Source organism: Peromyscus maniculatus, chromosome 7 (genome assembly GCF_049852395.1).
Source record: "Peromyscus maniculatus bairdii isolate BWxNUB_F1_BW_parent chromosome 7, HU_Pman_BW_mat_3.1, whole genome shotgun sequence".
NCBI classification, from domain to species: Eukaryota; Metazoa; Chordata; class Mammalia; order Rodentia; family Cricetidae; genus Peromyscus; species Peromyscus maniculatus.
The window spans coordinates 16,133,224-16,193,426 of NC_134858.1; the positions used below are offsets into that span (position 1 = coordinate 16,133,224).

The 60,203-nt window shown below is 40.0% G+C and overlaps 1 protein-coding gene across 9 annotated transcripts; it reads right to left on the minus strand.

Annotated features, from left to right (window-relative positions):
• Positions 1-15,730: 15,730 nt before the first annotated feature.
• Positions 15,731-42,895, minus strand: LOC102924668 (uncharacterized). Of its 9 annotated transcripts, XM_076575730.1 has the most exons (6): positions 42,754-42,895; positions 24,570-24,750; positions 23,214-23,302; positions 22,272-22,398; positions 19,875-19,957; positions 15,731-19,483 (listed from the first exon to the last, which is right to left on the minus strand). In XM_076575730.1, exons 2-6 carry the CDS (start codon positions 24,592-24,594, stop codon positions 17,639-17,641), a joined length of 2,169 nt encoding a protein of 722 aa, XP_076431845.1. In that variant the 5' UTR covers positions 24,595-24,750; positions 42,754-42,895; the 3' UTR covers positions 15,731-17,638. The 9 variants fall into 9 exon arrangements, with proteins under 9 accessions (XP_076431845.1, XP_076431849.1, XP_076431850.1 ...); XM_076575734.1 differs by lacking the exon at positions 22,272-22,398; XM_076575735.1 differs by lacking the exon at positions 22,272-22,398 and having other exon boundaries at positions 23,161-23,302.
• Positions 42,896-60,203: the final 17,308 nt, after the last annotated feature.

The window sequence follows — 60,203 nt, forward strand, 5'->3', positions numbered from 1 at the left end:
TTTCTTTCAGTTTGTTTATACATTGGATTACATTGTCTTAATTTTGTATGGTGAATTATCCCTGAATCTTTGGAATAAAGGCTACTTTGACATGGTAGATGATCTTTTTGATATGTTCTTGGATTCAGTTCTCTAGTGTTTTATTGAGTATTTTTGCATCTATGTTTGTGAGGGAAATTGGTATGTAATTCACCTTCTTTGTTGAATCTTCATGTGGTTTGTCTATCAGGGCAAGTGTGGCCTCATAAAATGAATCTGGCAATGTTCCTTCTGTTTCTGTTTTGTGGAATACTTTAAGGAGTATTGGTGTTAGCTCTTCTTTGAAAGTCTGGTAAAATTCTGCACTAAAACCTTCTGGCCCTGGGCTCCTTTTATTATTGGGGACTTTTAATGACAGCTTCTATTTCCTTAGGGGTTATAGATCTATTTAAAATGTTTGTCATCTTGATTTAACTTTGCTTAGTGGTATCTATTGAGAAAATTATTCATTTTTTTAAGATTTTCTAAAATTCTTTGGATTTCCTAGGTTTCTGTTGTTAGGGCCCCCTTTTGTTTTGTATTTTGTTAATTAGGATATTCTCCCTGTGTATTTTAGTTAATTTTTATAAGGATTTGTCTATCTTGCTGACGTGCTCAAAGAACCAACTCTTTGTTTCATTGATTCTTGGTATTGTTCTCTTTGTTTCTATTTTATTGATTTCAGTCCTCAGTTTATTTCCTGCTTTCTACTCCTCTTGGTTGTGCTTACTTCTTTTTATTGTAGAGCTTTCAGGTGTGTTCTTAGGTTGCTAGTATAAGATCTTTCCAATTTTTTATATAAGCACTTAGTGCAATGAACTTTCCTCTTAGCAGTACTTCCATTGTGTCCCATAAGTTTGGGTATGTTGTGTATTCATATTCATTAAATTCTAACAAGTCATTGGTTTCTTTATTTCTGTCTTGACTCAGTAGTCATTCAGTAGAGAGATTTTCAGTTTCCATGAGTTTGTAAGCTCTCTGTTGTTTCTGTTGTTGAAATTCAGCTTTAATCCCTGGTGTGATAGGATGCAGGGTGTCATCTCAGTTTTCTTGTATCTATTAAGACTTGCTTTGTGACTGAGTATGTGGTCAACTTTGGAGAAAGTTCCCTGGGGTACTGAGAAGGTATATTATTTTGTGTTTGGATGAAATTTTCTGTAGATATATGTTGGGTCTATTTGATTCATAACATCTTTTAGCTTCAGTATTTCTGTTTAGTTTTTGTGGGGGGTGACCTGTCCAATGATGAGAGTAGGGTATTGAAGTATTCCATTATTAATGTGTGAGGGTCTATGTGTGATTTAAGCTTTAGTAATGTTTCTTTTACAAATGTGTGTGCCCTTGTGTTTGGGGCATAGATACTAAGAACTGAAACATCAGCTGGACGGTGGTGGTGCACACCATTAATTCCAGCACTTGGGAGGCAGAGGCAGGCAGATCTCTGTGAGTTTGAGGCCAGCCTGGTCTCCAAAGCAAGTTTCCGGAAAGGCACAAAGCTACACAGGGAAAGCCTGTCTCGAAACACCAGAAAAAAAAAAATAATTGAAACATCATTTGGTGAGTTTTTCCTTTGATTAAGTATGAAATTTCCTTCACCATCTCTTTTGATTAATTTTATTTGGAAGTCTATTTTGTTAGATATTAGAATGGCTACACCAGTTTGTTTCTTAGTTCCATTTGCTTGGAAAATCTTTGTCCAGCCCTTTACACTGAGGTAATATCTATCTTTGATGTTGAGGTGTATTTCTTGTATGCAGCAAGATGGAAGAACCCAGGTTTGTATCCATTCTGTTAGTCTTTGTCTTTTTTATTGGGAAATTGAGTCCATTGATATTGACAGATATCAATGACCATTGATTGCTAACTCCTGTTTTGTGGTTAATGATGGTCATGGTCGTGGTGGTGGTGGTGATTGTGTGTGTGTGTGTGCGCGCACGTTTCCATTCTTATGGTTTTGCTGATGAAAAATTATTTCTTGTATTTTCAAAGGTGTAGTTAACCTCACTGCATTGGAGTTTTCATTCTAGTACCTTCTGTAGTGCTAGATTTGTAGATAGATATTGTTTAAACTTAACCTCAAGGAATATCTTGTTTTCTTCTATGGTGATTGAAACTTTGCTGGGTATAGCAGTCTGGGCTACCATATGTGATCTCTTAAAGTCCACAGAATATCTGTCCAGGCCCTTCTGGCTTTTAGAGTCTCCATTGAGAAGTTGGGTATAATTCTAAAAGGTCTGCTTTATATGTTACTTGCTCTTTTTTCCTTGTAGCTTTTAATATTCTTTCTTTGTTCTGTGTGTTTAGTCTTTTGACTATTATGAGACTAGAGGACTTTCTTTTCTGGGTCAATTTATTTAATGTCCTGTAAGTTTCTTGTACTTTTATAGCAATCTCTTTCTTTAGGTTATAAAAATTTTCTTCTATAATTTTGTTGAAAGTATTTTCCAGACCTTTGAGCTAAGATTCTTCTCCTTCTTCTATTCCTATTAGTCTCAGGTTTGGTCTTTTAATCGTGTGCCAGATTTCCTGGATGTTTTGTGCCAGGAATTTTTTTAGATTTAACATTTTCTTTGACAGATGTATCTATCTCTATTACTTCTATTGTTCCTTCAACACCTAAGATTTTCTCTCCCATCTCTTATATTCTGTTGGTAATGTTTACATAGTTCTATTTACTTACCTAGATCCATTTCCAGAATTCCCTCAGTTTTTTTTCTTTATTGCTTCTATTTCCATTTTCAGGTCTTGAATGGTTTCTTTTCTTTTACTTCTATTGTTTATTCTTTTCCCTTGGGTTTCTCAGCTTTCTTTAAGGGATTTATTCATTTTATCCAGTTGTTTGTGTTTCCCTGGATTTCTTTAAAGAACTTATTCATTTCTTCTTTAAGAACTTGAATCATGTTCATAAAGTTGGTTTTAAGGTCTTTTTCTTGTTCTTCAGCTGTACTAGAATTATTCAGGGCTTGATGTAGTAGGATAGCTTGGATCTAGTGGAGATAGATTGCCTTAGCTATTGTTGATTATGTTCTTAAGTTAGCCTCTAGGCATCTGAGTTTGGGGTGATTATAGGTCTAGGTGCCAATTTATGAGTTTTTCTTTATTGAACGAGTATTGAATGGCTCCTTGGCTTCTGTTTCCTCTCTGTTCTTCTGGTTTATGTGGCTTGTGGTTGAACGTGAGGTGTCCATTCTAGTTGAGTGCTGGACTACTTGTAGGCCAGCATGACCTCCCATACAGCAGGGGATCTCCACCAAAGTTGAGGGCTGAGACATGGTGATACAGGTGGTGTTGGAATTGGGGATAGCATTTGAGGGCAATAAGAGAATGGGGGAGGTCCATGGATTGGCAGCCTGCCTGGACTTCTGGCAGCAGGCATTGCCTCAGATAGAGCAGGGAGTCTCCATCTCAGTTGATGGAGGGCAGGGTATTGAGGATGGGGTGGACAGGCACCAAGAAAGTGAGTGAGTGGAGGAGTTCAATGGCCAGCAGCAGTCTACTTGGACTTCTGGTGGTCAGGTGTGGTCACTGGTAGAACAGGGATTCTCTGCCCCAGTGGGGTCTGGCCTTTGGCAATCAGAAGGGCAGGGGACTGGTTATAGGGTGGGCAGACAGGTTTTCCTATAAAGTTAAAGCAATTCCAAGCATGGTCACTGAAGATTTATAAAATTTGTAGGGAAAAGGGGCTGGCTAAAGAAACCCACCCAGGCCCTGGAGCCCAGAACTAAGGAAAGATTGCTCAGATAAGGCCAGCGGGGGGGGGGGGGGACATAGTTTGGCTCAAATCAGAGCCATCTCTGCCCTTGGCCAATTGACTTGTGAAACCAACCAATCACAAAGCAGGACAGTAGAATCCTGGCCATGGGGCACAGGACCAGGGAAAGAAACACAGCCTGTGTTTGGGACCTGAGCCAGAGAAATGAACACTTTATCCCCAAACCCAGAACTAAGGAAATATGCCCTGACTCTGAACTAGTGCCAAAATAACACTCTTGGTCCCAAAATCAGAGTCAGTGAAAGAAATGTGCCCTGGCCTTAGAGGTAGTGTCAAAAAGCCAAGAAAGGCCAGTGAAAGAAACACAGTTTGGCCCTAAAATCAGGGCCATCTCTCTTCCTAGCCCACAAAACTGGCCAACCCCTAGACAGAAAAAAACTAACCAACCACTGGTTGACTCTGCCCCCAGGACATCCTATATAAACTGCCCTGCCTGGTCAGTTGTGAGCTGTTCTCTCCAACCTGGTAGAGGCAGCTATTCTCCTGGACTCCTCCTTCCCAAATACAACTCTTTCTCAAGAGTTTTGGGTGTGAAGATCTTCACTCACTGGCATAGAGAAGATCCTTGCTGAGACATCCCTCAGTGAACAAAGCAAGGGAGAGCTGAAAGAGCAGAGCAAAGAGGAGCTGAATAGAAGATCTTTGCTGAGACACCCCTTGGCGGACAGAATGAGAGAGCTGAAAAAGTAACACTTTTCTCCAGAGGAGATTGCTACATTTCTGCAGGGGTTTCCCCTTTTGCAGAGTGAAGTAAAAGAAGCAACTTCTTAGGCTAGAGAAGCAGAGCTCTACTAGGAAGCCCTCTTTAGTGGGGGCTGAGCAAAGCTCAGCTGTAGCAGATCTCCAGGAGAGAGCAGGATTGCTATATCCTGCAGAGAGACCATCTCCCATCACACCAGATATAGGCTGACTTTCCTGAACAGTCAGGATACCCTTCTCTGCTGAAGCACTTTCAGGCCTGACTTTCTCAAGAAGTCAGAAAAAATTTCCATTCCAGGGGTGGGCACTTCTTTGCAGCTCCAGCTGTCAGAGCTGTGCTAAACAGCTCCAGGTGTCTTGTACACCTCCAGGGCAGAACTGTTCTGAGCAGTTTGAGGTGTCTGGGATACCTTGCCCTCCGGGGTTGGGCTGTCTCTTTGCAGCTCCAGCCACCAGAGCTGTCCTAAGCAGCTCAAGGTGTTGCCTGACTCCCAGGGAGTCAGGACACCTCTTCCCAGAGTTGCAAAACTCACATTTTGGTGCCCAAACCTGGGACCAAAGCCACAGAGTTGCAACAAATTTACTTACATTGATTAACACAGAAAAACATTCAAGATACTCTTCAAGATTCCATTCATTATGTAAAAATAAACAAATACCTCCATTCTATTAGTATAAAAATTCACTTTCATCTTTTTTAAGGGGTAAAATTATATGCTTACCACATAATTCTTTTATAATAAATTTATTTCTGGGCTAGAAAGAAGGCTCAATAGTTAGGAGCACTGCCTACTCTTCCAAAGGACCTAAGTTCAATTCCCAGACTCTATATAATGGCTAAAAATTGTCTATAACTCCAGTTGCAGGTCATTCAAAGCCCTCTTCTGGCCTCTGCAGGCACCACGCACATGGTGATGAAACATAGACACACAGGCAGACAAAACATTCATACATATATTATTAGGCTGATCTACTCATAATAGCCAGTAATTGGAAACAGTCTGGATGTCAATTAATAGATTAATGAAGAAAATTACATTTACACAATGGAATATTATTCTGCTCATAAAAAAACAAAAACATGAAATTTACAAGTAAATAGATAGAGCTAGAAAAAAATTCCAAGTGAAGGAAACCAGACCCAAAATGACAAATATGTTGTATATTCTTTTATATGTGGATGTTAGCTTTAAAGCCTTTGGTAGGCATGCTACAATCCATATAACCAGAGGTAAGGTATAGAATAAGATACTGGGGGTGGGGGGAATCTCCCTGGGGAAGGGAAATAGAATGTATAGTTATGGAGAGACAGGTAGCAGACCAAAACTAAAGGATAAATGGGAAAGGGAGAGAACAGGAAGTGAAGGAAGGAAATATGGGGAGGGATGACTAACAATAAGGACCATTTGAGGTGTCATAAGGAAACATACTACAGTAGAAGCTTCTTAAAATAAACACATATATTAAGGAAATATAAATGGGGTCACCAAAAAATGGGGGAGATAAAGCCCCAACTAGATATCTTTGGGCACTAAGTGAAACCTCCAGTGCAAGGAATGGATTATATCTAACTGAGTGGTTGGCCAAAGGGGTCCCATAGAAACCCTCAAACAACTCAAGCTATTACCAAGGCTATTGGTTACTCTTCACAAATGGGTGGTAAGTCCATATTGCTGAAGATCACATATATCTCATTGAACATCAAGAAGTCAAGCTCCTGCCTAACTATATCCTTCACCCACCCATGAATAGTGTTCATAGTACTGGAAGGTACTCTGCAAGCTACCAGAGGAGAAAGGTAAACACCCACACAGCTACAAAACCTGCAATCTAAAATGGTGACCTGCTTGCATGATACACTGGTGCAATAGTGGCACAAATATTGTTGAAGTAATAAACCATCATCTGGTTTTAGATTCAAGACCCAATCCACAAGATGGAATTGACTATGTCTGACACTGCTGCTATGGGCAAGATCATAAGACTAGACAGGCCATGTACCCAGGAGAAAACCAAACAATGAAATATAGCAATGAAATGACCCATTGTGATGTTCTGCTATACAAATAAATCAGTATCTCCCTCTGTCATCATCAGAGATGCTCCCTCCTGCAGTGGATTAGAACAAATACAGAAATGCACACTGGACAATGCACAGAATGGAACAATAACCTTGGAACAATCAGTCTTAGATGGGATGTCTTCATCAATCTGCCACCTCAGGGCACTAGAAGCTATGCAGAAGAGGAGGCAGACAGAATGTAAGATCCAGAGAAGATAGATGATACCAAAAAATTGTCTTCCATGCACAAAAGGGCTGATGCACGTATGAATTCACAGAGACTATGGCAGCATGCACTGGGCCTCAAGAAGTTTAAGTCAGACAGAGTTCCAGGGCTAAGCTGGAGACAAGAACATGACCTCACATCCTTAAACAACAAGCAAACTCCAATTGACAACCACCTGCAAAAGAAAAGTCCGTTTTCTTTAGTGGAGTCTCACTGAGTACACAAACCACACTTAAGGACAGGCTCCATGCCCAGCAGAGAAAACCAACACAAAATAAACTCAAGTGTTTTGTAGATTTTTTTTGTCTAATTAATATTTGGGCACTTTTTTAAATTACTGGTCTTTTGCTTGTATATTATGGTTTCTGATTTTGTGCTTTTATGGTGTGCATGTGTTTCTTGTGATTTTTGTGTTTGTTTTATTCTAATATATTTGTTTTTTATTTGTTCGTTTGTTTTCTAAGAAAGAGAGAAAGAATGCATGTAGTTGGATGAATGGGGAGGTAGGAAGGGCCTGGGAGAAGATGTGGGAGGGGAAACTGTGATAAAAATATATTGTACAGAGAGCCTGCCAGTGCCAATTGTACTAAGAGGTGAGTCTTGTTCTCACAGCCAAACACCTCAGCCTCTAGGCTTTGGGCCCAGAAATACAAACCTGTACCCCCACACCACCACACATTGCAGTACCAGTTTCAGGTCAGCAGGCAGGTCTCCTGGAGACAGGTCAGATTACCACCATCTTCGACCAGACCCTGTAACCCTCAAGCCCCACCCCTCCCAAACCCACCTACCCACACTCCGAGATTGCAACTGTTCCCTGAGATAGAGCCCACTGGCACTGCCTATTGGACTAAGAGCTTTTCCCTGAGACACTGAGTCCATCAGCACCAACTGGACTAAGAGCTCCAATTAGACCAAGAGCTCCCATTGGAACAAGAGTATCAATTGGACCAAGAGAGGCTCCCTCAAACACAGACACTGCTTACAACAAGTAGAGGAAGAGTTGGGTAGACGCCAGTGCAAAAATACAGTCAACAACATAAAGACCAATACAGCACCATCAGAACGCAGTAGTTCTACATCAGTAAAACCTGAACATCCCAACACAGAAGAAGAAATAGACCTTAAAATGACTTTAAGAAGATGATAGAGACCTTTAAAGAGGAAATGAAAATTCCCTTATAGAAATGGAGGAAAACACACAAAAAAAAATTGAAAGAATCAATAAATCCCTTACAGAAAGCCAAGAAAAAGCAATTAAACAGGTGAAGGAAACAGCTCAAGATTTGAAAACTGAAATAGAGAGAATAAAGAAGAGACAAACTGAGGGAATGCTTGAAAGGGAAAATTTGAGCAAACAAACAGGAACTACAGAAGAAAGCATAGCCAACAAAATTTAAGAGATGGAAGAGAAAACCTCTGGCATTGAAGATATGATAGAGGAAATAGATTCATCAGTCAAAGAAAACACTAAAGCCAAGAAAATCATAACATAAAATGTCCAGGAAATTTGGGATAAGATAAAAACACCAAACCTAAGAATAATAGACACAGAAGGAGAAAAATACCAACTCAAAGGCACAAAAAAAAATATTAAACAAAATTAGAGAAGAAAACTTTTCCAAACTAAAGAAGAAAATGCCTATGAAGATACAAGAAACTTACAGAACACCAAATAGACTGGATCCAAAAGAAAAAAAAGTCCGCTTACCACATAATAAACAAACTACTAAACATAGAGAATAAAGAAAAAATATTAAGAGCTGCAAAGAAAAAAGGTCAAGTAACATGTAAAGGCAGACCCATCAGAACATATGACTTATCAATGGAGACTTTGAAAGCCAGAAGGTCCAGAACAGATGTTATGCAGACTCTAAGAGACCATGTATGCGAACCCAGACTATTATACCCAGCAAAACTCTCAATCACCATACACAGAGTAAAAAAAAAAAGTATTCCATAATAAAATCAGATTTAAACAACACCTATCCACAAATCCAGCACTAGAGAAACACTAGAAGGAAAAATCGAACCTAAGGAAGCTAGATACACCCATGAAAACAAGCAATAGATAACCCCACACCAACAAACACCAAAGAAGGGAAACACACAATACTACCACCAAAAAAATAACAGGAATTAACAATCACTGGTCATTAATATCCATTAATATCAATGGCCTAAATTCACCTATAAAAAGACACAGGCTAACAAAATGGAAATGAAAACAGTATCCATCCTTCTACTGCATACAAGAAACACACCTCAACTTCAAAGACAGACACTACCTCAGAGTAAAAGGCTGGGAAAGACTTTCCAATAAAATGAACTTAAGAAGTAAGCTGGTGTAGCTATTCTAATAGCTAATTAAATAGACTTCAAACTAAAATCAATCAAAAGAGATTGGGAAAGACATTACATATTTAACATAGGGAAAATCCATCAAGATGAAGTCTCAATTCTGAACATTTATGCCCCAAATACAAGGGTACCCACATTTGTGAAAGAAGCATTACTAAACCTTAAATCACACATCAAACCCCACACACTAGTAGTGGGAGACTTCAACACCCAGTCTCACCATTGGACAGGTCTGTCAGACAGAAACTTAACAGAGAAATAAGGGAACTAAGAGAAGTTATGACTCAAATGGACTTAATAGATATTTACATAACATTCCACCATAACAAAATAATATACCTTCTTTTCAGCACCCCATGGAACCTTCTCCAAAAATGACCACATGCTTGGTCACAAAGCAAATCTCAACAGATACAAAAAAATTAAAATAATCTCCTGTTATCTTATCAGACCACCATGGCTTAAAGTTAGATCTCAACAACAACAAAAATTACATAAAGCCTACAATCTCATGGAAACTGAATAAAAAATGCCCAACTGAATCACCAATAGGTCAAGGAAAAAAATAAAGAAAGAAATTCAATGAAAATGAATGTACAACATACCCAAACTCATGGGACACCATGAAAGTAATGCTAAGAGGAAAATTCATAGCCCTAAATGCCCACATAAAGAAGTTGGAGAAATCTCACACTAGTGACTTAACAGCACACCTGAAAGCTCAAGAACAAGAGGAAGCAAATTCACCAGGAGAAACAGATGCCAGGAAATAATCGAACTGAGAACTAAAATCAATAAAATAGAAACAAAGAGAACAATACAAAGAATCAATGAAACAAAGAACTGGTTCTTTGAGAAAATCAACAACATAGACAAGCCCTTATCCAAATTAACCAAAAAGCAGAGAGAGAGCATCCAAAATAACAAAATCAGAAATGAAAAGGGAGACATAACAACAAACAATGAGGAAATCCAGAGAATCATCAGGTCATACTGCAAAAACCTGTACCCAACAAAATTGGAAAATCTGAAAGAAATGGACAATTTTCTGGACAGGTACCCCATACCAAAGTTAAATCAAGACCAGATAAACTATTTAAATAGACCAATAATGCCTAAGGAAATAGAAATAGTCATTAAAAGTCTCCCAACCAAAAAAAAAAAAGAAAAAGAAAGCCCAGGACCAGATGGTTTCTGCACAGAATTCTACCAGATTTTCAAAGAAGAACTAATACCAATACTATTCAAATTGTTCCACACAATAGAAACAGAAGGAACATTACCAAATTCTTTTTATGAGGCTACAGTTACCATGATATCCAAACCACACAAAGATGCAACAAAGAAAAAGAATTACAGACCAATCTCCCTCATGAACATTGTTGCAAAAATACTCAATAAAATACTGGCTAACTGAATCCAGGAACACATCAAAAAAAAATTATCCACCATGACCAAGTAGGCTTCATCCCAGGGATGCAAAGATGGTTCAACATATGAAAGTCTGTCAATGTAATACACCATATAAACAAACTGAAAGAAAAAAAACACATGGTCATCTCATTAGATGCTGAAAAAGCCTTTGAAAAAATCCAACACCCCTTCATAATAAAGGTTCTAGAGGGATCAGGAATACAAGGAACATACCTAAACATAATAAAAACAATTTACAGAAAGCTGACAGCCAACATCAAATTAAATGGAGAGAAACTCAAAGTGATTCCACTAAAATCAGGAACAAGACAAGACTGTCCGCTCTCCCCATACTTATTCAACATAGTACTTGAAGTTCTAGCTAGAGCAGTAAGACAACAAAAGGAGATCAAGGAGATACAAATTGGAAAGGAAGAAGCCAAACTTTCATTCTTTGCAGACGATATGATAGTATACATATGTGACCCCAAAAATTCTATCAGGGAACTCCTAGAGTTGATAAACTCCTTCAGTAAGGTGGCAGGATACAAGATACTCAAAAAAAAATCAGTAGCCCTCCCATATACAAATGATAAATGGGATGAGAAACATCACCCTTTACAATAGCCATAAATAACATAAAATACCTTGGGGTAACATATAAGCAAGTGAAAGACCTGTGTGATAAGAACTTTAAGTCTCTGAAGAAAGAAATTGAAGAAGATATCAGAAAATGGAAAGATTTCTCATGCTCATGGATAGGTAGGATTAACATAACAAAAATGGCAATCTTACTAAAAGCAATCTACAGATTCAATGCAATCCCCATAAAAATAACAACACAATTCTCTACATAGCTTCTATTCTGCTCTCATGCCTGGCTCCTTTCTTGACTTTTCCAAGTAGTAGCTTTTGTGATAGTAGCTGAATTCCACTACATTTTCCTGTGGCTTGCAGCACTAAGATATATCTCTGTTTAACCTTGAAAACATAACTAACATGACTACAAGTTTGATTGTTATAGATGACTAACTACTAGCCTGTATTTCTTAATTATCTTAAATAGTTTATAATAACTTTCAAGGACTAGAAATTTACACTACACTATTGAATGAGCTACATAGGTATAATATCTTAAACAAGAGTAGAGACATATATACAGTATAAAAAATTCTTAAAATTGTATCAATTACAAAATTCCTTATCAATGTAAAAATACTTGAGACTAGTAGTTCTACTAGTAGTAGATTCAATAATCTACTTTTTCCTATCATTTCTATACTATATTCCCCCTTTTTCCCTTCAGAAAGAGATCCCTGAATCCAACCTCTCTCATTTAGTTTCCTCCCTTATCATGACCAGTAACAATTTGAAACCAAATCCCCTAAATGATGACAAACATCCATAACCCACTGAATGACCAAAATCACCCACCCTACCTTGTAGAAATGTGAATGTTGTATCTTCCAGACTGATTCCTGTTGATGAGGGGTGATGACATCTTTAGGGGACCCCAAGAAAATAATGATCAAGTCCTGGAAGAGCTAGCTGAATCATCTGTTGTCCAGTCTATGTGTGATGGGAAAGTGGTAAGTTTATCTGAAGTTTGGCTGGAGTAGTCTGTGAGGTTGGACCATCTCAGCTAGCAACTTTAAAGGTGTTCTGGATATAGATTTTTGAGGATACTGCAACTGAGGCATTCTGAGAGGCTGGATGACTTGAGCCAATTGTCTTATCCTCATTGGTGTCTGGTCCCTTTTTCTAAAAACACACAAACTTTTAAAGGTAACATATGTATCCTCATTAACACAAGTATGGGATGTGTGGTGTGCACAAGTCAACTAAAGATTTTTTTTGTTCTATGAGAAGGTAAAAAAAAATCTGTCAACTTTTTAAGTCTGTTTGGACTGTGTAACCAAACTGTCATGAGGACTCTGTAGCCAACAAGATTTATCATGTCTCATCCAGTCTCAGAGATGTTCCCATGTAGAGGTATCAGCATATACATCACCTGTTTTGTAGTTTTTCTTGGTTTTTTTCTTCATGTCTGTAGCCAAGATTTTCAGGTCTCCCCTGATCAAATCTGGTCTTTATTAATTTTGAAGAACTCCGTAGCTCTTTGTTTCCTGTTTAACAAAAGCAAATCCTCTCCCCCAATACAACATGTATTTTTACTTCCATTCTGAAGTTAAGACATTCTTAAAATATATAGATTGGTTTAATTTAGCAGTTCCATAACCAATATCTTCAGCAGCTATTGTTTTTTGTACATTAGCATTTAGAAAAATTTGAAGTCAACAAAATACCATACATGATCCAGACACCCTGTGTATTTCCCATCTTTATATGGCCTTTATTTTTTTTCTACTATTACTTTACTCTTTCTTAAAAGATTATTAAACTCTTTTTGGTTTTTCAAGACAGGGTTTCTCCATGTAGCTCTGGCTATCCTGGAATTTGCTTTGCAGACCAAGCAGGCCTCAAACTCACAGAGATTCACTTGCCTCTGCCTCCCAAATGCTGGGATTAAAGGCATGTGCCTCCGCCACCACCACCCAGCAACTATTTATTTTTCTATGATTGTCTATATCCATTTTCTTTTCTTTCTTCAGCATTTAAGAATTTTAAAGCATATTATATCTATTCAGAGATTTTCTTAATTGGGACCTGACTTTCTGCACATCTGTAGCCTCCTCTGACTATGTGTGCCAAATCTTAAACTGCTAAACTACTGCCAAGTTTGGCTCTGCTTAACATATGGTGCACTGATGGCTGGCTCTGCCCCCACTTGGTTCCATAAGTGCCTAGCCTCATGCCTATTGATACCAGCCCTGTAGCCACATTTACCTACTCTAGCTCTGGAAATTTGCTATGTCCACCTGTGGCAGACATTTGTACCCAGTGCTAGCTGCTCAAGTACTCAGCTGAATAGTAGGGCCTCTTAAAAGAGCCATGCCTCTGTATGTCACCAAGCAACCACAGTCATCAGGAAGCTGCTTGTTCAGAACTTTTGTTTTAGCTTCTCAAGCCTTATGTGAATATTCATGGCCAGATATTGGGCTCCATATGTAGCAAGCTTTCTTGTCAGACTTTCTTTGGATCACCAGCCCCCAAATATCAAAACAGAGACTTCTTATTAATTATGAAAGCTTGGCCATTAGCTTAGGCTTGTCCCACTAGCTCTTATAACTTAATCTGCTTTTATTAATGTGTTCTGCCATGTGGTTTAGTTACCTCTACTCTGTACCACATGTCCAACCTCTTCAATATCTCCCTGGTGTATTGCTGGTTTTATCTATAAGCCTCCTAGTTCTCTCTCTCCCTGGATATCTTGTCTATCCTCTCCTGCTTATCTTTTGGACATTCAGCTCTTTATTAAACCAATCAGAAGGTACCTTATCAAAAACACATCTTCCCAGTATACAAAACAATTATCCTACAACATGAGATTCTCTTTCATCTCTTGTATTCTACTGGTAATGCTTGCCTCTGAGGTGTCAAGACTTGCCCAACCTGTCAAATGGTTCTGAAAGGAGAGGGTAGAATTGGAGAAATGATAGCTTTGAAATATAGATGTAGATGAAGAAAAAAAAAACAGAAGCAAAGGATACCTTTGGGAGGGCTCTGGGTCAATACCACAGACAACTGAGTTTATTACTCACAAACTTTATACACCCAAAGCAAGGGGGCAAAAAGACCTCCCCCTTTCAAGGACATCACAGTTGAAGATACAAAGTACAGTCAAGTATAAACACCTCCTTAGTACTCAAGGCATCTAGTTACCACACCTTATGGCAAAGCATCCTGTGATTAAGTCATTGAAGTGTAAGACACTTGCTAAGCATGCCTTTGGCCAAAACATCCTATTATGCAGTCTTGTAGGGGTGGGGGAGAAAAACAAGCTCAGACTCTCTTACCCTGAGTCAAGATAAAAACAAGTCACAAGCTGAGGTTCTGTGGGCACTCACACTGAGGTTCTTGTTCAAGTTCCTAAACTTTTCATTTCCTGATTTCCTCAGTTTGGGTTTTATTGGCTCAATTTCTACTTTCAGTTCTTAAACTGTTTTATTCTTATCTGTCAAATATTTGTGTCTTTATAAATTCCTTTAGGTGACTCATTTCTTCTACTTTAAGGTCTTATTCTTGTGCTTCAGTTATGGTGCAATACTTAGGACCTACTGTGGTTGAGTTGCCAGGCTCTCATGGTCTCATACTGTCCTAGCTGTTAGTATGTTTCTAAGATGGTATCTAGGCATGGGTTTAGGAAGGTTCCAATTCTAGGTGCTGATATCTGGCCTTGTGTTTATTGAATGGGTGTTTTGTTCCTCCGTTTCTGTTCCCTTCCCTGGTTTTTTAGGAGAGTGTGGTGGTGGTCCTATGTTGCCAAGTGGGAAATTCTTCTGGTATCCTAATATGTGTGGCCATAGGGGCTCCAGGTAAAATGTATTTCTAGGTATTGGGAGCTGACACTTAGGAATAGGGATTGGCTAGGAAGGGGGACTAAAGGGGTTCATAGGAGGGAGGAAAGCAGGGTGTTCCACCAAGATCTGCTTAGTTAAGAATAAGAGGCAGTAATAGGTGGTCTGCTACAGAGCTGGGGGTGAGACTGGGGGATTGGATTTGGAGAAATGGAGGGAGAGGTGAAGATCTGCAGTGAGCCTGCCTGTTTCCCTGGCTGGAACAGTGCCTCCTGGAGTTGAGGGTAGGGACAAACCAATGAGTTGTAAAAGGGAAGGTAGGAGGGGAAAAAACAGTGTGATCTACTGGAGAAGGAGGTTGGAAGGAAGACAGGCCACAGAAGAAGGTCTGCTGCAGAGCTGGGGATAGATTGAGGAACTGGATTTGGAGAAGCAGAGGGAAAGACGAAGATCTGCAGTTAGCCTACCTGCTTTCCTTGCCAGAGTAGCCTATGGGCTCCTCGTGTCTTTTATATTCACATTTATTTGTTTTGTAGATGTGTGTGCTCATGTCACAATGTGTCATGAATATGGAGGCCAGAGGATAACCTTCAAGAGTCCTTCTATCATGGATGTTATGAGAATCATACTCAAGTTGTCAGGCTTGATGCCAAGTGCCTTTAACTAGTGAGCCATCTTGTCAGTCCATGTCTATCTTTTGATAGATGAATTTAATCATCACATTTGAAGCACCTATTTTATAAAAGGATCATGCACTATGATTTTGATCCACACCTATAATGCAATGTTTATTCAACATATGCAATAACCAGGTGTCTGTCACACATCATATAACAGAATAAGTAAATCACCATAGAAAAAGTTACAAAAATAAAAGGCACTTAAAAAGTCAACATTCTTTCATGATACTCTCAACAAATATTTAATATATTTAATATAGAAATGATTGCACCTTAATTTGTTAATGACTGTATATGTATGACAAGCCAGTGACTATCATCATAATCGGTAAAAACTCAAAAACGTTTCCTTTAAGATCAAGAACAACAGCATCCCTTATATTCATCATGATACTGAAACTTTGAGCCAATTAAGTAGATTGTAGCCAACTAAGTAAAAGTAGCCAATTAAGAAAAAGAAATAAAAAGCATCTAAATAAGAAAGACAAAAATGTTTGCATATACTGTCATTCTGAATGGAAGTAAAATTGGTAGAGCTATCTGAAAAACAGTGTCAAAGCTCCTCATAAAACTATAAATACACCAACTAAATAATCCAACAAACTGATTATGGGCATAAAAGGAATGCTTACTGAGATATCTGCAATCTATGTTCAATGTAGCAGTTCAATTTATTTCCAACAACAGAGTATGGAAACAACCTAAGTGTTCATTTGTGTAAAGAAACTTCCATAGGAACTGGCAAGATGAGAAATTGACTGTTTTAAGGTGGAAGGCAAGGATGAAACCCAAGGTTCTCCCTTGACCTCTATATGCACACTGTAGAGCCCACACTCATACAGAGATACATGCACACTCACATCACATGGACACATACATACAAAGGTTTTGAGTCTGTTTGTAAAGAGTAGAATGTCTACCCTTTTTGTTTTTAAAGGAAATTCTGTCATGCAAGACAACAGGCATGAAACTAGAAGACATTTTGTTATGTCAAAATAAACCAAAACAAAAACTAAAAATACATTATCATATTTAAATATGGAGCATAAATGGATGAGGTTATGTGTGCATTTAATCCCAGCACTTGGGAGGCAGAAGATCTCTGTGAGTTCAAGCCAGGCTGGTCTACATAGTAAGTTACAAGATAGTCAGAATACATAGTGAGACCCTGTCTTCAAAAGAGGGTGATACAGTCAAACAGAAGAAAAAAATGTAATTGTGGTTATCAAGAGCTAAGAGTTAATGTTTATGAGTTATTGTTAAATGTTATAAACTTTCAGTTACAAGATAACTTAAGAGTTCAGTTGATGAATATAGTTAACAATGTACTTTACCTGAATTTTCTAAGATAGTAAAAATTGCTTCATAACACCAAAACCAAATTACTGTATTACATTTTAATTAAACTGATAATTGTTTTGTGGTGTATATACTCCACAGAATCTTATACATCTTAAATAGATTTTAAGACTGGAAAGTCATTAAGTGCAAATATTAAAAATATCTCAAATACTGAAAATGCAAAAAAATGGTTAAAACAAATTTATAAAACTATCAAGAAAGCCAAGTTTCTGTTAGTATACAAGATCTTAAGACAAAGAAACAACCTCCATATTCTATACACACATATTTCCAAGCGTGAACCACTTCATGTTTATTGAATGTTGATGACTAATGTAAATAATTACTTTCCAACATTTCTTACTTTCACAAAATCCTCCACCGTAGGTAATCAAAGCACTGAGCAAAAATACAATTTTCCACATTGTGTATCAATAGTTTCTCTCACATACTTCTAAAAAGCCCATGAAACAGTGAAGGCTTTCCAGTTCCTGACACTGTGAAGATTCAAAGTGGGTTTATGTGAACTTGATTTTGAACATTCTGATGACTTCCCATACTCTTTAAGTTCATGAAGCATCTTTGCAACATGAGTTCTTTCACATCTTTAAAGCCAACTAGTATATAAATAATCACTTTACAAATAGCTTACACTGATAAGCTTTCTTGCCACTGTGAATTTGAATTCATTGTTAAAGCAATAGAACTTCCTAAAGCAGTCTCTTCATTCCTTCCAACCAAAGAATTTATCTCAAGGGTTTTTATATGTCCTGAAAGATGAGAACTACTGAAAGGTATTCCATAACTTTTACATTTATAGGCTTTCTCCCCACTGTGAATTCTTACATGTTTACTTAGATGTGAGTAAACAGCAAAAGCTTTCCCACACTCCTTACATTCATAGGGCTTCTCTCCAGTGTGAGTTCGCATGTGAATGTGGAGGTAGGAGGAACATGTAAATGCCTTCCCACACACGTTACACTCAAAGGGTTTTTCTCCAGTATGAATTCTCAGATGTGCAATAAGATATGAAGAAGAAGCAAAGGCCTTTCCACACTGGTCACATTCATATGGTTTCTCTCCTGTGTGACTTCTTATATGTTCAAGGAGGCCTGAAGATGTAGTAAAGGCTTTCCCACATTCTTTACAAGTATAGGGCTTCTCCCCTGTGTGAGTTCGTATATGTTTTGTGAGACCAGAACGCACAGTGAATGCTTTCCCACATTCCTCACACTTATGGGGTTTCTCTCCTGTGTGAATTCTTACATGTTTACTTAGATGTGAAGAAACAGTAAAGGCTTTTCCACATTCCTTACATATATAAGGTTTCTCTCCAGTGTGAGTCCGTATGTGATTATGAAGGTAGGAAGAACATGCAAATGCTTTTCCACACACACTGCATTCAAAGGGATTTTCTCCAGTGTGTGTTCGTAAATGTTTAGTAAGACTTGTGCGCTCAGTGAAGGCTCTGCCACATTCCTTACATACATAGGGCTTCTCTCCAGTGTGAGTCCTCATGTGAATGCGAAGGTAGGAGGAACATGTAAATGCTTTCCCACATACTTTACACTCAAAGGGCTTCTCTCCAGTGTGTGTTCTCAAATGTGTAATAAGAGTTGAGGAAGAAGCAAAAGCTTTTCCACAATGATCACATTCAAAGGGTCTCTCCCCCATGTGACTTTTCATATGTTTTATAAGGCCTGAGGTTGAAGTAAAGGCTTTCCCACATTCCTTACATTTATAAGGCTTCTCTCCAGTATGTGTTGGTAAATGTTTACTAAGGCCAGAGCGCCCTGTGAAGGCTTTGCCACAGTCCTTACATTTATAGGGCTTTATTCCAGTGTGAACTCGAAAGTGATCATTAAGGCATGAGGAATTTCTAAAGCATTTTCCACAAACCTTACATTCAAAGGGCTTCTCTTCAGTGTGAGTTTTTAAGTGCTGAGTTAGTGGGTAACACCTAGAAAAAGCTTTCCCACATTCCTTACATTGATAAGGTTTCTCCCCAGTGTGGGTACGCATATGAATATTAAGGTTGGCAGAATATTTAAAACTTTTCCCACATTCATTACATTCATAGGATTTTTTTCCAGTGCATGTTTGACCCATAGCTGGGTTAAAAGCATCACCACACTGTACCCATTTAAAGAGTTTGTCTTCACTGTGAGTTCTCCCAGATGCCTGAGGGTATGACTGACTATCCAAGGCTTGCTGAAATTCACCAGATTTGAGGAATTTGGCTTGTACACATGTTGTCTGATAAGCAGCACTTGCAGCCACACTGATGTCTTTTTCATACTGGCTTAATTCAGGACCTTTGTCTGCAGAAGAGGTTTCCTCAGGCCGAGTAGGAATGGCTTGTCCATACTGAACACAATCATAAATGTTTCCTCTGTTTTGAATACCTTTGTGTGTCAGACTACATGAAGGTTCTTTGAAGTTGTCTTCATGTGGCTTAAAGTCACACAGCTCCTTTCCATTGTGGCTATTTAACTGTTGATTAAAAGAAAATAATAATATATTAAAATTTTTTCAAATTTATTAGTATACTTCACTCATCTAAAGACATGAACATGATGAGGATGAAAGTTTTTCCAATTTTAATTACATGTATTTCACTCAATGTGAATGAAAAAATCCTATTGCAAGAATCTTATGCCTTCTGCTCTAATTCTGAAAGGCTCCCTGTGCTTTCATGAAATTGTTTTAAAAGCCCAATATCTATAACTATAGGTAGGAATACGAGCTTATGGGAACTCAAGTTTCAAACTAGAATTAGAACATCTTTCTAATACCTCTTTATTTGGAAGGATTTTAATGAAATTTACATGAAATACCTAGTCTATTTTAGTGAAGAAAATATGAAATATCTTGTGACTCTTACCAGTTGTATCTCATTTGATATTTTTAACTGAAAAATATCCTGCTGAAACATTGTCCCTCTGGTGTTAAGTCGCATAGCCCATTCTGAAGTTAAACAACAAGAACCATGTAAGTGCTTCCACAGAGAAATAAGCATTAATAATTACACATCTAATTTGAATTTGTAATCATATTAAACAAGTTAAAAACAAAGCTATGTTATGTTAGCAACTTGGCTAGGTCTAGGATTTTACAGGCTGGGATATAGGTCTGTGTCAAAATAAAAGAGGCCCTAGGAGCTAGAAAGATGGTTCAGAGGCTAAGACCACTTGCTGTTCTTGCTTAAAAATAAATAAATAAAACACCCAGATTCGGTCCCCAGGACCCACATCAGACAGCTCACAACTACTTCTGACTTCATTCCAGGGGACCTGACACCCCCTTCTGACTACCACAGGCACCTGTAGGCACAAGGCACACATGAACTCACACAGTCCCATATGCATCACATAAAACTTAAAACAATAATATTTTTAAGAGGCCCTGGATCCAATAGTCAATAATAATGATGATAACAATAGAAACATAAACATAAAATATAATTACAAAGAGAATAGGCAGTCAAAATTTAGAAATGAATGATTTACTATGAAATTTAAATGCACTGGTAAACAGAGACAGTATTATTAAGGGAGGAAAGAAAGATTTGGACTATTGAGATTATAAAAAATTCTAAGTAAAGTAATGGAGTTTGGAAGCATCTCCTAAAACTTTCAAGTCCAATGGCCTCAGCCTCCTGACTCAAGTTTTCACTTCTTGGTAATACACCTTAGTGGCAGAGCACTAGCTTAGCTTGCCATGCCATCCACAGAATTGGGTTGGGGTGGGGATGTCCCTACTGTACTCCAAATAAACTGAACTCCCAAACATTTACCTTGGTGAACTCCTCTCTAAACTACTCTAAACTCTTCTGCCTCCAAACAAGAGTTTGAGCTAGGTTTGATGAGCTGACATCCTATACATGAAGAAAGATGCATTCATGAAAGCAGATCAAGCAAGAAAGGGTATACCTTTCCATGACTTACAAACTATGGTTTCAGAAACAGCAATGAAATACTGCTGAAGACTCCAACATGTAAATACCCCTTTTATAGTCAATAGGTACTGGTTTCTTTCCCTTAAAGCCTAAAGTGATGGTTACAAGGACAAGACAAAACACTAACACTGAGACAGCTCACCAAGTAAAAACGCTTGACACTAAGCATGACCACCTGATTTACCTGTCTGGGACATGGTGGAAGAAAAGAACTCCCACAAATTGACTACTGACTTTTAGATGTGTGCTGTGACAAACAAAAAAATAAATGTAAACAGAACTTTTTAAGCATTAATATTAATCAAATAGAAAAGAAAGTGAAAGAAAAAAATTTTGAGACAGGTTTCTCCACTGTGTGTCTCTAGCTGGTCTAAAACTTTGTAGACCCAGACTGGCTTTAAAATCACAGAGATATACCTGTCTCTACTTCCTGGAATGCTAGGATGAAAGGCATGTGTCACCACATCCACAAGATCTTTGTTATTATGGAAAAAAAATTACACTAGTATTAAATATTTCAGTGCATCAGAATCATATGGAGGAACTGTTAAAACAGAGATGATCAAGGCACCAAACTAAATGTTTCTGATTCAGTTGGTCAAAGGTAGTCTGAAAATGTACTTTTTAGTAGAGCAGAAGAGCAACACTGGTGATTTTAGGACTGTGTCTTAAAAAGCACCACAACTGATTAAAACACAGTAGGGCAGAGTTTGAGACCTCTGTTTCTCTTCTCCTCTGTCTGTCTCTCTGTCTCTCTGCCTCTCTGCCTCTCTCTCTCTCTCTCTCTCTCTCTCTCTCTCTCTCTCTCTCTCTCTCTCTCTCTCTCCTGTTTTTTGCTTTGTTTTGTCTTTTGAGAGAGTCTCTGTATGTAGTCCCGGCTGTTCTGGAGCTCACTATGTAAACCAGGCTGAACTCAAATACAGAGTTGCCTCTGCCTCCCTAACACTGGGATTAAAGCATGTGCCACCATGCCTGGTCTTTTGTTATTGTCTAGCCCTCTGTTATTTTCAGTCCTTAGAACAGCCATCACCAACCCTCAAACACAGAAACCTCATAGGTGAGATGGCTCAGCAGGTAAAGATGCTTGATGCCAAGCCTGACAACCTAGGTTCCAGCTCTACAACTCACGTGATAGGAGGAGATGACTCCCAAAAGCTGTCCTCTGAACTCCACTTGTGGACTATGATACACACACACACACACACACACACACACACACACACACACACACACACACACACCATAAAGTTAAAAAAATATAATTAGAAAAATACACAAATATTTTTGTTCTGTGAGCGTCTACAGGGAATGAGGGAACCTCACCTACTGTGGCCAGGTTCTGGTAGTTCTCCAGCATCACCTCTCTGTAAAGGTTCCTTTGTTTTGTGTCCAATAAAGTCCACTCCTCCTGGGTGAAGTCTATAGCCACATCCTCAAAGGTCACTGACTCCTACAATCACACACACTTGGATTTGAGCCAACTAACATCTCCATCCAAGGTCACAGGAGATTGAGGATGGAAACTCAATGTTACAAAGAGCTGGGAGTTCTCCAGCAGTCTATGCCAGAGTTCAGTGGATAGACCTAGGCACTCTTTATATCCATCTCACTACTATTAATTTTCACTTTCACATCTTACTTTTAAAGACAGGGTTGGCCAGGTTGGCTGACCCTAAACTATTTTCTCACCTTTACCTACCCAGTGCTGGGATTGAAGACATACACCACTAATCTAGTGCCTAGACTCCATCCTTACATCTTTCTTGAAACATCCCATTATCTCACCCACAACCAGACCAGATACTCTTTCTCATTTATTTCCTTCTATTTAAACATGCTAAACACTCTGCATACACTTGATAAATGGTGACAGGTGAATAACGTCTTTCAGAAAGGGGAACATTCATCCTCTTTATCAACTATCAGAACACAATAAAATCAGAAATACACATGACCAGGGTCATGAAGGTGAAGATTAATTACAAATTACTGAAATACTGGAATGATTTCACAGTAATCCTAAACCAATATAAAAGTTTACTTTTCTCATTGACATGATAAAATATATGACAAGAAGCAACTTCAGGGAGGAAGGAATTATTCTGGCTTACAGTTTGAGGGGATATAGTAATGAAGAAATACAACTAATCACTCAGTCCTCGAATAAAGTTTTATTTTGTTCCAGAAACTCTGGAGAAAAATGTCTGCCTACATGGAAATGTGTCAGCCTTATGGGTGTAATGGCAGGATACGCTTTAGTCACACCTGGTAACTATTTGTCAGGCAGTCAGACACCATCCTGTCCATCTCTGTCCTTTCATTATAAAAGTAGCATGGGTCCCTAGAAAATGAACCTAGTGGGGAAAAAAGAAACCAGAGTTATCCATAATTCTCACACTTACAAACATGGATGTCATCCTATCCTAGTTCAAAATCCCCATATAATCCAACACAGGAAATCAATCAATCTCTCTCTCTCTCTCTCTCTCTCTCTCTCTCTCTCTCTCTCTCTCTCTCTCACACACACACACACACACACACACACACACACACACACACACACACACACAAAACTCATCTCGTCTCATCTTATTGCTTCTCATCTCACATGCATACAGAACCACCACACAGTGCCAGAGCAGTCAACCTCAGAAAAAAGGAATGGTGAGCCACACTGCCCATGAGGAAAAGTATATCAGCCTTTTTACAGGTAAAGAACAATAAGCCCTAGAAACAGGACCTATTAACTGTACATGGTAAAGGAACTCATGAATGAAATCAAGTAGCACCCATAACCAAAGGACACATATCAGCAAGCTGGCTTATAAAACAGACAACTTCAGCAACTCTTGCCAATTTCAGCCATCTATATTAGCTATTTTTCTTGTTGCTATGATAAAAATACCCAAGAGAAACAACTTTGGAGGCTGGAGAGATAGCTCAATTATTAAGAGCACTTGTTGCTATTATAGAGGACCTATGTTCAGTTCCTAGTACCTACATAGTAATTCACAGCCATCTATAATTCCGGTTCCAGAAGATCTAATACTTTTATGACCTCCACAGGTCATAAATGGGGTCCACAGACACACATGGAGGCAAACACATAAAAAAAATAAAATGAATAAATCTTTTTAAAAAATAAAAAAGAAGCAACTCAACGGAGAGTTTATTTTGGCTTATAGTTCAAGAGGATATAATCCTTGAAATATACCGGAACACTATCTTCCAGACTTTGAAGGACATGTCTAGGTAATTTATACACACAAGTGGCCAGTGGTGATCTCCTCTCTCTACGGGGGAGCGCGTGGCGGCAGGAGTGGGAGGCTGGCTGGTTCCATTACATCAGCAGTCGACAAAGAGAGAACGAACAGGAAGTAGGGCTGGGCTACAAAACCTCCAGGCCATCCAACTTCCTCCAGCAGAGCTCCACCTCCTGAAAGTCCTACAACCTTTCCAAACAGCACTACATGCTGGGAACCAAGGGCTCCTGTAAATCACTGGGGTAATTTCATATTCAAACCACAGAAGCACCCCTGAGATGCAGCATGACAATACCAAGCCCAGAGCAGCAACACCTATTCCATCTGTACAAGGAGCACACACATGAGCAAGACTTACCATGAGACACATTGATGGCTTCCATCCTGAAAGGATGGTGGTGAAATACTGGAACACTTTCTTCCAGAATTTGAAGGACACGTGTAGGCAGTTTACATATATAAGTGGCCCAGTGGTGATCTTTCCTCTTCCTACATCGTTACTTGCATTCTTGAAGACATGGATCATCAGCAAATCTTATCTATCAATAATAAAGCAGCATAATTAGCTCTCTCTCTTTCTGATGGTGATATGAGTGAAAGCCACTAAAAATGATAACACATCGGCTGGAGAGATGGCTGAGCAGTTAAGAGCACTTGCTGCTCTTCTAGAGGATCTGAGTACAGTTTTCAGCACCCATGTTGGGCTGATCACAAACACCTGTAATTTCAGCTCCAGGTGATCAGGCACTCTCTTCTGCCTCTGTGGATACCTTCATGGGATACATTCACACAGACATTCAGAGACAAAAATAAAAATAAAAAAATTTAAATTAACTATCCTAAGGCTTCAAGTGCTCCTATCATTAGCAACATTAATGTGATTGTCATTCTGTATGATGTGAATATGTGTTGCTCTGATTGGTTGATTAAAAAAAAGCTGTTTGGCCAATGGTGAGGCAGAATAAGGTTAGGAGGGACATTCTAACTAGAGAGAGGAGAAAGAGACCTGAGGAGATGCTGCTGGCTGCCACCAGAAGAAGCAAGATGTAAAGTACCAGTAAGCCACAAGCCATGTGGCAAAATATAGATTTATAGAAATGGGTTAATTTAAGATGTAAGAGCTAGTTAACGAGAAGCCTAAACCATTAGGCCATATAGTTTAAAAATAATATAAGCCTCTGTGTGTTTATTCAGGTCTAACTTTCAGCTGCATTTATGTTCAAAAACCTAGATTCAGAGGGCTGGGGAGATGGTTCAGTGGTTAGAGTGCTGTTGCTCTTGCAGAGGACCTGGGTTCAGTTCCCAGCAACCACATAGTGGCATACAACCATCCATAACTCTAAGTTATCCTCTTTGGACCTCCACAGGCACCACAAATGGAACACAAATACACAAGCAAAACACTCCTACACATAAAATAAATAAACAAATTAAAAAGAAACAAAAGAATCTAGATTTAGGACCAATAAGATGACTCAGCAGGTAAAAGTGCTTACAGCTAGACATGGCAGCCTGAGTGCAATCTCTGGGACCCATATGGGAGACAGAGAAAAGTCAACTCTTGAAAGTTGTCCTCTTACCTCCACACTCATACTGTGACATGAGTCCTTCCCCCATCCAGTAACACATACTAAATCAATAAATGTATAAATATGTCATAAAACAAACAAGACTCAGAAAGAAAAAAACCACAGAATTGTTCCAATCATCTACTTAAGTAATGAACTAAAGCTTTAGGCATTTTGACCCTAAATTCTGATGTGGTAAATGGCACTCCTCAATGGGATCACAATATAGAAGACAATAAAAATTAACACCTGGCTCACTTACTTTTGCTGCAAAAGATTAAAACCAGAACATCAAATGGGGTTGTTTGTTTGTTTTGTTAGTTTGAACCAAGTCTCCTACAGTCCAGGCTGGCTTCATACTAAATATGCAGTTGAGACTGACCCTGAAGCCCTAAGCATCCTGCTAGTACTTCCCAAGTACTGGAATTACATACATCTACCACCATCATGGCCAACTTCAGCATAAATTTACCAAAAAAAAAAAAAAAAAAAAACCTAACTATGGAGCTACCAAGACAGCTCAGTGAGTAAAATGCTTGCTGCACAACCTGGCAATCTGAACTTGATTCCTACATTATACATGAAGGTAGAAGGAGAGAAACAACCACAAAGTTTTCCTCTCTCCTCTCCATGCTTACACCATCTCTCTCTCTCTCTCTCTCTCTCTCTCTCTCTCTCTCTCTCTCTCTCTCTCTCTCTCTCTCACACACACACACACACACACACACACACACACACACACACACACCATACAAACAATAAAAATTGATGAATACATTGTTTGGAAAAAGACACTTAAGAGCTGGAAAACTGGTTCAACAATTAAGAGACATATTGTTCTTATAAAAGACCCAAGTTTGGTTCCCAGAACCATGTCAAGAGGACCACAACCACCTTTAACTCCAGTTCCAAAATATCCAACACTCTCTTCTCAGGACCTGCCCTCACATGCACAAACCACCATGAAGTCACACATGCACACACAAAATTGAACGCAAAAATTTAAAAGAAACATCAGACTATATCTGAAGCACTAATAAAGCCAAACACAGTCCCTATCTATAAACACTGAGATGCATGTTTTGAACTCTATAGTTTTGCTCCTAGCAGAGGGCAGAAACCACCCAGAGGGTATGCTGGCTCATTTTGTGTCAACTTGACAAGGAGGGAACCTCAATTAAGAAGTCCCCATAAGATAGGGTTGTAGGCAGGCCTTGTCTTAGGGTTTCTATTACTGTGAAGAGACACCATGAGCACAGCAACTCTTATAAATGAAAACATTTAAATCAGTGGCTTACAGTTTCATCATGGCAAGACATGGCAGCATGCCATTGGAAATGGTGCTCAAGAAGCTGAGAGTATACATCTTGATCCAAAGGCAACAGGAAGTGAACTGTCTTACTGGCTTGAACACAGGAGACCTCAAAGCCCATCCCTACAGTCACACACTTCCTCCAACAAGGTTATACCTATTCCAATAAGGTCAAACCTCCTAATAATGCCACTCCCTTTGGGGGCCATTTTCTTTCAAACCACCACATTTTAGTCCCTGGCCTCTAAAGACTTGTAGCCATACTACAATGCAAAACTGCATTCAGTCTAACTTCAAACTATAGTCTATCACAGTCTCAAACTTATATAAAAGACTAAAGTTCAAAGTCTCTTCTGAAATTCATGTAATCTCTTAACTGTAACCACCTGTAAAATTCCAGTCAAAAAGCAGACACCAGAATCCATCCCTGGTGCATGAGAGGGCTTTCTGAAGCCCACTACCTGGGATGGGACACCTCATGCAGCCTTGAGGCAGGGGGAAGGGCTTGGACTTACCTCTACTGGATGTACCTCCCCATGGGAGGCTTTGCCTTCTTGTGGGAGGGAGAATGGGGTGGGTTGGGAGGGGGAGGCAGGGGGAGGGGGGTTAGGAAGAGGGAAGAGGGGCATCTTTGATTGGTGTGTAAAATGAACGAAAAAAAATTCTTAATAAAAAAATTTTATTTAAAGCAGATCACATATTTGCAATATATAATGACACAGAATATACATTACTATTCCATGTGGTGATATATTGTGTACCCTAATAAATTTGCAGGTGGATCAGAAGACAGCCACTAGATTAGACATAGAGGTCAGGCAGTGGTGGCACACACCCTTAATCCTATCACTCTGGATCTCTGTGAGTTCAAGGCCACACTGGAAACAGAGCCAGGCAGTGGTGACACACACCTTTAATCCCAGTACTGGGAAGCACAAATGCCTCTAATTCCAGGAAGTGATGTCTGGGCAGAGAAAGGCATATAAGGCGTGAAGAAACAGGAACTCACTCTCTTTAGACTGAGGGTTTTGTAGAGGTAAGAAGTAGTGGCTGGCTGTTCTATTTCTTGGATCTTTCAGCTTTCACCCTGATATCTGGCTCTGGGTTTTTTATTATAAGACCTTTTAAGATTCATGTTACCATTCCAAAATGGAGGAAAGTAGGCATAGTGAAGAAATACTGGACCAAAGCAAGTCTGAAACTCAGCAGGGAAAACTCTGAAGCTCTGTATCTGATGTCAAAGGACTTAGATGGCTCTTCCCTTCCCAACTTGCTGACTGCAGCACACTTCTCTCTCTTTGGCTGGCTCCACATCCTGTCTGAAGCTTTCCTTGGCAGGAATCCCACAGCTCTGGCATCTCCAACATCTTGGGGTCTCCAAGGCAATCCAGGCTTCAACTTCACATGCAATGGCCTCTCTGGGCCTCCGTTCAGGGTCACCCCAACACATTTCTAGCCTCAGTGGCTTTCCTTAGTCTCTCCTTGAGTCTAAAGCTAGAACCACATGGCTGAAGTTGCCAAGTTCTGCTGCTTGCTGGGGCTGGAACATGGTCCTGTTGTTCAATTACATCTTCACTAGCTTTTTGTTTTCAATAGATACCTTCACTGCCTAAGCTTGGCTGCCCTGAAACTGGATCTGTAGACCAGACTGTCCTCAAACCCAGAGATCTGCCTGCCTCTGCCTTCCAAGTGCTGAGATTTAAAGGTGTGCACCACCACACCCAGCCCTAAGCTTTTCTTTAATTCCTTTACACAAGTTGGAAACTTAGCTGGGTGGGATCTTGCCCTAAGGTCATCACTTCCTCTATTCCATTTCTTAATCTGTTTATCTCCTTGAATATAGAACTTAGCTCCATTCCACTTTCTGGTGCTCCTTTTATCCTCAAATTGTACATTTTGTAATTTTCTTTGCTCAGCTTGTTCCTTTTCATTATAAATCTGTATAAGAGTGACCACTAACAATCACACAACAGATACTAAGCTGTTTTGAGATTTCTTCTGCCAACAGAATTAATCCAAAACTCTTCACTTTAGACTCAGGCAAACTTTGTGGACAAGAGCAAAAAGCAGCCACATTCTTCACCAAAATATCACAAGAATGATCACTAATATATTAATATTCCTCTCCTCTGAAACCTCTTGAGACAGACTCCCACAGTTCAAATAACTCTTAGCACCATTGTCTTCCAAGTATTCCACTTCTTTCCTAACCCAAACTCCCAAAGTCCATATTACTCCAAACAAAAATATGGTCAGGCCTATCACAATACCCAAGTCCCTGGTATCAACTTCTGTCTTAGTTAGGATTTCTACTGCTGTGAAGAAATACCATGATCACAGCAACTCTAATAAAGTAAAACATTTAATTGGGTGGCTTACAGTTTCAGAAGTTTAGTCCATTATCATCATGGCAAGACATTACAGCATGCAGTTAGACATGATGCTGAAGAAGAAGCTGAGAGCCTACCTCTTGATCCAAAGGCAACAGGAAGTGAACTGTCTCACTGGGCGTAGCTTGAGCATAGGAGACCTCAAAGCCCATCCCCACATGACACACTATCTCTAACCAGACCACATCCACTCCAACAAAGCCACTTCCCTTAATAATGCCACTCCCTTTGGGGGCCATTTTCTTTCAAACAACCACAGGCATGTAGGGTGTTTTGGTTTTTTATAATTAAGTGATTGATGTGAGAAGGCCCAGCCTACTGTGGGTAGTACCATTCCAGGGCTTGTAGTCTTGTGTGTTTTAAGAAACTGAGTAAGCCATGAAGAGCAAATCAGTAAGCTGAACTCCATGGCCTCTGCATCAGCTCCTGTCTCCAGGTTCCTGCCCAATAGCCTTCAATGATAAACTGTGATATAGAAGTGTAAGTGAAATAAGCCCTTTTGTCTACAAATTGCTTTTGGTAATCATAGTGTTTCATCACAGCAAGAGAAACCCTAACTAAGACAGAGGATGAACACCAACTTATCTTTTGCCCAACATGTGGCTATTTGGTGCTGTTTTCAAATACATCTGCTTATTATTGGTAACTTGTCTCATATATTGAAATTACTTACATTTTTATTTAGTCCTTCAAATTTAACTTTCATATTAGTGAAACAAAAAAATGAAACAGTTTCTATTCTCTAAGGACTCCACCAAACCTAGTCTAATTTGCTCCTTCACATGGATCCTCTTAGCCCTCCCTTCTAGCCCATTCTCATCACTTTGTGTCGATAACCAATATCTAAGAAGTTCTCAACCTGCAACCCCAAGTGGCTACACCAGTCCGGTACTCAGGCAATTTTCACTCTCCTTCCTGTCCTCCATTACAGTCTCTCCAGTTTCACCCCAAGCCTTGTAGCAGTCTGCTTGCAGGCACCTCAATGCCATTCACTGGAGACTCCAACTCTTGGTACAGAGCCAGGGAGCCCCTAGTTATCTAACCCCTGTCTCTCAAGGCTGTTCTCTGTCTCACTGTAACCTCATCTCACCTCCGTCTCTCAAGACTGTTCTCTGTCTCACTGTAACCTCATCTCACCCCCGTCTCTCAAGACTGTTCTCTATCTCACTGTAACCTCATCTCACCCCCGTCTCTCAAGACTGTTCTCTATCTCACTGTAACCTCATCTCACCCGTCTCTCAAGACTGTTCTCTGTCTCACTGTAACCTCATCTCACCCGTCTCTCAAGACTGTTCTCTGTCTCACTGTAACCTCATCTCACCCCTGTCTCTCAAGACTGTTCTCTGTCTCACTGTAACCTCATCTCACCCCCGTCTCTCAAGACTGTTCTATCTCACTCTAACCTCATCTCACCCCCGTCTCTCAAGACTGTTCTCTGTCTCACTGTAACCTCTCTCACGCCTGTCTCTCAAGACTGTTCTCTGTCTCACTGTAACCTCATCTCACCCCCGTCTCTCAAGACTGTTCTCTGTATCACTGTAACCTACCTGCAGGAACTCCTCCTCCCACATTTTTCTACTCCCTACAGACTCTGGCTTTTGGTGAAGACAGAATCCCCTTAGCTCTTTCCCACAGCTCCTCTCAGCCTTTTCTCCTAGCCCCTATCTATTCCTCCCTGCCACCCACAGACCTGCAGAAGCACTCTTTACCAGGCAACCCACAATTACCACACTCTCCTAAGATACAGAAAGGATTAAAAAAAAAAAAAAAAAAAAAAAAAAAAAGGAAGGAACAGAACATCCACCAAACAAAGATAAGACCAGATATCAACACCTAGAATCAGAACCTCCTCAATCATCCTAACTACAGGTGGCTAGATACCAACACACACACACACACACACACACACACACACACACACACACACACACACACACACAAAGTCAACAGCCAAGAAAATATGTCAACACCAGAACCTAGTAACTCTATTTCAGCAGACCCTAAGAAGGCTGGAGTCAAATACTATAAGGTACCATTTATTTACCTTCAGACTTAACAACAGGCTGTAATGACCTGTAACATGGAAAAGCCATAAGAATAACCACTCAAACTATTTTTTGTGATTTATGTGTGTGAGATAATTGAGGGGAGGGGTCAGAAATGGAGTTTCTCTATGTAGCCCTGGCTGTCCTGGAACTGCAGACCCGGCTGGCCTTGAACTCACAGAAATCCACCTGCCTCCTAAATGCTGGGATTAAAGGTGTGCGCCACCACATCTGTTCATTTGTTTGTTGTTCATTTGTTTCTAACTTACTATTTTGTGGACGCAGGGGCATGCATACATACTACAGTGCTCATGTAGAAGTAAGAGGACAAATCAGTTTTTTCCTTCCACTATGAGTCCACTGGATTGAACTGCTGAGTCACAGATCCTAGCAACAGGTGCCCTGTTTCATCTTTCCAACCCTATTTTTAAGTTTTATATAACCATATTTAACTTTTAGGTTGAAGAGGTCCTATATAAATTTTCTTTGGCCAAATTACTTTTTTTTTTTCCCCAACAGGAGATAGCAATCTCATTATGAAGCCCAAGATGACCTCAAATTTGCCATCCTTCTGCCTTAGTTCCCAAATGCTGAAGTAACAAGCTATTACATGCCACCAAGCCCAGCTCAAACTAACTATTGTCATTAGGTTCCACATATCATGGTGTCTTAGTTAGGGTTACTATTGCTGTGATGAAACACCATGACTAAAGCAACTGGGGAAGGAAAGGGTTTATTCGGCTTAGACTTACCAATCACTATTCATCACTGAAGGAAGTCAGGACAGGCACTCAAACAAGGCAGGAATCTGGAGGCAGGAGCTAGTGCAGAAGCCATGGAGGAGTGCTGCTTACTGGCTTGCTCCTCATGGCTTGCTCAGCCTGCTTTCTTCTAGAACCCAGGGTCACCAGCCCAGAGATGAAACCACCCACCATGGGCTGGGCCCTCCCCCATCAATCACTAATTAAGAAAATTCTTTACAGGCTTGCCTACAGCCCCATCTTATAAAAGCCTTTTCTTAATTGAGGTTCCCTCCCTCTCAGATGACTTTAGCTTATGCCAAGTTTGCCACACCAACTCCAGTGTCGTCCATGTGACATGAACAATTATGTCAATAATAGTGGACGGGAAATATGTGTCCCATGGGACTAAGCTCCCTGGAGGTCCCTGGCAGAGTGCCCATATTATGTTTCCTTCTCAAAGAAGATGTACTGTAGATGTAACCAACCGTCTTATTAAATAAGAAACACAGAACCAATGCAAAGAAGAAAGCCAAGAGGTCAGAGCTAAGAGCTAAAACCTTACCCTTCCTCCTGCGGTGGTCCTACCTCTCCGAAAGAGAGCTACTTCCTGTGTGTTTGTCTTTATAAAGACTTTTGGTTCTGCCTTCTCATTGGTTGTAAACCCAACCACATGACCGCCTCGTCACTGCCTGTCTGTACAGACCTCCAGGTCTTCTATGGTTGGTATTGAGATTAAAGGCATGTGTCTCCAATGCTGGCTGTATCCCTGAACACACAGAGATCTACCTAGCTCTGCCTACCAAGTGCTGGGATTAAAGGCATGCACCACCACTGCCCAGCTTTCCTATGGCTTGCTAATAGCTCTAACCCCCGGGCAACTTCATTTATTAACATACAAATAACATTTTAGTATAAAATAAAATATCACCATAATGTACTTCACAGATCATGAGCTCCCTGGGCTATGGGTTCTGTATAACTGCTTTTCTAATAATGTTCTAATTAATCTATGAAACACAACCAAAATTAATGAATGCTTGGGTTGTGAACTATGGAGGAAAGGGGAAGCTGAACATGGATCTTAATCAGATATAACAGAATGAGCTATTTTTTAAAGACCCCAAGCTGCTACATAAAGAAAGTATAACAGTTCAGGCACTTCTAGGGAATGAACACTCACCTACTAGGAATCTAGGAATGCCAACTAAAGTGATTTATGGTAGAAAACGTTATCTCATAGGAGGCAGATGGTGGACCCCTCTGTTGAGGAAGTTCAACATGGAAAACTTAAAGACTACAACAAAACCCCTTCCCCTTACAGGCATAAAAGTACAAGAGTCCATATTCCAACAGGTAAAAAGGTTTTATATTAAAAGAGATATGTGGTGGAAGAACTGAAGAAAGACTGCCATAAAACCCTGTTCTTTCCTTAAGAAAAGCATAATTCTGCCAGGTGGTCAAGGTAAGCCTGGGTAACAATTATCTGAAAAACAACAGCACTGGTGCACTTAAAATAATTCTGGCCATATGCAATATCTTTACTGTGTAAATGTCCCATCTGCCTAAATCTTAGTCTCCTGTCTCTGTTACATTGTTCAAAGTGTAACTTGGGGCTAGGATCTGAAAGAGATTTAAGGATGAACGCATATGTGAAATGCATAAGCCTAAAATATATGTAAGTTAGAAAGATCGTCTATTCATGGCCAGCTCCTCTTCCGACATTAGCCAGAGCCAGACTCGCACTATCATTAAAGAGCTTTCTCATCTTTTCTATGTGTAAAGTGAATTCTCGTGGTGAGATGGGGATGGAATGGGGGTGTTCCTGACACAAAGACCATCATGTGATACTAAGAATCAAACCCAGGTCCTCTGGAAGAGCACCAGTGAGTACTTAACCACTGAGTCATCTTTCTAGCACCTATCAAGCCAATTTGTAAATGACAAAAACTGACTTTACAACCCTAGAAGCTGAGGTAGGAGAGGACAGTGAATATTAGAATTCCTAGCCACTCCCCCAGCTACAGGTGTAAAGATTATGTCCTTAATTATGTCACCAGCCTGCAATGGTGTCCCAGCCTAAAAAGCGGGCAAGCCCACTGTGCATTCCCTTTTCCGTTCTCTCTCCTTCCGTCTGTTCTGTCCTCTCTCTCTCTCTCTCTCTCTCTCTCTCTCTCTCTCTCTCTCTTTCTCCCCCCTCCCTCTCTCTCCCTCTCTCCCTCTCTCTCCCAATAAAGCTCTAAAAGGGTAACTATAGCTCATGATTTTTCCGCCAACCAGCACTCTCCTCAGTCGGCATGGCCGCCGTCATAACACAAAACGTCCAGGAAATTTGGGACACGATAAAAAGACAAAACCTAAGAATAATAGGGATAGAAGAAGAAGAAGAATACCAGCTCAAAAGCACAGAAAATATATTCAACAAAATCATAGAAGAAAACTTTCCTAACCTAAAGAAAGAAATACCTATGAAGATACAAGAAGCTTACAGAACACCGAATAGGCTGGATCCAAAAAAAAAAAAAAGTCCCCTCACCACATAATAATCAAAACACTAAACACACAGAACAAAGAAAAAATATTAAGAGCCGCAAAGGAAAAAGACCAAGTAACATATAAAGGCAAACCCACCAAAATAACACCAGACTTCTCAATAGAGACTATGAAAGCTAGAAGGTCATGGACAAATTTTATGCAGACACTAAGAGACCACGGATGCCAACCCAGACTATTATACCCAGCAAAACTCTCAATCACCATAGGCAGAGTAAACAGAATATTCCAGGATAAAACCAGATTTAATCAATACCTGTCCACAAACCCAGCCCTACAGAAAGCACAAGAAGGGAAAATCCAACCCAAAGGAGCTAAACACATCCATGAAAAATCAAGCAATAGATAATCCCACACCAACATACACCAAAGAAGGACAACACAACACAACCACACACACAAAAAAAACAGGAATTAACAATCACTGGTCATTAATATCCATCAATATCAATGGTCTAAACTCACCTATAAAAAGACACAGGCTAACAGAATGGATAAGAAAACAGGACTCATCTGTGGTGATAATCTAATTGTACTGAATTATTATTCTGATTGTATGTTAATAAATAAAGTTGTCTGGGAGTCAGAGCTATTAGAGCCATAGCAAGAGTGTGGCGGTGGTGGCACACGCCTTTAATCCCATAGATATCTGTGTGTTCAGGGTCAGAGCTATTAGAGCCATAGCAAGAGTGTGGCGGTGGTGGCACATGCCTTTAATCCCATAAGATCTCTGTGTGTTCAGGGATACAGCCAGCATTGGAGACATATGCCTTTAAGACCTAGGGGGCTGTACATTCAGACAGTGACGAGGCAGTCATGTGTTTGGGTTTACAACCAATGAGAAGGCAGAACAACATACTTTAAAAAAACGAACCGACAGGAAGTAGGTCTCTTTTCGCGAAGCTGGGACAGCAGGAGGAAGGGTGAGATTTTAGCTCTGAGCTCTGACTTCTCGGCTTTCTCTTTTACATTGTTTCTGTGTTTCTTATTTAATAAGACGGTTGGTTACATCTACACTCATCCATCTGCTGCATACAAGAAATGCACCTTAACTTCAAAGACAGACACTACCTCCGAGTAAAGGGCTGGGAAAAGGCTTTCCAAGCAAATGGACCTAAGAAACAAGCTGGTGTGGCTATCCTAATATCTAATAAAATAGACTTCAAACTAAAATCAATCAAAAGAAATGAGGATGGACATTACATATTTATCACAGGAAAAATCCACCAAGATGAAGTCTCAATTCTAAACATTTATGTGCCAAATACAAAAGCACCCACATTCATAAAAGAAACACTACTAAAGTTTAAAATGCACATCAAACCCCACACATTAGTAGTGGGAGATTTTAACACACCACTCTCACCAAAAGACAGATCTACCAGACTGAAACTTCACAAAGAAATAAAGGACCTAACAGATGTGATGACTCAAATGGACTTAATAGATATCTACAGAACATTCCATCCTAACACAAAAGAATATACCTTCTTCTCAGCACCCCATGGAACCTTCTCAAAAATAGACCACATGCTTGGCCACAAAACAAATCTCAACAGAAACAAAAAAAATTGGAATAACCTCCTGTATCTTATCAGACCACCATGCCTTAAAGTTAGACCTCAAGAACAACAAAAATTATAGAAAACCCACAAACTCATGGAAACTGAATAATGCCCACCTGAAACATCAGTGGGTCAAGGAAGAAATAAAGAAAGAAATTAAGGATTTCCTAGAATTCAATGAAAATGAAAGTACAACATACCCAAACTTATGGGACACTATGAAAGCAGTGCTAAGAGGAAAATTCATAGCTCTAAATGCACACATAAAGAAGATGGAGCAATCTCATACTAATGAATTAACAGCACAACTGAAAGCTCTAGAACAAAAAGAAACAAACTCACCCAGGAGAAATAGACGCCAGGAAATAATCAAATTGAGGGCTGAAATCAATGAAATAGAAAACAAGAGAACAATACAAAAAAATCAATAAAATAAAGAGTTGGTTCTTTGAAAAAAATCAACAAGATAGACAAACCCCTAGCCAAATTTAAAAAAAGGCAAAGAGAGAGCACCCAAATTAACAAAATCAGAAATGAAAAGGGAGACATAACAACAGACAATGAGGAAATCCAGAGAATCATCAGATCATACTTCAAAAACCAGTACTCCACAAAAATGGAAAACCAGGAAGAAATGGACAATTTTCTGGATAAATACCACATACCAACATTAAATCAAGACCAGATAAACCATTTAAATAGACCAATAACCCCTAAAGAAATAGAAACAGTCAGCAAAAGTCGGTCCCTAGGACGACTGTGGCTTATAATAAACTTCGGTTTTACTCAAGTACTGAGCAAGCCTCAATGAAACATCTCACTATTAAAATAAGAATACATACTCTATCAAGATGATAATAGAAAAATAAATAAATTAACTAATTTTAAATAATAAAAATAAATAAAAATAGAAAAATTTGAAATATTAAACAAACAAACAAACATTTCACTAAAGTTAAAAATAAGGAGAACTAAGGACTTATCATTCCTCTCCACATTCTATTCTTTCCCTTTTTTATATATTTTAAATTGTTTTATCAGTGGATTCTGCTGGAGTTTATCAGTGGATTCTGCTGGAGGATCTGATGCAGATAAGCACTGGAGGGCTCCTGTTGCAACTCACCCTCTGGACCGATGGAAGGATCTTTCTACTAGCATGTGGAGGAGACCCGATCTAGTGTTGGTGTGGCCCCAGAGTTTGCTTTACGTCTTTCCTCAGGACAATGAGGTTCCTCTTTGGATTCTGAGCACTGAACGCACCCTGTGGCTGCTGCTGAAGCCCAACATGACAGAGACCTAATGGGTCATCATGAAAAAATTTACCCTTCTGATGCCAATGGAGATTGAGAGCCCAATATGGCCAGCTTTGGCAAGCACTAATGTAAGCCTAGGAACAGTAGCAGTGAGATTGGATTCTCCAGAAGAGCTGCCAGCCAAAGCCATGCTTGGATCAAGAAAAACGGGCCTTGGCGGTTCGTGTTCCTGGAGTTGTATCCATGCCAGTGGATATCCACACAATCCAGAAGAGAATTTGACATTGCTGCTGCCGCTGTTGCTGGTATAACAATGGTGCACACCGCTGCTACTGTTTCTGGGATTACCATTTCATAATTGCTTACTACAGCTAGCACAGTGGAGACCCTGGCAACAAAAGTAGCTACCACAGTTAGTTAATCTTTCATTCTATTGGGCATGATAAATTTAATTGAGTAGTTATATACATCTCGATTGGCTTTGAAAATTATAAATTTATAAACTCAAGTTCCAGTTGCTTTTGGGATACTATCTTACAAGGACTCCAACATACAGTATGGCTCGATAAGGAAGGGAATGGCTCAGTTGCCTTTAGCCTACTGGCTATGGGTGAGATAGGACCTCTGTTGGTCTTTTCTGTATCGAATACACAGATTGCAAGCCCAGTGCCACTTTGAGATCTTTGACAGCAATTAACCATGCAGCTCACACACGATTGAGCCGGTATGATAATGAGTATTCAGAGATGGGTAATGTCTGGGGGGCACTCACCACCCTAAGACAGAGCACCTGTGTGGCCTGGGCAGGCGTCTCCATGACGGGTAAGGTAACCTACTGACGTCCCACGCAACCCAAGTCAGAAGCTCATTTCTTAATAAAAGGGGGACCTGCAGGCCCCTGGCCCCCGTTTTGGGTAACTGTTGCCTTGCTTGTGGACCTTGACCTTGATATCCTCCCAATGATAATTCCCTGCCTGGTTCCACCCTCCTGAATGCTTAAGGGAAGTTCCTTGTCTGTGTATCCTGAACAATGGGCGTTAACAGCTTAGATACAAGATTGTAAAACATCAGTAGCGAACTTCTGCCCTCCGCGGTCCTCCCATTGTGCTGTAAGCCTGTAATTAAGACCTCCTACCCCCTTCAAGAAATTACATTCGACATTTAAAATTAAATATATATATATATAATTAAATATATATATGTAATTGAATGAATACTGCGAATGTAATCTATGAATACCACAAATGTGATTAATATCATGAGTGTAATTTTAAAAATTAATTAATTAATTAATTAATTAATTTAAAAAAGAATTAAAACAAACCCACAGCTATGTAAACATTTTGAACTAACAACCTGTAATCAGAGGCTGTAAATCCTGATCCCAGGATGCACGCTCCAAAGGTTGTAAATCCCAATCCAGGAATGCACTCCCCATCCTGCGTATGGTCTTTGCTATAAAAAGATGCTTATAGCCTCATCTCAGGGTCACAGAGCCAGATCCTGATCTAGTTAGAAGTTTTTGTACCCCGCAGTAATGGAATAAAGTTTGCTTCCAGTTAATAGACTTTGGGGGTCTGATCCCCATTATTTGCACAACCCTAGAACCTAACAGTATCTCTTAGGTACCAACAATTCTTTCCTTTCTCCTTGGTATTTAACTAACAAGACAAGCCCCCACTCTACACAGACACAATCAACACCAAGGAGAACAACAGTGTTCTCAATTTCAAGTTCTTCATTTGATAATAATTTAAAGCTAGGGATTCTTAGCATGGTCCTTTTATGTGCCAGGTCTTATACATCGCCACTTGACTCAGATTACTTTCTGGTTTTAAACTAAGGAGACAGGGATGTGTTTAGACTTTAACTCTTGCTAAAATAAACCGCTTAACAAAAATGGATGAATTCAGTCAATCTTGCTTTCAGATTATAGCTATGCCTGAGGAATCCCACTAAATTTAAATATGGCCCTAAAGTCTCAAGCAAATGAATACATACAGAAGAAAACAATAGGCATGCTTTACTTGAACTCTATTCTTGCTTAGATTTCCCATAGTCATAGTCTTCATTATAGAAAAACATCCCATATTGACCATAAATCTTCTAACACAGGAGACAGTAAAATAAAATCAAAGACATTCCCAACTTCCTGGCTTGATAAGATGGTAGCACAGATCCCCAGTTCAAACACCTAACAGAGAAAACATGTTAAAATAAGAACTCTGGGGCTAAATTTTATATTAGAAACCATTTTAGGAGAGTGATAATCTCTATTGTTTCTCCATCTGTGCCCAGCTTTACTTGCTAAAACCAAACATACAGGGCATCTATTAATGGCTTCCTACAATCTTAATTTGGTGGTACTACCACCCAGCCCCCAAGAAGCAATATTCTTGAAATTACTGATTCCATCCATTCAACATCTAGCAATTACTGGGCTCCAGTCAATTTTGTAGTGTTCCAACATGTTCTGTGCCTATTTCAATAGCCTCTCAGCTGGAGATTGCTTCCATATCCACAGGGAAATAATACATGTTTTCTAGGCTACCTAATAGAGCTGTCTTCAAGTACTACTGTTGCGAGCAAGAGCTCACCTTCTTCAGGAACACAAGCATAACACTGCACTGGAGAGTTAATGACCTAAAATAAAGAGTCTGAGAGGACTTGAGAAACCGGACTCTACATACTGATGAGAAAACCTGTCATAAAAGGAAGCCAACAGTGATGAAAATATCTGCAGTCAGGAGCCAAGAGAAACCTGACAAGGTCAACACATGATTAAAAAAACATCTGCAGGCATGTCTTAGACTACCTGAGACTACAAAAAACAACATACAGATAAAATTTCCATCTTTTTTCTGCCTTCTAAAACCCCACCTTGGCACACAGTCTCCACTTCTGCAGTAAAGGGCAGTGTGCTTCTGTTGAGACTGGTCTCCTTCCTTTTATTTACACATTGCCTGTCAATCCTGACATAACAATACCAGTCTTCTCCAAGGAAACTCAGGTGACACTCTAAAAAAGATAGCTCCAATACCTACCAACATTTTGGGAGGAAGGAGGGGTCACTGTCTCCTACTTCCTTCCCTCTTGGCATGACTAACTCTGACATCTAGTATTTTGGACTAAACTATCATTCTTTTCTTCACTTGACATACAAAGATAGGAAAAATACTGCCCCTTACTTAGAGTCCTCATCAATTTTCAGTTACATATTTATTTCCTTGATTAATATTAGGCTTCTCCAATTGTTACAAGCTCCCTAAGAACAGCTATAGGCTGAATTTTGCTGCTTTGCCATACCAACTATTCATGTATATAAGAAGTGAACAAAACATTTAAATGTGTCAAGAAGAGGCTAGGGATGTACATCAGTGGTACCGGAATTGCCTCATATGTGCAAGGCTAAGAATTCAATCCCTTGCACTACAAAATAAATGAACATAGTTATCACAATAGATAACTTTCTGAAGAATGAGCGACTGTTTCAAAACAATACAACAGAATAACTATAACCATTGCTCTAAGCACCAAGAAACTTAAGGACATAATCACTTTCAATGCCATAAACCTTCAAAGGGAGCTAGAGAGGGCTCTTTCAAAGAGCAGATTTACAACCAACTGTAACTCTAGCTCCCTCCTCTGGGGAATCTCTCTTCTGGCCTCTTCGGGTACCCACACACACTTGCACGTACAAGCACACAGACAAAAACATAAATAATAAATCTTGGGGGGAAAACCACCTTTGATGAGGTATTAGAACCAAGAACAACCAAAAGCATATTTTTGAACATGTGGAGAATTTTTTTCCACAAAGGCCATATGTTAATGACATTTTAATATCTCTATTTTTTTTAGATTTATGTGTTTTATGTGTGTTTTGGTTGCATGTATATCTGTGTACCACGTGTGTGTCCAGTGCCCAAAGAGGTCAGAAGAGGGGGTTAGATCACCTAGGACTGGAGTTACTGATGGTTGTCAGCTACCATATGGTTACTAGGAATAGAACCTGAGTCCTCTAAGAGCAGCAAAGGCTCTTAACCACTGAGCCATCTGCCCAGTCCCTAATCTTCTGATTTTATGATGCGTTACCAGACACTTAAAGCTCAATTACCACACCTGCAACTGTCAAACTGTTTCCTTTGAAACAGCTGAAAATTGGAGTTTAAAAAAAAAAAGGCCATACTTACATCAACGACGCTATAAGGCTAATTAGAACTTAATGATTGCTGCATATCCATAGCAAAAAATTATCTGGGATTATGTTTAGTCTCCCAGACTAATACGGTTTAATAACCATCTAATGCCCACCTCTGTACCTGACCTAACAACATTTCAACTGTCAGGTAAAAACTTTGTTCAGTATTCTTAGCAGGACACTAGCCTCCACCAGCCCAATGGGTAACAACCTGTTATGGCCTGGCTGTAACCCAACTTTACCTGGTGTTTCCGCCAAGGTTTTGAAATTGCCTTGATATATGACTTTTGGTCTAGAATTATAAAACGTTCACATTGCCAGGCGTAGTCACCCATGCCTTTAATCCTACCACTCCGAAGACAGAGCCAGGCCAAATTCTGTTCCAGGCCAACCTGGTCTACTCTGGGAGTTCCAGGCCAGCCAGGGCTACACAGTGTCACTCTCGCTGTATAGCCTGGCTCGCAGAAAAATAAAGAAAAAGAAAAAGAAATCATGTAACCACTTCCACACTGGAACATGTTACTTGGGCAACAAATGTTCTCGGGTCATGGTCATTATTTGGTTCAGAATAAACTCTTACTATCTTTGAGGTGAGAGCGATTTTTTTTTTTTCTGCAAAAACAAATCAAACCCAATACTTTAATAGTCTCCACCGTTTCATCCTGCAGGCCCTGCTCTGAACCCCTGTGGGCAGGACCTAAGAAGTTCAGATGGACAGAATGACTGGACACTGTTTCTCATTCAGTACACACGCGTTTACATGAACGCTGACAACTAAGAAAGCGGCTTCCTACCCTAATGTTACTGAGTTTTGGAAACAAGGAACGAAGAGGACGCCGAATTCTGATGACACATTTGTCTGTGAATACAGGGTGGCAACGCTCTCTCGGCGGCTGTCAGCTCGCACTCACTCACCTGAAGGCGCCGGACCCGCCAGCTCCAGAGGACGCCAGACAGAGAACTAACCGCGCAGCGGAGATCCTGGGGGCGCTCGCGGGTCCGCAAGGCCGAGGTCCAAGCCCGCCTCCCCCAGGCCGCCCGCCGGGCGCCGCCTCTGCCGAGCAACCGGACTCCAAACTCGGAACCCCCGCCGGGAGAGACGGAAGGCAACGCCGACAGCGCTTCCGCTTCCGCCTTGAGGCTACAGGACGGCTTCCGGCTCCCGCTCAGGCGGTTTGGAAGACCTTCAGGGGCAGAAGTTCGTTTCTTGGCATCACCCAGGTCGACGGGCGAAGAGACCGCGGAGGGCGGCTAATGTCACTTCCGCTTTCCGCTCCCGTCTCCTCCGGCTTCCGGTGCTTCCGTTGACCCGGAGACCCTTCGGGCAGGGAAATGAGTTTCTTGCCCCAAGTCGATCAAGGGTCTTTAGAGTCTGGGCAGACCTGACCGCGGAGCCGGCTCACTAGCCTTGTTAGGCGACAGGAGGACCAGGACACAGGACAGGCCTGTCAGCGCATGTCACACGCCCTTGCTCTTCTTCCCGGTTTGAGGCCCGGGCCCGGTGCACACTCTTCAGTATTCCGGTGCTTGTGTCTCTAGCCACAGAATTAGACGAGGAACACGCGGTTAGAAGTAAAGACGGTTTGTTAAAATACGGAAAGCAGTGCGGATGAGATGGCTCAGAGGGTAAAGGCGCTTGCCTTCAAGTCTGACGACCTGAGTTCAGCCCCTGGAGAACTGACTCCCGCAAGTAGTCCTCTGCCCTTCACACTCTCACACACATCATACAAAATAATAACTAAAAGACAGGAGGGCGGAGAGCCCCGCACCTTTAATTCCAGCGCTTGGGGGAGGCAGAAGCCGCCTGAGTTGAGTCCAGCCTGGTCGAAAAGAAAAGAAAAGCTAATTTAAAGGAGAGGGGAGCACTCCCGAGGAATCTGTTCCAAGTGCACTGGGCCAAGAGCCTTATGACCTTTAATATGACATTTATTATAGTAGCTGCCTCTCCTAAGTATGTGAGGGCTTCTCTTGAGCGTGCTCCATTTGTTATATAAAGCCCAGTGAGGAAGTCTTTTTCTGCCAACTGGCTTCTTTGATAAGTTTAATATTGATTGGTGTGTCTGGATACACGAAACAGTAGTTTAGCTTGAACTGTTTGTGGGGGGGGCGGAGATCCGGATCCGTCCCTAGAGCATGAGCAGGCTTTTTGAAGCCCAGTGCATAAGGTGTGACACTTTGCAGCCTTGATGTAGGGGGAGGGGCTTGGACCTGCCTCAACTGAGTGTGACTCCCCATGGGATACCTTGCCTTGGAGGAGGTGGGAATGGGAGGTGGGTTGGGGGGAAGGCTGAGGGTCGGGAAGAGGAAGGAGGGGAGATCTGTGGCTGGCATGTAAAATGAGTAGAAAATTTCTTAATAATATTCAACAACAAAAAATATCGGTGTAGTATTTGTAACTTGGGGGGAGCAGCCCCCAGCTACCACCAATGTAATGCAAGAAAACCCACGCCTGCAGCAAGGGCTTAGGAAAACTCATATATCTGAGCGCTAGACTTCTTCTATCTGAGGGGTAAATAATAAGGAAACACACGCTTTCTGATAACTTTCTCTTACTTCAACTTAAGAAATCCTCTCTCAGAGATGTGGAGATCCACAGCCAAGCACCAGGCCAGGCTCCAGGAATCCAGTTGAAGAGAGGGAAGAGGGATTAATTATATGAGCAAGAGGGGTCAAGATCATGATGGGGAAATCTACAGAAACAACCAAACCAAGCTAGTGGGAACTCATGAACTTTAGACCAACAGCTATAGACCCTGCATGGGACTAGACTAGGCCCTCTGCATAAGTGAGACAGTTGTATAGTCTGATTTGCTTAAGGGGCCCCTGGCAGTAGGATCAGGATCCATCCCTGGTGCATGAGCAGGCTTTTTGGAGCCCATTACCTATGGTGGGACACCTTGCACAGCCTTGATACAGGGGGAGGGGCTTGGACCTGACTCAACTGAATGTACCAGGCTTTGCTGACTCCCCATGAGAGGCTTTACCTTTTTGAAGGAAAGATGAGAGAGGGATCTATGGTTGGTATGTAAAATAAATTTTTAAAAAATTCCTAATAAAGAAAAAATCCTCTCTCTTAAAATATCTCTGTAGCATGAATATTAAAAAGTTCATATTAATAAGATCAAACCCAGACCAGGTATTGGGGTGAATCCTGGAAGATCAGAGAGACAGAACAAGCCACAGCTAACCTCACCTGGCCAACTTCTCAGCTGATCTTGTTTCCTGAGACTGGATGCTTCTGTGTCCTCATATCCGAATGTCTCTCAGCTGAACTGTGCTGCTAGAAGCCTGAAAGCTTAGCCAGTCAAATGCTTAACCAGTCAAATGCTTCTAGTTTCTGGTCCTCACGCCTTATATACCTTTCTGCTTTCTACCACCACTCCCTGGGATTAAAGGCTTGTTTTCTAGGATTAAAGGCATGTGCCACCATGCCTGGCCGTTTCCAATGTGGCCTTGAACTCACAGAGATCCAGAGGGATTTCTACCTCTGGAGTGCTAGGATTAAAGGTGTGAGTGTCACCATTTTCTAGCCTTTGTATCTAGTGGCTGTTCTGTCTCTGACCCCAGATAAGCTTATTAGGGTGCACAATATTTTGGGGAACACAATACCACCACATATCTCTCTGAAAATATCTGTCTCCACACAGTTACATCTCTCTACATACAGCTACATTTTCCACACACACTTACACAGCCTTTTCTTCTCTCTGAAAATCTCTCTTGCTGTCTCTCCTGCCTACCTATTCGTGTTCTCGCCTCAGCTCCTTCACACACACACACACACACACACACACACACACACACACACACACATTCACTGCCCAGGTCTTTCCACAGTTCCCTCACATAGCTCTTCCTTCATGGCGGTGGCGGCGGTGGCTCTTTCACCCAGCTCTGCACAGCCGTCTCTCCCCACACCACAGCTGCTGTCCCACAGCCAAACTCTGGACAATTATAAGTTACATTTTTCAAGGCCATACCCATTCTCAGAACAAGATAAGTCACGTAGTTTCTCTTGGGCTAGTGATGTCACATTGACCCATGCACGTAGCTCTAAGTTGGTGAGGGGCCCCCGACAGTAAACAGTTGGCTGAACCTTGAGCTGTCAGGATATGGGCAGAAAGAGGGCTGCTGCAGGGAGCCCTATCCAGTGTAAACAGCCTGGCCTTGATTGAGCAATAAACAACACCCGGGAATTAGTCTTTGTGTATTTTCTACAGGGCAGTTTAGTCTGTTTTGAATTTGTTCTGAAGTCTAAAATTAGCTGTCTGTGTAAAAGTTTGTCTTTGTGCCTGAGAATCCTATGTCAGTCTGAGTAATGTAAAATATTCTAGTATTATTTCTATACATCAAAATTATACACCTTAAACAGAAATCATCTTCCTGAACATCCACAGCTGTAAGTGTGCCCAAAGATGGAATATATTCTCGAGATAAACACACAAGCAGTGGGAAACACCCATAGCAGTTCTTAGGGAAGAAATGTGTTGGCACACAAGAGAAATTACAGACGGAAAACAACTGGTTTCCACAGCCAGTGACCCCATGGCCTTGCCAGGTGGGGCTCCCCATCAGGTGGGCCTGATGGGTCGACCTGTTAAACACTAGTTGTCACTGCTGTACATTCCCATGGTCCCCTGCAGCGTAGCATCTTGCAGTCTGTCCTGTCATAACACTCTTCTAGTGACTGCCTGTGTTCCTAGAACCCTATTAAGGCAGAATAGTAAGGAACCTGCCTGACTCCATTTTTAAATGCAGAAGCCATTTTTTTAAAAATAAGTTTCTATTTACTATGAGTGTTGAATAGTTCTATTTCCTGGAACCTGACGTTCCCAACCCATGACCTTGATGTGTCTTTGAGATTGTCCTGACCCTGACCCTCCCTGACTCTCCCTGACACCTCCTAATCACACAGTGAGTGATCACATGATGTTTCTAAAGGGATTTTTGTCTCCCTTCGGTAAAAATACTAGTGATTTTTCTCCTTAAAATGGGCCCAAGAGGAGGATTCGGGCTGATCTCTTTAACTCGACTTAGGAGGCAGTTGCTGGCCAGCTCTTGGTCGCACCCTGATAAAAATGAAACAATTGTGGCAGTGTCTTATTCTCGCCCATGGGATTAACAATAGGAAGCTGAAATGATAGCTACAAATAACATAAAATACTGTGGGGAAACTCTAGCCAAACAAGTGACAGACCTGCATGATAAGAACTTTAAATCTTTGAAGAAAGAAATTGAAAAAGATCAGAAAATGGAAAGATCTCCCATGTTCATGGATAGGTAAGATCAACATAGTAAAAATGGCAATCTTACCAAAAGCAGTCTACAGAGTCAATGCAATCCCCATCAAAATCCCAATGCAATTCTTCACATCTTGAAAGAACAACAGTCAACTTCATATGGAAAAACAAAAAAAACACAGGATAGCCAAAACAATCCTGGACAATAAAGGAACTTTCAGAGGCATCACCATCCCTGACTTCAAGGTCTACTATAGAGATATAATAATAAAAAGAGCTTGGTACTGGCATAAAAACAGACACATTGATCAATGGAATCAAATTGAAGACCCTGACATTGATCCACATACCTATGAACAGCTGATTTTTGGCAAAGAAACCAAAAATTATGCAATGGAAAAAAAGTATCTTCAAAAAATGGTGCTGGCATAACTGGATATCTACATGTAGAAGATTACAAATAGATCAATATCTATTGCCATGAACAAAACTCCAGACCAAATGGATCAAAGACCTCAACATAAATCCAGTTATACTGAATCTCATAGAAGAGGAAGTGGGAAATAGCCTTGACTGCATTGGCACAGGAGATAATTTCCTAAATATAACATCAGTAGCACAGACACTGAGAGCAACAATTAATAAATGGGACCTCTTGAAACTGAGAAGCTTCTGTAAGGCAAAGGACACTGTCAATAACACAAAAAGACAGCCTAAGAATGGGAAAAGATCTTTACCAACCCCACATCAGATAGAGGACTGATCTCTAAAATATATAAAGAACTCAAGAAACTAGTTAGCAAAATATCAAATAATCCAATTGAAAAATGGGCTACAGAGCTAAACAGAGAATTCTCAACAGAAGAATCTCAAATGGCCAAAAGACATTTAAGGAAATGTTCAACATCCTTAGCCATCAGGGAAATGGAAATCAAAATGACTCTGAGATCCTATCTTATACCTACCAGAATCTCTAAGATAAAAAATACAGATGACAGCTTATGTTGGAGAGGATGTAGAGAATGGGGAACACTCTTCCACTGCTGGTGGAAATGCAATCTTTTATAGCCACTCTGGAACTCAGTATGGCAGTATTTCAGAAAATTAGAAATCCACCTACCTCAAGACCCAGCAATACCACTCCTGGGTATATACCCGAAAGTTATTCAACCATACCACTAGGACATTTGCTCAACCATGTTCATAGCAGCATTATTTGTAATAGCCAGAACCTGGAAACAACCTAGATGCCCTTAAACAGAAGAATGGATAAAGCAAATGTACATATACAGCAGTAAAAAAACAATGTCATCATGAAATTTGTAGGCAAATGGATGGAACTAGAAAAAATCATCCTGAGTGAGGTAACCCAGACCCAGAAAGACAAACATGGGTTTGCACTCACTCATAAGTGAATGTTAGAAGCAAAAGCAAATCAAAGGATAACTGGGCTATAATCCACAACCCCAGAGAAGCTAGGTAAAGAGGACACTAAGAGGGACACACATGGATCACCCCAAGAAGGGAAAAGGGTTAAGATCTCCTGGGCAAACTGAGAGAGGGGAATAGAGGGAATGGAATGGGAGGTGGGAACATGGAGGAGAGACAGGGAGGGAAAGCAATGAAAGAGATATCTTGACAGAGTGTACTGTTAAGGGGATGGGGAGAAATCTGCAGCTAGGGAAATCCCCAGGAACTTATAAGATTGTCCCCAGCTAAGACTCATAGCAATGGTAGAGAGGGTTCTTGAACTATCCTTCCCCTGCACTCAGATTGGTGTCTACCCTAATTGTCATCATAGAACCTACATCCAGGGACTTATGGTAGCAGATGCAGAGTTATATAAAGAAATAGTTTTAAAAAACAAAGTCTTTAAAGAGACAGTAAAGGTATATTAAAAAATAAGCCACAAAAAGATGGATATTACACTGAGAATCTGGATTGTGTTGTCCTTGATATTTTTAACTGCAGAAAGACATTTGATTGTAAAGGCTGCTAAATTAAATATATATATATATATATATATATATATATATATATATATATATATATGGGTTTTTTTAAGTATCTTGACTTCAAAATTTGGATCTAAGTATATGTTGCTTTGGAAAGGAGGCTCTGCATTTGTTTCCACAGGGAGCAAGATGCTATGGATTTGTTCCAGATTAAGATACATCAGGTTTGACCAGCTAAGACCCCCTGAAAGGTCTCCAATGACACCATGGCCCAGATGATCCAACATCCAGAATGATTTCGAGGCAACTGGCTCAGATAATGCAGCCTCACAGACTACTCCAGTCAGGACTTGACCATAATTCTTCATTTTCTCAGGATCTCCATAAGAATACAGCACCCACTATCCGCAGGAAGTAGCCTAGAAAACTACACCCACATTCCCAAAAACTGGATTATGAGTATTTGTTTTTGTTTAGGTTGTTGGTTACAAATGGTTGTTCATTATCTTTCTAAAAGAAAAAATGGGGATAGGAATAAAGGATGAATTGTTGAACCTACTTTTAAAGAGCAACTTGTTTAAAATGTTTTACATTGGTATAGATTTTAGTTTATTGACACAAATTTAGATTTTGTTATACTATCTGTATATTTCTACTCTTGTTTAAGGTATTATGTTAATGTAACTCATTTAAATTGTAATGGACAATTAGAAAATACAGATTAATAGTCTTCTATGATAGTCAAACTTATAGTCATGTTAAGTTCTAGGTATACATAGTTATAATTCAGTTAGGTAGGTAATCTTCAAACACTTCAAAGGCCTACAGAATCTGGCATTTAAAATGTTTTAAAAACAGACTTTCTGGACAGTGAGATACACCTGCTCCTGGCAGCACCAATTTACTTCAAAGAGAGAAAAGGGCATTGAAAACATTCCATATGGAGTTTATCTTCTTCTTGGCAAAAATAGCTATTTGGGCAAGAAACTGTACTTGCCTGGACTGCTTGACAAAATGTTGCATCAACTGGACATGAAGGACCCATAGGAAAGTGACCACTGAACTTTGCAAGGCAAAATGGTCCTTCAGGTTCCTGCTTCACAGAAGAAACTGCCAGACATTCTACAGGACACAGAGAGAAGTGACTGAGAGACTAGGCCTATGGGCTGAAGATGGATGCCCCAACAACGCAGAGGAACTTTGGATGACTGTCCAGGCAGGCAGCTGTCTCTGTCATTCTAGATTTTTGGAAGTTGCTTACAATGCACTTCCTGTTTACTTAGGTAATATTATATCCTTCTGGGATCTTTGATGTAGTTGAAGACTAGATAGTTATAATTATATTTTCCTTGGTTATGATAAAAGATAAATTAGATATGAAACTTTAGACTCACAGATATAGAATAGAATAGTTTCTTTTTTTTTGTTTTTTTCTTTTTTTTAATGAGCAACTGTGGCGTATATTCCATGGTCACATAGCAAATGATGGAACTATGACTTTTAACTGGAGACTTCCTAAGACAAAATCTACATGAATTAGCAAACATTCTTATTACAATGAGAGATTTGGTGAATTCAAGCTTCTCTCTCTCTCTCTCTCTCTCTAAAGATTTATTTATATATTATATATACAGAAGAGGGCGCCAGATCTCATTACAGATGGTTGTGAGCCACCATGTGGTTGCTGGGAACTGAACTCAGGACCTCTGGAAGAGCAGTCTGTGCTCTTAACCCCTGAGCCATCTCTCCAGCCCCTCAAGCTTCTCTTTTAAAGGCTACCAGGAATAATCATGGGATAATCGTGCTGATATGCATAACTTGCTGACTGGGGGGTACAGCATGAACAAGCCACACTTCCCCTCTCTTCAAGTTAATGGGCAGATTTCTATTTTGACTCCAGCAAAAAAGTCTATTAGTTTGAGGGAGAAGCAACAGTCGAATTACAGAACACACAGTAATGGCCAAGAAGTTGGAAAAGGCAGTGACAGTAAGATTGTCTTATTAGATATGAAATGTCTTATGAAATTGTGTCAAAGAAAATTTGTAGGAGGCCATTCCTTTGGGATGAGTTTCTCCTCTAGACTGCAACAAACCAAACCAAAACTGAGTCCTCATGGTCAGTGCTGTGTTCCCAAACCAATACTTTAAAACACATAAACATCCCCATGGGCCAAGTTGCAATCAAACCCAGGAAATTCACAGAGACTGATTGGAACGACCTCAATGGGCCTTTGCAAGCCTGATGAATCAGGAATCCCTCTTACAAGGAAAGTTTCTTGAGGTAACATGGTATAAAGCAATCTCTCTTCCTGTTTTATGTATCTTGTTCCTATTTGGACCATTCACGTCCAATGGGATTCTTTTTTTTTCCGAATTAACACCTTTTACTGTTAAAAATATGGAACGCTTCACGAATTTGCATGTCATAAACATAGGGCTCCAACTCATGAATAGCTACTAAAACTCAATTAGTTGTTAAATGTAATTTTACAAATATTTATTTATTTTTGCTGTACTTGTTTGAGCATTTGTCAGTCTGTACATGCCTGCTGCACTTGGAGGCCAGGAGAGGGCATTGGGTCTCCTGGAGCTGGAGTTAGATGATTATAAGCCACCACATGGGTGCTGGGAACCGAACCCCAGTCTTCTGCAAGAGCAGTAAGCATTCTTAACCAAGGAGTGATCTCTCCAGCCCCTTAAATACTTTGAAAACTTACATTAAAAAAAATTATTTAAAGTTTTTTTTTTTTGGTTTTTTTTTTTTTTTTGGTTTTTTTTCGAGACAGGGTTTCTCTGTGTAGCTTTGCGCCTTTCCTGGAACTCACTTTGGAGACCAGGCTGGCCTCGAACTCACAGAGATCCGCCTGCCTCTGCCTCCCAAGTGCTGGGATTAAAGGCGTGAGCCACCACCGCCCGGCTTTAAAGTTTTTTTTTTCCTTTGTGTGTGTATGTGTAAGACTAAGGTGATCAAAAGGATCATTCAAAAGAAATAAAAATTTTACTATATGAGAAATGTATTATTTTAAGATTTATTTGTTTTTCTTTTATGTGTATGAATGCTTGTCTGTATGTAGGTCTGTGAACTATGTGTGTGCCTGGTGCCCACCAAAGCCAGAAGAGGGTGTCAGAACCCCTGGAACTGAAGTCACAGATGGTTGTGAGCTGCCCTGTGCATGCTGGGAATTGACCTAGGGTCCTCCACAAGAGCAGCCAGTTCCCTTAACTGCCAGTCACCTCTCTAGCTCCTGAAACATGACATTTTAAATAAGCAAAAGAACCCTCAATTTGTGCTGAAACAGTTGTTTTGTTAGTTGGAAAAATATTATTCCAACTTCACTTCATATACTATACCAAAATCAATTTCAGATGGCTCCAGGAATTTTTCTTTAATGTCTTTTAGTAGTATTTTATACCTTCTGTAAGAATTTTACAACTAGATATCTAAGAATTTTAATGGTATCATGTGCAGTATCTTTAAATAAGAATAGTAACTGTTTATTCTTGGCCCAATAGATATAAAATTGCATTTTATGTATCAATCTTGGGACCTAATGACATTGGAAACTTGCCTATTAATTCTAATACTGTGTCTTTAGGGTTTTATTTATTTATTTCCAGTATTGGGGCTTGAACCCACAGCCATGTGCAGGCAAATACTGTACAGTTGAGCTAACTTCCATGCCCTTGGGCTTTTGGAGACAGGATCTTAATATGCAGCTCAGGCTGATCTCAAACCTGTGGTCCCACCTTATTCTTTTGAGTGCTGTGGTTACAGACATGTGCTGTTATGTCAAGCTGTTTTTCTTTTCTTTCTTTCTTTTTTGTTTTTTCGAGACATGGTTTCTCTTTGTAGTTTTGGTGCCTGTCTTGGATCTGTAGCCCAGGCTGGCCTTGAACTCACAGAGATCTGCCTGCCTCTGCCTCCCAAGTGTTGGGATTAAAAGATGTGCACCACCACCACCCGGCTTGTTTTTATTTTCTTATGTATATGATTACACTGTCAGGTTAGTGGCTTCCCTTTCTATTCTATTTAGATCATAAACAGGGGCTTTCTGAATCTATTAAGGTGATTATATTTTGTACCATAAACATGTTTATTGTTTGTTTCTTCTGAAACTGGGTCTCCTTATTAGCACAGGCTGGGCTCTAAATAGCTTGTCTCCAGGTTCTGAAATCACAGTCATATTCTATTATATATGGCTTCTTCTTCATTCCTTTAATGAGATGAGTTAGAGAGTCTGTCTTCAGTTTTGTTTTTTGGTTTTTTTTTTTCTGATCAAGCTCCAAAATTTTATTTTTCTCTCAAAGCATATATAGGTAGGCAAAGAAGGTTGCAAGCAAGAAGGGACTAAATTATGAAAGTTGCAAGCAGGAAAAGACTTAGTAATGGGGGTTGCAAGCAGGAAGGGACTTAATTATGGGCTGTTTGGCCAGCAGGAAATGTTGCTCTGAGAATAATCTATCTACTTTTGTCTAACAGCCTAATTGCTTAACTGCAGCTCATTCACCTGATATCTGAGAAGAGGTTCTGGTATTTGTGAGAAGAGGTTCTGGTGCTATGGAGACTTAAGCAAGGCCTAGATCTAAGAAAAGAGGAGAGAAACCCAAATGTGGCAGCATGTGTGTCAAGGGTCACTTAGGCTTATGGCTCCCATCAGCTTTGATCTATGGTACCATAATTTATCATAGTGGGAGCATAGAACGAAGGAAGCCTATTTACCTCACAGCAACTGGGAAGTTGAGATGTAGAGAGAGGAGTTGGAGTATTAATTATCTCCTTGAAGACATGCCTTGAAGACTTCCATCCATGAGACTCTACCATATAAGTGCCCTACTTGTTGGGATTCTGCTGCACTCCAGCTGCATGACTGCAAAGGGTCTTGAGTCATCAGTGCAGGCTGGTGATTGTGTCCTATGCACATGGTGTGGTCACACAATCTGCACATGCATGGCATAGCTCCGTAAGCCCACCTGAGCATGTGCATGAGAATCCTTTAAGAGTTGGACACAGATCCCACCCTCTCTCTGTTCTCTGTTCCCTCACCATCTTTCTCTCTATCTCTTGCTCTCTGCATGTGTGTATGGTTCTTCTCCTCCCTCCCCCACCCCCGCCCCGCTTGCTAATAAAGCTCAAAACCAGTGCCAGTAACCAGCGCCGCTTATCTTTTTTTTTTTGTCTGATTGTTCTTTATTTTATATCTAGAATCCACTTATGAGTGAGTACATATCATGACTGTCTTTCTGGGTTTGGGTTACCTCACTCAGGATGATTTTTTCTAGTTCCATCCATTTGCCTGCAAATTTCATGCTTTCATTGTTTTTCTCTGCTGAGTAGTACCCCATTGTGTATATGTACCACATTTTTTTCATCCATTCTTCCGTTGACGGGCATCTAGCTTGTTTCCAGGTTCTGGCTATTACAAATAGTGCTGCTGTGAACATAGCTGAGCATGTATCTTTATGGTATGAATCAGCATTCCTTGGGTATATGCCTAAGAGTGGGATGGCTGGGTCTTGAGGTAGTTCGATTCCTAATTTTCTGAGAAACCGCCATACTGATTTCCACAGTGGTTGTACAAGCTTACATTCCCACCAACAGTGGAGGAGTGTTCCCTTTGCTCCACATCCTCTCCAACATTGACTGTCATTGGTGTTTTTGATCGTAGCCATTCTGACAGGTGTAAGGTGGTATCTCAGAGTGGTTTTGATTTGCATTTCTCTGATGATTAAGGATGTTGAGCATTTCTTTAAATGTCTTTCAGCCATTTGTGATTCTTTTTTTTTCAAGTGACACTATATTAATTTATTACTAGTTTGGGTCTTCCTTTAGCTTCCTATATTATCAGTGATGAGTTTCTCAGCAGCAAGTACAATAGCTTTTAAACAGAATTTATAAAGAGAATAATTAAGACAGAAAACATAAATAACCAGTGTAAGTGAAACAAACCTGTCCAGTGTGAAGTTTATCCTGATTTATATTAATATACTTCCACGGGTTTGATTGTTAAACTAAAATCACCTTATTCTAAGCACACTATGAATCATCATAACGTCAGGGTCTTCAATTCGATTCCATTGGTCCATATGTCCGGTTTTTATACCAGTACCAAGCTGTTTTTATTACTATAGCTCTATAGTAGAGTTTGAGGTCAGGGATGGTGATGCCTCCAAAGGTTACTTTATCGTATAGGATTCTTTTAGCTATCCTGGGTCTTTTGTTTTTCCATATGAAGTTGAGTATTTTTCTTTCCAAGTCTGTGAAGAATTGTATTGGAATTTTGATGGGGATTGCAATGATTCTGTAGATTGCTTTTGGTCAGATTGCCATTTTTACTATGTTAATCCTACCTATCCATGAGCATGGGAGATCCTTCCATTTTCTGAAATCTTCTTCAATTTCTTTCTTTAGAGATTTAAAGTTCTTATCAAAAAGGTCCTTCACTTACTTAGTTAGTGTTATCCCAAGGTATTTTATATTATTTGTGGCTATTGTAAAGAGTGATGTTTCTTTGACTTCTTTCTCAGCCCTTTTATCATTTGTGTATAGGAGGATTACTGAGTTTTTTGAGTTGATCTTGTATCCTGCCACTTTACTGAAGGAGTTTATCAGCTGTAGGAGTTCCCTGGTAGAATTTTTGGGGTCACTTATGTATACTATCATATCATCTGCAAATAGTGAAAGTTTGACTTCTTCCTTGCCAATTTGTATTCCTTTGATCTCCTTTTGTTGTCTTATTGCTCTAGCTAGAACTTCTAGTACTATATTGAATAAATATGGAGAGAGTGGACAGCCTTGTCTTGTTCCTGAATTTAGTGGTATCGCTTTGAGTTTCTCTCCATTTAATTTGATGTTTGCTGTTGGCTTGCTATAAATTGCTTTTATTATGTTTAGAAATGTTCCTTGTATTCCTGATCTTTCTAAGACCTTTATCATGAAGGGGTGTTGGATTTTGTCAAAGGCTTTTTCAGCATCTAAAGAGATGATCATGTGGGTTTTTTTCTTTCAGTTTGTTTATATGGTGTATTACATTGACAGATTTTCATATGTTGAACCATCCTTGCATCCTGGGATGAATCCTACTTGGTCGTGATGGATAATTGTTTTGATGTATTCTTGGATTCGCTTTGCCAATATTTTGTTGAGTATTTTTGCATCAATGTTCATGAGGGAGATGGGTCTGTAATTTTCTTTCCTTGTTGCATCTTTGTGTGGTTTGGGTATCAGGGTAATTGTAGCCTCATAAAAAGAGTTTGGTAGTGTTCCTTCTGTTTCTATTGTGTGGAAGACTTTGAAAAATATTGGTATTAGTTCTTCTTTGAAAGTCTGGTAGAATTCTGCACTGAAACCATTGGGCCTGGGCTTTTTTTTGGTTGGGAGACTTTTGATGACTGTTTCTATTTCTTTAGGGGTTATTGGTCTATTTAAATGGCTTATCTGGTCTTGATTTAATTTTTTTTTTTTTTTTTTTTTTTTGGTTTTTCAAGACAGGGTTTCTCTGCGTAGCTTTGCGCCTTTCCTGGAACTCACTTGGTAGCCCAGGCTGGCCTCGAACTCACAAAGATCCTCCTGGCTCTGCCTCCTGAGTGCTGGGATTAAAGGCGTGTGCCACCATCGCCCAGCCCTTCATTTAATTTTGGTATGTGGTATTTATCCAGAAAATTGTCCATTTCTTCCTGGTTTTCCATTTTTGTGGAGTACAGGTTTTTGAAGTATGATCTGATGATTCTCTGGATTTCCTCGTTGTCTGTTGTTATGTCTCCCTTTTCATTTCTGATTTTGTTAACTTGGGTGCTTTCTCTTTGCCTTTTTTTTAATTTGGCTAGGGGTTTGTCTATCTTGTTGATTTTTTCAAAGAACCAACTCTTTGTTTCATTGATTTTTTTGTATTGTTCTCTTGTTTTCTATTTCGTTGATTTCAGCCCTCAATTTGATTATTTCCTGGCGTCTATTTGTCCTGGGAGAGTTTGTTTCTTTTTGTTCTAGAGCTTTCAGTTGTGCTGTTAATTCATTGGTATGGGATTGCTCCATCTTCTTTATGTGTGCATTTAGAGCTATGAATTTTCCTCTTAGCACTGCTTTCATAGTGTCCCATAAGTTTGGGTATGTTGTACTTTCATTTTCATTGAATTCTAGGAAATCTTTAATTTCTTTCTTTATTTCTTCCTTGACCCATTGATGTTTCAGGTGGGCATTATTGAGTTTCCATGAGTTTGTGGGTTTTCTATAATTTTTGTTGTTGTTGAGGTCTAACTTTAAGGCATGGTGGTCTGATAAGATACAGGAGGTTATTCCAATTTTTTTGTATCTGTTGAGATTTGTTTTGTGGCCAATTTTTGAGAAGGTTTCATGGGGTGCTGAGAAGAAGGTATATTCTTTTGTGTTAGGATGGAATGTTCTGTAGATATCTATTAAGTCCATTTGAGTCATAACATCTGTTAGGTCCTTTATTTCTTTGTTAAGTTTCAGTCTGATAGATCAGTCTTTTGGTGAGAGTGGTGTGTTAAAATCTCCCACTACTAATGTGTGGGGTTTGATGTGCATTTTAAACTTTAGTAGTGTTTCTTTTATGAATGTGGGTGCTTTCGTATTTGGAGCATAAATGTTTAGAATCGAGACTCCATCTTGGTGGATTTTTCGTGTGATAAATATGTAATGTCCATCCTGATCTCTTTTGATTGATTTTAGTTTGAAGTCTATTTTATTAGATATTAGGATAGCCACACCAGCTTGTTTCTTAGGTCCATTTGCTTGGAAAGCCTTTTCCCAGCCCTTTACTCGGAGGTAGTGTCTGTCTTTGAAGTTAAGGTGTGTTTCTTGTATGCAGCAGATGGATGGGTCCTGTTTTCTTATCCATTCTGTTAGCCTGTGTCTTTTTATAGGTGAGTTTAGACCATTGATATTGATGGATATTAATGACCAGTGATTGTTAATTCCTGTTATTTTTTGTGGTTGTGTTGTGTTGTCCTTTTTTGGTGTATGTTAGTGTGGGATTATCTATTGCTTGATTTTTCATGGATGTGTTTAGCTACTTTGGGTTGGATTTTCCCTTCTAGTGCTTTCTGTAGGGCTGGGTTTGTGGACAGGTATTGATTAAATCTGGTTTTCTCTTGGAATATTTTGTTTACTCTGCCTATGGTGATTGAGAGTTTTGCTGGGTATAATAGTCTGGGTTGGCATCCGTGGTCTCTTAGTGTCTGCATAAGATTTGTCCATGACCTTCTAGCTTTCTTAGTCTCTATTGAGAAGTCTGGTGTTATTCTGATGGGTTTGCCTTTATATGTTACTTGGTCTTTTTCCTTTGGGCTCCTAATATTTTTCCTTTGTTCTGTGTGTTTAGTGTTTTGATTATTATGTGGCGAGGGAACTTTTTTTTGGATCCAGCCTATTTGGTGTTCTGTAAGCTTCTTGTATCTTCATAGGTATTTCTTTCTTTAGGTTAGGAAAGTTTTCTTCTATGATTTTGTTGAATATATTTATTGTACCTTTGAGTTGGTATTCTTCTCCTTCTTCTATCCCTATTATTCTTAGGTTTGGTCTTTCCATGGTGTCCCAAATTTCTTGGACATTTTGTGTGATGACTTTTTTTTTTGTCTTTAGTGTTTTCTTTGACAGATGAATCTATTTTCTCTATTGTGTCTTCAGTGTCAGAGATTCTCTGTTCCATCTCTTGCAATCGGTTGGTTATGCTTGTTTCTGTAGTTCCTGTTTGTTTAGTCAGGATTTCTATTTCCAGCATTCCCTCAGCATGTGTTTTCTTTATTGTCTCAAACTCATTTTTCAGATCTTGGAATGTTTCCTTCATCTGTTTAATTGCTTTTTCTTGGCTTTCTTTGATTTCTTCCCATTTTTTGTTCGTTTTTTCTTCCATTTCTTTCAGGGAGTTTTTTATTTCCTCTTTAATGGAGTTTTTCATTTCCTCTTTAAGGGAATTTTTTATTTCGCCTTTAAGGGAATTTTTTATTTCTTCTTTAAGGGCCTCTATCATCTTCTTAAAGTCATTTTTAGGATTGATTTCTTCTGTTTCTTCTCTCTTGGTATGTTCAGGTCTTGCAGGTGTAGAATCACTAGGTTCTGATGTTGCCATATAGGTCTTTATGTTGTTACCTGTATTTTTGCACTGGCGTCTACTCATCTCTTCCTCTGCTCAGTGCAGGTGGTATCTGTGTCTGAGAGTGCCTCTCTTGTTCTAATTTTTAGTCTTGGTTCACTAGGAGTTCTTGGTTATATTGGTGGTGTTGGGCTGTTTCTTTGGGAGCAGCTGGTCTCAGTTGGTGAAGTACATACTTGTGATTCTGGTGATCTGTTTTGGTGGCTGGGCAGTACCTTCTTCTGTGTTCCCAGGTCACGTTTTCATTCATTAACTCCTCAGCTGATCTTGTTTCTTCAGACTTCAGACTATAGGATCTGAATCCTCTCCCAGATGGATTTCACCTGAGCGGGCTAGTCTCACCAACACCTCCAAGTTGTTGGGTTTCGCAGGATTAGCAGCTGAGCCCTGGGTTGGCCTCAGACGGAGTGTTCAAATTCGTTCTGGTTTCGTCTCACGGAGATAGCTTCTTCCCCAGGTGTTGGGGTTAAAGTGTCCCTGTTCCAAGCTCTTGATTAAGAGCTTGTTTTCACTAGCTCTTCAGTGGGTAATAGCTCAGTTTCTGGTCTTTATGCAACTGTGTTTCGGCCGTGGCCTGCTAGGCCTGCCTGCCTGCCTCCACACTGGGCTTGTCTGCCTCTGCCAGGCCTGCCTGCCTTTGTCTGGCCTATCTACTTCTGCGGACTGCCACCGGGCCTACCTACTTCTGCAGGCCGTCACCGGGCATGTATGTCTCTGCTGGCCGCCACCGGGCCTACCTGCCTCTGCCTATCGCCGCTGCTGTGCCTGTCTCTCCGAATATTTTCTTTAATTTTGCCAAATACAAATAGACTAGACATTGTAACTGTAATTCTTGCTTGATAATTGTTCTATTACATGTAATTTAACTATGTTAAAGTTTAAAACATTATTTATTTATTTATTTATTTATTTATTTATTTTTGGTTTTTCAAGACAGGGTTTTTCTGTGTAGCATTGAGCCTTTCCTGGATCTTGCTCTGTACACCAGGCTGGCCTCAAACTCACAAAGATCTGCCTGCCTCTGCCTCCCAAGTGCTGGGATTAAAGGCATGTGCCACCAC

Coding starts and splice junctions, on each gene's coding strand:
- LOC102924668 (XM_076575730.1), bottom strand. CDS start 24,594: ATGGAAGCCATCAATGTGTCTCATG. Junction 19,958..22,271: donor CCAGAACCTGGCCACAGTAG/GTGAGGTTCCCT, acceptor GTTTAACTTCAG/AATGGGCTATGCGACTTAAC. Junction 19,484..19,874: donor TATCAAATGAGATACAACTG/GTAAGAGTCACA, acceptor TTTAATCAACAG/TTAAATAGCCACAATGGAAA.